Source organism: Lissotriton helveticus, chromosome 5_1 (genome assembly GCF_964261635.1).
Source record: "Lissotriton helveticus chromosome 5_1, aLisHel1.1, whole genome shotgun sequence".
Classification (NCBI taxonomy): Eukaryota; Metazoa; Chordata; class Amphibia; order Caudata; family Salamandridae; genus Lissotriton; species Lissotriton helveticus.
The window spans coordinates 344,398,645-344,470,733 of NC_136065.1; positions in this window are offsets into that span (position 1 = coordinate 344,398,645).

The following is a 72,089-nucleotide window of genomic DNA, read 5'->3' on the forward strand; positions in this document are numbered from 1 at the left end:
ACTGCTCCAAAAGACATTTGTTTCTAGTTCAAACAGATCATAAGTTACTGTAAACGCTGAAGATGGGCTCTAACGCAGTGCAAGACACTTGTAATAAGCTAACAATTGACCTTTCAGAAATTGTTTGCAGTATTCAGGTATTACAGAGATGAGAAACTTGACCAGATTATGTCAATATGACCAGTTAATGGCCTGGGGAAGGGCATTTACTGCCCTGTGAATAATATAACTGTGCCCTTAAATATTTTAAGCATAGTGAAAGTGATTCCTTATCTGATTCGAAAATTCTTTGGTTCACTATTATTGAAAATTCCTCTTTTTTCTCACTCAGAATATCAGCAGTGTGAAACCTCTGGCTGAATGTCCATCCAAGAAATAGCAACTAGAAAAGGAAGATATATGTCAGACATTATTCTCAAAGCAGCAGTTCTTTCAACAAGTCAGTCACAGCCCTAGAAGAATCCCAACATGTTTACATTCTCTTTAACTGCTGATACTTTAAATCTAAAAGTACCTCCTAATGAGAGACGTATATAATAATTATGTACTGTGCAAAACTATTCTGCATGGCTGCTTCTTAATGTAAAGGAGGTGCTCGCAGGGACCCTATAGTGTGAACACAGACTAAACTCGAAACCACTGAAACGTTTTGAAACATAACTCAGATATGCAGAACATAATAAAATAACACAATAAGTGGGTACTCACAGGCTTGTTTTCTGCTCACAGCAACAATGCATGTTTGACACAAACTATTTCATTTTGCGAGGTAGAAAGGTAACATAATAAAGTAGCATTCTTATAAGTGCTTCAAAGCAAGACAAAATCCTAAATATCATTTTAATTTGGATATGTTGATTCATTTAATTTTCTTTTCTATTTTGACACAGCAACATACAATCGTGATCCCAACTGTAGGGTAGATTTGCCATAGAGTTGGATATTTTTCAGCATCGTTTGTCTATCGTTTGAGGCATAATTTAGTCAGCCATCCTTCAATATAAAATCCTTCAAAGCTGACTTGACTACACTAAACTATTCAAATCAATCAATCAATCATTAATCTTGTAAAGCGTGACTACTCACCAGTGAGAGTCTCAAGGCGCTGAGTGGGGGGTGAAGGGTAGGGGGTCTGTGTTTCAGTGAAAGTGACAGGTCTTGAGGTCCTTCCTGAATAGCGGCAGCGATGGTGGATTGCCTGAGGTGCAGAGGCAGGGAGTTCAGTCTTCGCAGTGAGGTAGGAGAAGGACTTTCCTCCTGCCATGGTCATGCGGGTCCGTGGGATGGTGGCCAGGGCCAGTTGGGTGGAGCGGAGCTGCCTGGTGGAAGTGTCCCATTGGTAAGGTTCTGGGACCCTGCCACTGGAAGGGTGATCAGAGCCCCACTCGGTCTGTGGTGAAGCCCCTCCTGCATGTCTAGTGCTGGGGTGCTCACAACGATGCATGGGCTCACTGCCTTCCTAACACTATGCATGTGAATACTTTCACCCTGGGTGTTTAATCAGGGGGTGGCTATTGCCACTAGTTCCGGGTGCAACAGTCTAAGGCCCTCCAACATCACCACAGTTGTCCCTCAAAATGGGCATTCTTGGAGAAGGCCTTGGAGCTGGTCCCATACCTGGTCTGTCACCTGCACGGTGAGTACAAGCTCTGGCACCTCAGCCACCCAACCCCCATCTGGCCTCCATTTGTTTTTTCCTGGGACGGCAAGGACATGAATGGGAACAAAGGGCCAACATTCCTGATACCCCCCAGATCATCACCACGAAACAGCATGAGATACAGGAAGTGCATTCAAGTTGCAGAAGCGGATGTGGTTTCAAACTACACAAGAGCCCCCTACCCCCTGCAAGTAAGGCCCACAATGCTACTTCTTGTAAGGGGCACCGATTGCACCCATGCTATATATTGTATACATGAATCCACTGTAAGATGTAATTAGGGAGATTGGCTTCACTGTGGACCAGGATGCTGACAACACTGGGCCTTTTGTGATAGTTGGCTCCAGATCTGATGTGGGAAACTGTGAGGCGATGCCTTCAGAGGATGGCTGCTCTTTTTATATTATTTCCACAGACTTATCATAAGCTGGCTGTCACACCCTGGGAAGGAGGGGTAGCTATAATTTGAAGACGTTGAGCAAATTCTCTTTGAATGTTTTGTGGTTGAACTCTCACCCTAAGCTTTACATGAAGATGCACAAGCAGCACATATCACCTCTGTTCTTCGTGAACCATTACACAAGCTGATGCTCCGTGGCGAAGGCACTGATCTAATCAAGGCTAGCTACTGGAATTCCCATTTTGGGAGTTCTTCCTCAATCAACCCTCACACTCCTGGGAGTGGGTTCTAACGTTGGAGCAAGACTAGTGTAAGGGTGTAAGTGGTAAGACTACATCACAACAGGTCTAGGAAACGTCACTATGCTGGCCCCTGCACAGATCCACACTGAGGTGGTTTGCTCTTTGTTAAATTAATTTATTTTGTCAAATCCCTGTATAGTACTCATAAGTTATAATTTTCTGGCTGGATGAATGGCATGTAAAAGAAAAAATCAAGAACAGTGCTAAGCGATGTGGCTTTAGGAAAACAATGGAACACCCTGCATTGCAAAACTATTTTAGCATTATAAATTACTAGCAGCCCGTCCCGACGTTGTCCGGGTATGAATTGCTGCCGGCCAGTAGCATATTGTTTTGTAGGATTTCGTTTTGATAGCATTTCTTATCTGTGACAGGCATGTGAAACGCTCCGATTCACAGTGCACTGCTGATGCACTTAAGAGTGCGCGTTCAGTAGTGTGTGAACTCGAGTTTCCCTACTTTATTTTTTCTTGCAATATTATATAGCGCAAACTCGACAACATGGCATGAGCACAATTTACATTACAAAAGAACACATTCATTTGTGGTAGGCACGGGGAGACAAAGCGATTTGCCTGGAATCACAGGATGTTGAGCTGATGCCGAGAATCGAACGTAGCTCCCCAGCTCTAAAGTTCGCAATTCTAGAACTTGTGGCGGGAGGTGTGTCTAAAAGTGTATGTCGGTGCTGGCAATCAATGAGAGAGACCTGTGCATTTTTCAAATGGGTGGTGAAAAAATATGAGTATGTTGCTGGAGATGTGGGCCACCGTGCCAACAATGTACTTACCGGGGGAGGGTAAACACCCATTATTCCGCAACTTTCTTTCCGCATACCATCACTCTGCATACTTTCATGACGAGAGTACCATGACTCCGCAATGATATTATAACGCATGGCATTACATTGTATATGCTTTTACCACGCATACATTTACAACGAAATTCGTTGTAAATGCATGAATGGTAAAAGCATGTATTTTTTATGTTTGGATATGGTAAGTATGGGTATAGGGGTATATGTTTTGGGGTACTGAGGTATATGTTTTGGGGTGTTTGGGTATTTTAAGGGTTCAGATTAAGCATGGGCGGATTTTGCGGATCCACGATTCGCGGATTTGCGTATTCACGGATCGTGGATCCGCAAAATCCGCGGATTTTGCGGATTTGCGGATCCGCGGATTTGGGGCGGGGCTTCCATGCGAGTGCACATGCCTCTTGTGTGTATAAAAGGTCAGAGACCGATCAGAGCAGCAGATGAAGATACAGAAGCTCCTGGCCACAGGAACAGCACGGGGATTGCGCTCGTGAAAGTCAAGGATGCAAAGGCCTCTGTCCAGCATCATAGCTGATTTTCGATGGTATATTTGGGAAGAAGGCACATCTGCCCAGCCTTGACAACGCTCACGATTGTTTTTTGGGCCGATGAATGAGTCACTGAATTTAAGCTTCAACTAGGGCACATGCTTAATTGATATCTGTAAGTGCTTCCGGTTGAGGTTTAATTTTTGTGCCAGGACCATCGTGCCAGAATGAACCCTGCCCTTCATATTTATTCAAGAAGACGCCACCGTTTTGTGCCATACCTCTACTCAACTGGAGTACTTTATACTGGATAACTGTAAGTGCTACCTCGTTGGGTAAATGTATAGTGCTTTTACTACACTACAGCTGCCTAAAGTGCCAGAGAGTTGTCTACAGCGACCAGGTGTGTGTTACTATGCAATCGCGCCGAAGGGCGCAGGGGTCCCTTGAGTGAGCTATCATAGTGGGTAAATGGCAGGAAGACGGTGCACACCGGGAGTGTGTGGGCGGGGCCAAACGGACGGGGCTTCCATGCGAGTGCACATGCCTCTTGTGTGTATAAAAGGTCAGAGACCGATCAGAGCAGCAGATGAAGATACAGAAGCTCCTGGCCACAGGAACAGCACGAGGATTGCACTCGTGAAAGTCAAGGATGCAAAGGCCTCTGTCCAGCATCACAGCTGATTTTCGATGGTATATTTGGGAAGAAGGCACATCTGGCCAGCCTTGACAACGCTCACGATTGTTTTTTGGGCCGATGAATGAGTCACTGAATTTAAGCTTCAACTAGGGCACATGCTTAATTGATATCTGTAAGTGCTTCCGGTTGAGGTTTAATTTTTGTGCCAGGACCATCGTGCCAGAATGAACACCTGCCTGGCCTGTTGTAACTATTTTACGATGGCGCCGGCAAGCTGCCAGCGCCATCCTAAAATAGTTACTAAATTAGCTTCAACAGGAAGCTCTAATAGATAAAATAAAGCAGGTGCTCGAGCACCTGCTTTATTTATCTATTAGCGCTTCCTGTTAAAGCTAACTTAGTAACTATTTTAGGATGGCGCTGGCAGCTTGCCGGCGCCATCGTAAAATAGTTACAACAGGCCAGCAAGGCTTGAACTTTTGCCCCCGGAATCCGCCGCTCGCGGATTTGCGAATTCGCGGTAAATTCGCGGGAGTTCGCGGATCGCAAATTTACCGAAAATTCACAAAATCTGCGAGCGTAACAGATTTTACGCTCATGCTTAGTTCAGATATAGTTTTGGGTTATGGGGTACAGGGGTAGTTTTAGGGTTTAGGGATAGGTATTGGTTTTGGGGTACTGGGGTATTTTTAGGGTTCAAGGCTAGGTTTGGGTTTTGGGGTATAGGGGTATTTTTAGGGTTCAGGGGTAGGTTTGGGTTTTGGGGTACAGGGGTATTTTAAGGGTTCAGGGCTAGGTTTGGGTTTTGGGGTACAGGGGTATTTTAGGGTTCAGGGGTAGGTTTGGGTTTTGGGGTACAGTGGTGTTTTTAGGGTTCAGGGCTAGGTTTGGGTTTTGGGGTACAGGAGTATTTTTAGGGTTCAGGGGTAGGTTTGGGTTTTGAGGTACAGGGGTATTTATAGGGTTCAGGGCTAGGTTTGGGTTTTGTGGTACAGGGGTATTTTTTAGGGTTTAGGGAAAGGTTTGGGTTTTGGGGTACAGGGTATATTTATAGGGTTAAGATGGGTTTGTGTTTAAGGGTGTTGGGGTATTTTAAGGAGTAAGGGTGGGTTATGATTATGGGGTGCAGGGGTATTTAAAGGGAGCAGGGTGGGATTAGCACACAATATGAGACATGGCATGAATGGCGGAACGTACCACAGGCCACCAGCGTTTGTTACGCCCCCAGCACACACCCACAGCACAACGCAGACACGCCCACAAGGGTCTAATTTGCTGGCACGGTTCTTTTACCTTTTAAATGTATATGGTGGGCGTCTGCATAGCCTATGTCCTTCTGCTGCAACTGCCCTTTCCAACGCTGTGTTGGGTGTTGTGATTGGTGCTGTGGTTCCTGAGATTACCCGCTTCAAAGGTTTGGGCTCTCTCTTTATTATATTAGTATAGATTTTCCATTGGCTGTATTGCAAATTATATTTATCTGGACTGTAAGTTATTGAAATTTGTTTTATTGTTGTCTTATTATGCCTATGAATAATGTGATTTTTCGTATTTCTTTTGAAGTGCTGTACAGTGCTCTGGCACATGTTGGAGTGAAGCCCTTATTTCTTGTAAAATAAAACGAATTGATATATTTCACACACTCTTTGACCCAACAGCATAAAAAAAGTGACATCACATGATTATTGACCATGATGTCAACCCAAAGAAGTGACATTACTCGATATTTGACAATGGAACTGACACAACTCTCTTGGATGCCAAATTGTAGAACATATAAAATACTTTAAGTAACTACAGAATTTTATGAAAGCAGATAACAATCAGTGGCACTTGCTGCTTAACAGGGTGGCAGGGGAAGATGGAAAATAAATTAAAAAATAAATCACTTACCCGCAGGCTGGCCGCGGCCTCTGAGTCCTCTTTGGTTGACTCCTTAAGCAGGAGGCACACAGGCTCGCAAACTCCCCTAGCCAATCATGTCGCTGCCGTCCTGAACACCAACATTTGGTTCAGACAGGGACTGGGAACATGAGCATGTTCTCCACCCAGGCTGTGCAATTCAGCCGGGTGGGGAACATGCAAAGTGCGCATAACTGTTTGGCCGGTCCAAGACGGCCAGCCAAACAGTCATGCGCACCTAAAAGCATGCCCACCACGCCTCTCCCTGATCTGGACAGCCCCGCCCCACACCTCGAAATGAGCCACTACGGAAAAATGTAATGATAATAACATTGCATTTTTATCATTTTCTTTCCTTTAGAACTGTTGACAGAGCAGTGAGGCGATGCTCCTCTGCCTTAGCAGAGAAGCCGCCACTGATTAAAGCTATTTTAGATGCCATCTTTAAATTGACACTATCTGACACTTCAAGAATGCAGTTATAGTTTTCCATGATATATCTTGGGTGCAGCCAGCATGCTATTACATGCCACTGTTATCTTATGTACCAGTTGCGCCATCCTTTGCTTAGGCATATGTGTGAGTACAGCAATTATGTATCTGGAAACCATCAAATACCCATAGCCATAAACAACTGTACTGGTTCAGTAAGTATGTGCCAGATACAGTCATCATATAACCAGCTTCATCTATAATATGGCCTGTTTGATTAATAATCTAGGTCATTACACTGTGGAATGGTCGCTGCCACAAGTGTTATGTGAGTGACTTCCAGTGGTGTTTGCGTACCTGGGCAACCTTCCATATTCCACTTCCCGTTCTTCCAATCCCCTCAGCATCCCATGCTTTTAGCCATCTGCCATAATTCCCTGGTCCTCTCCAACTGGACAGAGATGAAAGACCAACAACAGCAGAGAAAGTGGGTGTGGGGCGCACCACTGTGGAGGCAAGCTGCAAGCCAAAAATGTCAAGATGGGTGGGACATGTCCATGTAGGACATCTTTACCCTATTCTACTGTGCTCTGCCTCATCCACAGGCTTTTTGGTTTTGATATTTGTTTTTTGAGTGGCCTCCCTGTGCCCATGCTTAATTTATTTTCTTGGGAGTGCCTGTCATATCCTTGTTACTTTCCACTGCCTATTTTTATTCCTTACCTACATCTTCTGAGGTGTTTGTTTACAGTTGCGTCTGGCATGACTCACAGGTGGGTGGGCAAGCGCTGGGGTTGTGAGTGGGGCAGCAGGAGGGGTGTCGCGGGGGGGGGGTTGGAATAAAAATAAAAAGTAAACTTACCTTTAGACCGGGTCCCACGCCTCTGCTCTTGCTCTTGTGTCTCCGACTCCAGGAACAGGAAGCAGGCATCCAGGCTCCCTCCCGCAAGCCAATCACAACGTGCAGCATTGTGATTGGTCTGTGCACCGTGACACTGTGCTGAGCCGGTGGCTGGAGGGGTGGGCATGTTCTCCATGCAAGCTGTAATGCAGCCTGCATGGAGAAGAGAAAAGTGTGCATGACTGGCTTGGGTGTCGCGAGAGAGCCAACCAAACAGTCATTGCACACTTAGGAGTGGGCAAACCACTCCTCCCCTGCTCTGAGACAGAGCAGACTGCCTACCCACCTGCCCGCCTGCAAATCAGCAGGACACGAAGCATAAAATGATAATAACTCTAAGTTATTATAATTTTATGTTTCTTCTTCACACTGCCTAAAAGCAGTGGGGCGACGCTCTTCTGCCATAGCGGAGGAGCCGCCCCTGTTTGTTCACATCCTGTGGTGCGGTTGAGTGTGGCTGGCAGCAAACATTTAGAAGATCATGGCCAGACTCTAAACTCCTTATGCCACTATATGTCGACCTTCTTTAATATAGCATCATATGCCCAATTACTTCATCATGTTCTCAAGCACTGGGTTCATATTCAATTTACGGTCATCAAGTGCCCCAGTACTGTCACCACGTGCCCCCCTACTATCATCAAGTGCCCATGTAAAGTATTCATGAACTAGGCTCGGCCATCACATTCTTAGGTAATGTCATCATCAGTGACAGTGTATGCCTGGTACTGTCACTGTGTGCCTGGTACTGTGTGCCTGGTTCTGTCATTGTGTGCCTGGTACTTTTATTGTGTGCCTGGCACTGACAGTGTGTGCCTGATACAGTCACTGTGTGCCTGGTACTGTTATTGTGTGCCTGGTACTGTCATTGTGTGCCTGGTAATGTCAGTGTATGCCTGGTACTGTCACTGTGTGCCTGGTACTGTTGGTGTATGGTTGGTACTGTGATTGTGTGCCTGGTACTGTGATTGTGTGCCTGGTACTGTCATTGTGTGCCTGGTACTGTCATTGTGTGCCTGATACTGTCATTGTGTGCCTGGTACTGTGATTGTGTGCCTGATACTGTCAGTGTGTGGCTGGTACTGTCATTGGGTGCCTGGTACTGTCAGTGTGTGCCTGGTACTGTCATTGTGTGCCTGGCACTGTCAGTGTGTGCCTGGTATTGTTGTTGTGTGCCTGACAGTGTCAGTGTATGCCTGGCACTCACTCCCGGTCCTCCAGCACTGCACTCAGGTTCCACAATGAGATCATGATTGGCCAAGCTGGGTGACTTTGGGCCTAGTGACTGCCACAATGTGCTCTGACCTTCATCTGCCGCCAACCAACCCGTCCTGGTCCCTCCCTTACCGCTCAGGGGCCCCAGTCTTCATGTCTAGTTTGTAACCGCGGGTTATGAGAAAGCAGCTTTTCCCACCCTGCGCTGTGTCACCTGAGACCCCCTCCCAGGCACAGAGCTAGAGAGCAGAGGCAGAAATGTCTCAATGCTGAGAACGAGGCAGCAGTACCCAGCATGCACTTCTACTGCCTGCTGCAGGGGTAGCATGGGAAGTAGAATAAAGCGGCTCAGAGAAGCTGCAGGAGAAGTTGTCACTGCTAGAGAGCCCTGTCTAGTCTCTCTGTGGTGGTCGGAGCACAGCCACCCTTATAAAGAAATGTCACACCCTGTACCTTTTGTGGCACCCGAGGGATGCCCTGCACAGTCGGAACCAGGCTCGGATTGGGAAGGTGGGCAGCCGGGCATTGGTCGATGGGCCAATGCCCCATGGTCACCTGCGGGCTGTTTTTTGGGGCCTCTGTAAACCACCCCAAGAGACTGACTTACTTCCCCAGTCCTCACCAGGCCACTTCAATGTGGTGCCAGTATCTTGTTCGCTGTAAATTGAGGCTGGGGGCAGTCTTTAGGGCATACTCACCTTGGCGCCCTGCCTCGCGTGCCCTGTCAGAAGCAGCGTTATCTCCCCCACCGGCCCATCACTTATAGGTCATGGCAGGTGCCGGGAGGTTGTATTGTATTGTATTTACGGGCCTCGCTGGGAGGCAAGTTTTATTTGGCCATTCTCACCTACCCTCCACCCCCTTGATCAGCACCAGTGTGCTTTTTGACCCCTCCCTTGCCAGGTAAATGCACAGAGGCTAAAACGAAAGGGATGCCCCAGCCTAATTGTTATCCCAATCCGACCCTGGTCAGAACCCCTCACTTCTGAACCACTTTGTCCTTCTAATTATGAATCATATTACAAGGCATGGAAACGGAAGGCACACTTCACCCTCCAACAAACACACACCCTTTATTTATGACACACATGTATGCACGGATGAAGGTGTAACAATAATGCATTAACCTGGAAAAACGTTGTATTCCAAGGACCCCTTTTGCTTGTTGAATACATTCAAACCCTTGATTTGTAAATACTGGTCCTTGAGGCTGGTTCACCACAGCAAACAGCTGGACACAGTGTGACAACACTGCTGTCAGTAATTCAGGGTGAGATACACAGACCCTGGACTCAAGACTCAACCAATTAGTTTCTACCTGTGCATTTTTATCAACGTTTTTAATTTTATTTTTTAGTTAGATTACATATATTCTGCTTCCACTTTATGTGAAAAGCCTGCACATTTAATTGTGAGTCACCTGTGGAGGCACAAATTGAGAATTGCTGTTTAAAGACTTGTTTGCAACCTTTTTGTCAGCTAACTTTACAGCCATGTCACAATATTACATTACATTTTAATTATATACACTACTACATTAACTCTTTTCCCCAGCGCCCAGTTAAGCATTTATGCCATTTTGCCTGGTTTAAACTGTGTCCTCTATTTGCTGCAATTAAGAAGAATTGTGTCTGCATTTGTAATCCACTACTTTCATTTGACAAGCAATAATCTCAAAAGCAGATTTGGAATTACGTTTGATAGTGGCGGCTGTGGATACTTTCAAATAAAAGAATCCACTTGTCATTGTAAGCATACTTAAGGACTAGGCCTGCCAAACCCCAATTGCTTCAGCAAATTAATGTCTGATTTAGGTACAAATAAATATGTATTAGTGCAATGTTCAGGTCTTCTTTTGTCTGTGCTGACCTGGGTTGTTTCTGAGTGCTCTGAAAATCACTATCCTTCTAAAGGCCAAACCCAGGTAAATGTTCGCACCACATTTAATTATGTTTCTATACCCGAGATTGAACTCAAGGTAAACAGTCTGACACTTTCATTTGGTTTTATCAGCACAGGCCAGATTTTGTCTCCACAGAGAGGAAATATTAGACTTAATTTCAGTGGTGGCTGCTCTCGGGCAGTAGTACCGCCTTTCCTCTGTCCTCTCCTGTGTGAACCGGAAGCACGCAGGCTCCCAGATTCCCCTAAACCAATCACGATGCTGCTGTCACCATGACAGCAGCGTCGTGATTGGTCTGGGCACCGTGGTGCTCAGACAGCGACTGGGAGGCTGTGCATGTTCTCCACCCAGGCTGTGCCTTACAGCTCAGTGGAGAATATGCTAAGTGCGCATGACTGTTTGGCCGGCCCAAGACGGCCAGCAACACCGGCATGCACATTTAGAAAGTACCCCAACCACTCCTCCCCCTGCTCTGTGAGCCGCCTAGCCCCACCCAGCCCTGCCCCGCGCCCCACAGAACTGCCTCCACACGGAAAAATCAAATGATAATAACAGTGTGTTATCATTTTATTTTTCATTTTTTTGCTGTGCTGAAAACCAGTGGGACAACGCTCCTACACCTTAGAGCCGTACCTGCTTCGTTTCAAATGAGTTTATGTAGGTTTTGTGGCAAGTACTCGGGGACCTTGCCTTTAGGGCCTAGAGTCCTAGTAGCTGGTCTTGCCGATGGTCAGGTGTATTGTTGATGGGTAACATGTGATACTTCTTTGTTGATGTTTGCTAACCCTGTGGACTGCTTTGCTACCTCTGTGAATACCAAAATGAGTAACTTACTCATTTTGAGTAACTTTCTCATTTTGAGTAACTTACTCATGTTGGTATTCACAGAAGGCACTTACTCAAAATGAGTAAGTGCCTTCTGTGAATACCAAAATGAGTAAGTGCCTTCTGTGAATACCAAAATGAGTAAGTGCCTTCTGTAAATACCAAAATGGGTAAGTGCCTTCTGTGAATACCAAAATGGTAGCAAGTTTAGTATTGTGTCTTAAGTTAGTTCTGTGAATCGGGCCCATTGTGTTTTAATGGGTGTCAAAGGGCAATATAATTTTGGAGAAACAGTCGCTGAAACAGGACATTGCATCTCACATGCTGGTATGGCTACAGCACACATCAATGGCCTAGCTATGGCCTAGCCAATGTGTCATGGGCCCTAGAGCAATGAAGGAAGCTACCCTCAGCTGCTGTTTGAATTGGAAAAATATATCAATAATCAGGGTTCAGTGGGCCCAGGTTTGGGCGGCTGCAGCGGGCATCAGACGGAAGGCTGGAAGGGTGGGGGGACCGGTTTTGCTGTAGTGGGGGCCATTTTTTTGTTACTGAGGGCCTTTTTTGCTGCGGTGCTGCAATATCGACCCCCAGTACCAAAAGCAGCAGTGCTTCATACTTGCACCCTGCAACCCCTGCCCCCACCCCTTTTCCCCTGGGGCTGGTCCTACAAATTTGCCAGGGCTGCTTTGAGTTTCCGGTCCGGCACTGAGTGGGCCCCTCGGGCCTCTGGGTCCCGGTGCCACTGCACCTGCTGCACTCGCAGAAGCTGCACCCCTGGAACACTCCAGTTTTATGGGTGGCTTTTGACTGACTCTGCCCGGGCCCAATCACCTTCAAACACCGCAGCCTGTGAGAGCATCTATCTCAAGGGCTTTCGGGTTCCCTGTGGGTCAGCCCTCGGCCGTCATCCGTGTTTTTTTTTTTTAATGGTGTCTCCCTATCATGTTCTTGCTCTTTAGTTTTCAAGTTTGGCTTCCTCCGCATGTTTTTTCTCGTCCAATGAAGCAAAGGCTGCTAATTTCTTGAGACAGCTGCGGGAAATCTCCAGCGAGCGGCGCCTGCACTAATGACCCCGGGCTGATTCTCTCCTTCATCAGAGAGAGCATATTGCTCCTGCCCACTCCGTGGCCTTGAGGTAATTCAAACGGAATGAGTCACAGCAAGCCGCCAAGACAGCGCAGTTGGTTGGGTGCCTGCTGCTAGTGACGGATTTAGCGTTGGTAGCGCCTGGCACAACAATGTTTGTTGGCACTCCCCCCCCTCGTCCCCCTTCTCCAGGGATTCCCACATTGCCACCGTCGAAAGGAGCCCCTTGTGTCTCCATAGCGCCTCTTTCACATTATAGTGCTACTAATCCCGGTGTAGGGCGTCGGAGTGCTTTATATCACACACCCTCAAATAATGAAAGAGGCAAGGAATCGTGTTGCGTAGGAAATGTTACATAAAAGCAGTGCTTTAAATGGGCCGGTAATGTCCGGTACGGAGTACAGGCACTTTTTTATTTTGAGAGGGAGAATATTGGCACTTCTCATGAGAAATGCAATACTTTTAATTGGAGAGTAGCTGCACTTCTCGGAAACGGGCTGGTACACTAATCCTCTATGGGTCCTGGAGTAGCGTGCTACTCGCCGAAATTAGCGCTTCGATGCCTCGTCAGGGCTATTAAGAGCTATACAAATGCATTTACAATACAATACAATACTCTGTAGCAGAGTACCTGCACTTCTATTTTTTAATTAAGGAGGGCTACAAATTGCAGAAGTCATAAGCCATCCATACCGGTAGATATTCTATGTTAAGAGTCCTTGGTCTGCAGAAACACAAACTTCGGATTTAATACGCAACACATTGGTTTGGCTTGTGAATATCAATAAGAAATCCTTTCTACCAAATGAGCCCTTCTTAAAAAATCGGAGATTAAAGAAAGATTGAGAAATTTAAACCTATGCTGTGCACTTTGTATGTGGTGATGTGATGCTGGATCGTAGCCCACTGCGCTATATAAGAGGGACTGTAACTTTTGAACTATAAGTAAGAAAAGCATCTTGTAATCAGCAGCGGCTCCTCCGCAAAGGCGGAGGAGTGCTGCCCCACTGCTCTTTCAGCAGTTCAAAAAGGAAAAATAAAATAATAATAACACAATGGGGCATATTCACAGAACTAATCTGAGATAAAATCCTAAACTTCTACTTTTGGTATTCACAGAAGGCATTTAGTAGTAGTAAAGTTAGGACTCCTAACTTTATTACTACTAAATGATACCAAAAGTAGTCATTTTTGTATTTTATCTCAGATAAGTTCTGTGAATCGGACCCAATGTTTTTATCATTTTATTTTTCCGAGGCAGTTTTATGGGGCGGGCGGGGCTGTTGTCACAGCCTGCAGAGGGAGGAGTGGTTGGGGCACTCAAGTGCACATGATGGTTTGGCCGGCTGTCTAGGGCCGGCCAAACAGTTATGCAAACTTAGCAAGTTCTCCACTGGGCTATAATGCACAGCCTGGGTGGAGCAAATGAACAGGCTCTGACACTCAGACCAATCACAACGCTGCTGTCATGCTGTCATGATTGGCTTAGGGAAGCATGTGTGCTTCCTGCTTCCGGTCCGGGAGGAACAGAAGAGGACTTCTATATTTCCCCCCTCCCCTCACTCCCCTGCCCTACCTGTACTACTCTGTGGCAGCCGCCACTGATCTTGTGGTTATTACATGCATCCCCTTAAGGGCATGTACACAGCTCATGCTAGGAATGCTCACAGTCTCCATGGAAGAATGTTCTATAGGAGTCAGCTGGAGACTAGGAGCAAACTGGCAGGCTGCACTGTTGGTGGTGTGACATCGAGTACTGTGACAAAAGCAATAACCCACTGAGTTATCTCCCTAAAATAAAAATGTGTGACCTACGTGGCACACAGTGTGTTTTACTGTAGGCATATTAACCCGGGTTGCTGCTTTATGATGAGCCAAAACTGGGGAGTAGACAAAACACAGTCTCTTTCACGAGTACATTAACTACCCGAGTTATTTTGCGTTATAATTAGCCCGTCAAAATTGCTGGGCACACAAAGACCTCTGCAGGCAGCATTTGTCTTGGCTGTCACTCCCGACCTGTTTGCAGTTTGCCTTGTCTTCCCCTTGAATCCCAACTGAGCGCAACTTGAGTCTGGCATGGGGTGCAGTGGCTCTAGTCCAGTGGTCTTCTAACATTTTAATGCCCCCATGAAGAACAGGCCCCCTCAAAATATTTCAAGATTATTCTATTAAACTGGCAATGTTTAAATATGTCTAGACTTATTTAAACATTATTTTACTGTTTAAGAAACGCAATCAAATACATGATTGCCAGACATACTATTCTGATCAGGCAGGCCTTACTAACATGTAAAGTATCAATAGTGTGATTATTAGAAATGTGGGTGGTGGGGTTTGAAGACTATTGGGAGTCCATTCCCCTTTGACACCTTCTCCCAGCCAGGATATAAATGACAAAAGATGTTAGTGATGGCCCATTACAGAAGGGTTTACTGCCACACACTGTTCTCAGCATAATGCTTCTGTTGGCCAGAGCCTGAGATCATTTGAGGCCCCACTAGGGGGGACAATCCCCAGATTGAAAATCCCTGCTCTAGTCACACCCACCCAAAGACCATACTGCCTGCTTCCTAGATGTCTGAACCTATCAGTTTGAAGTTATCAAATGTTGCAGCGGAAGTCGAAGTGGACAGAGAAAGGAGGGAAGGGCATTACCAAGCTTTATTGATTTGATCAAAACGGTTTCCGTAATTAAAAAAAATAACAAAAAACAACTAGCATCCTTAAACAGATGAGTTGCTGGAGAAAAAGAACCTCCTCCACGGTGTAGTAAGAGAAGGGAGAGGTAGCCGAAGAAGACGTGAGTATTCTCTCAGGGGCCCTGCACCTGAAAGAAATGTAAATGTTTGCAAAGGTTTATAGGCAAATCTGAAGGTTGTTTGGGAGCCTCTAAAGGCTTTAAGTAATAGAATCTGGAAGCTTTTAATAGAAACCTATAAAAAGTTTTGCACTAGCTCCAGAAGGTCTAGTCTGTGTATTACTAAAAACATAACATTTGAAAGCACTGTATACATATGAACAATCTTTTGCACTTTTAGCAAATCAATGACTGTCCTGTTACACCCACAGACATCTGAAGTGCCTGCATTAACCAACCAAGCTTTCCTACCAGAAAAATGGTTTTCCCACAGATACATTTAAGTTGCATTTATTTTTCATTTAAGGTGTGTGCATTGTATTTATATACAGTAATCTGTAGGTGAAAGGCCAACAAAATAGTTACATATTATTTTGTTCTTGTTAGCCACGTCTCTGACCCTCTGACCCCCTCCATTGTACTCAGGATCCCAGTTCCCATACTTTTCTTTACGCACTTTGACCGCGGTGTCCCAGGGCTGAGTCACTCATTGAACTCTACAAGGTGTAAGTCTACCACTGATCATAGCCTGTAGAATTACTTTTTAGGGCTTCATTTCCTCTCCCGGCCTTTTGCCCAAAACCACCGGAGAAACGATGGGAAACGATGGGGCAAATTTACAAAAACTGGCGCATCCCTGCATATTAGCAGGGATGCGCTAGGTATTATGTGCGACTGAAAAAAACCCTTGCGCCACCATAGATGCGGCGCACCGTGGAGCAAGGATAGACAGATGCATGACACATCTTTCGGCGTAAGGGTGACGCAGTGCTGGAGTTGTGTCGCAAGCGAGACGCAGCTCCAGCACTGCTCAGGGGTGCCTTATACATAATATGCTGCATCACTCCTTAAGGAAAAGAAACAGGAGTAGGACACATAGACCAAACTGGGACTGGGTATGAAGTATATATAGAAAACAATGTCCCAATAGGTAACAAATTGACAGGCAATTAAGTTGTGTATGCAAAAAACATTACATATGAAGAAAACAAGGAGGCTCAGTTAGTCAGTACATGGCTTGTAATTCACCAATTTTTTGAGATATTTACACATGGAAATACAGTTGAAAGCAGCACTGTACAAGAAAAATCATGTAGCAACCCAAGAAGCACTTGGTGACAAGGTGATATGTACAAGTGAAAGGTGACGACGCAAGTGATCACAGTTATGAGCCAAATGTTGTAGTGCGCCAAATAATTGCGCTGTGGTGTCGACGGCGTTTCGATCCACAATGATTTGGGATCCTCTTCAGGACAGGGTTGGCGAATTGGTGTAGTGCTGGAGTTCAGATAGGCGCTGGTTCAAAATTATACCAAGTCGTCTTGAGGCAATCAATTCCAAGAATAAAATGGAGGCATCATGTGCGAGTCAGATACGGTATAGCGTCTAAATCGGCGTATCTGGGTAGAAGGCGTCCGTGGTGGTACTGAGAGCAGCGTCTGAATGAATCTGTACTGCTGCCGGAGTGTGAATCACGAGCGAGGGTTCCGACCTACGATGAGGGGAAACTGCAGTACAGATTCATTCAGACGCTGCTCCCTGTACCGCCACGGACCCCTTCTACCCAGATACGCCGATTTAGACGCTATACCGTATCTGACTCGCACATGATGCCTCCATTTTATTCTTGGAATTGATTGCCTCAAGACGACCTGGTATAATTTTGAACCAGCGCCTATCTGAACTCCAGCACTACACCAATTCGCCAACCCTGTCCTGAAGAGGATCCCAAATCATTGTGGATCGAAGCACCGTCGACACTACAGCGCAATTATTTGGCGCACTACAACATTTGGCTCATAACTGTGATCTAATGTGCTATAAAAAACTTGAATTTATCAATCATCTGAGCCATCACTGTATATAATTTTGTCACCTTGCGCCGTTCACGCTGTTCACCCCCTTCACTTGCGTCGTCACCTTTCACTTGTACATATCACCTTGTCACCAAGTGCTTCTTGGGTTGCTACATGATTTTTTTTGTACAGTGCTGCTTTCAACTGTATTTCCATGTGTAAATATCTAAAAAAAAATGGTGAATTAAAAGCTATGCCCTGACTAACTGAGCCTCCTTGTTTTCTTCATATGTAATGTTTTTTGCATACACAACTTAATTGCCTGTCAATTTGTTACCTATTGGGACATTGTTTTCTATATATGCCTCACTACTTAAGCCTGCTTCAAGCAGGCGTAACGATTTGACGCAGCGGGGACGCAAACGTGACTCCGTGAAATTTTGTAGATTTCACTGCGTCACTTTTACGGGGCTTGCTTGCGACGGAACGCCCATCCTGCATACATTATACCTGACGCAGGTATAATGTTGCGCAGGGCTTTACAACGTGACGCATCTAACTAGATGCGTCACATTGTAAATCTATCGCATAGTGGTGCATTGTTTACGCCACTGCAGCGTCACAAAAGTGACGCAACGTTGGCGTAAAAGTGTCACAAGGGGCTTGTAAATCTGCCCCACAGTTTTCTGGCTGGTCTTTCATAAATATACATTGGCTGCACTTGCGATGTATTCCATCATTCGCTGCATACTTGGGGATTCACAAAAATGTTGCTGTTGGTCACTAGATTCAGGCTTTTATAGATCTTACAGCATTGTCGAGACAGTGTAGGCATCCCTAATTTGATGGCCTGGTTAAGGAAGTTCGTCCTAAGCAGAAAAACGATAAACACTCAAATACATATCCAATTTAAGCATTGTACACACAATGAATCCCTCTTTTTCATGGAAATGACTTTTTCATTGTTCACACGAACTCATAGTCAAATTACAGGTACTCTACTCATAGTAGCATGTGAAGATAGAGAGTTTTTTTAAGAGGTCATCACCAACTGTGCAATCCACTTCTAAAAGATACCCCAGAAAATAATCCACCTCACCCCATCATTTCATTGCGAATGCCAACTGGCAAGGACAGAAGAGGAAACAAGGGCAGATGGAAAAGTGGAAAGAACATGAGTTAGGTAGGAGTTAGGGTAATACAGGAAGAACTGATATATAGTGCCTGTTCTTGATTTGGAGGGACTTCCGCCGACCGCGCTAAAATCCAGTTTAAAAATATTGGAAGCATTAAAAGCTAAGGAGGACGAGTTTGAGTCAATAGCCCATAAAGATAATGATTTATCTGTTCTGGGAACAAAATACATCAGAAAAAAATCAGGAACACCAAACAGTGTCTGTGGACCTTATACAACACTGACAAGGGTAAATAACTGGACCATTGAGCTAAAAGGGTCACTGCTATATGCAAACTTTATTGTCCTGAAGATGATCTAAAGGAGTAAAACAATAGAAGACCGAAACCTCGACTACACAGTCCATTTCTCCACATTTCAATGTATTTGTAAGTGACTGTTTTATTTAAGAAAGATATATGTCACTTTCTGTTTTAATTTGGATTGGACTTTTTTGCAGATGAATTACAGGATGAAGTGTTAAATACCTTGTTCATTTGTAAGCATTAAAATCAACTCAAATTGTTGAAATGTACCCTACAAATTGATAAAATATAAATAAGAAAGATACTTTACAAAAGATTATCCTGTGTTTATTTTTTATTGAATTGATTTTCATTGCATTGATTGCCTGAACAGTAGAATTTGATCAAGACTGTTGCGAAATTTATTCAGATTGTTTCAAAATTTGGAAATCTTGAAACCCAGTAACTCTAATCTGAAAGAAAGCTATTGTTTGAATAAAATCCCTTGTAGGTACCCTATACCGAACACTATTGATATATAATGCAGCACTTCTTTCAATATGTAACTTAGGGCGTTATATAGAGTTTGCCGTAAGGAATTCTCTGTCACAAACGTGGCGGATAACCCTGCGCCGTTTTACAAGTGCATTATATCTGGTGGCACTTGTAACACAGCGGACTGGGTATTACCCACATTTTGGCAGTGTCTGATCAGTGGGGTAACATAGGCCCCCGCATCCCCCTTGGTGTGGGGGGTGCCCTGAGCTCCAGGGGCTCCCTCAGCACAGTACCCTGGCCTGAGACCTCTTGGCTGAGTCCTGAGGGGGAGCCCCTCCCTGCACTTTGCAGGGGGGGCCCCTCAAGTTTTATTATGCCACTGTGTCCGATCCGCCAAACTGTAAGTAATGCTCTTGCAGGCACCTGCATCAAGGTATGATTTTGCGAGTCCTCCATTGCGATAATTAAGGAATCACAATTAAGGACTCACAAAAGCCTATGCATGTAGGAATCGCTGTAAAAATAGCGATTCCTACACATTCCTTATTTGCAACTCGTAAATTGTGAGTTGCAAATAAGGAATAGCTTCCTATTCATTCCTACGGGCCTACATGAAACTTTGAAAAATGCACAAAAGTGCATTTTGTGCCCCCTGTTAGCGAAATAGCTATTTTTTACTTTAATGCGTCGCATTTAAGGAATCTCAATTTGTGATTCCTTAAATGCAATCGAAATGTAAGTAATCGCAATTTAGATATTACTTAATTTGCGATTTTTGCATTTGGGATGATGCATCCTAAATGCAAAAATACCGATCGCAAAAAGGCAGATTCTTTTGATGCATGTGCCTGTTGGACTATATAAGGTTCCCAAACATGGTGCAGGTCTTTTTACGTTCCATTAAATTGAACCATAATGTGCTTTTACGAAGGACATGTATGCAATAAATATGATCATACTATAGTGTTTTACAGAAATGTTTTGCAATAGGAAGAGGTCCTTTTAGACCCTCCCCCCCAGTCACAACATAGAATAAACCCGAACATGAAGATAAATTCTAGAACATAACTGAAATGCACTGAATAAATTAGACTAACTTTTTATTTTGGGAAGTGTATATATTCAGACTTGTTTTCTGCTGAGTGTAGCACAGACTATGTTTCACACAGTCTGGTTTGCTACCTCTTTTCTACCAGTGTGTGAAAATGAAAGTCAAAAGTTCTAGATACCACTTCCACAGAATGTAAAGGCTAATTTGTCTTTATATGCACAAAGCATAATTTGCTTTCTATTGCCACATAAGTTGCCTTTCTTAGCAACATGATTTAGTTACACATGTCGCATAACTCGGTCCTCCCCTGCTGCATAATTTATACCTGGTTCCTGTGTGGTCCTGCAGAATTCTGCTTAATGGTATTGTAACTGCATTTATATAGAGCTTACTACCCCTGAAGAGGCGTAAAAGCACTCTGTCGGCGAGTAGCATGCTACTCAGGAACCCATAAATGATTAGTGGTGAATTAGTATAGTGAAATATCTAATTTGAGTGGTGGATATGTTAGTCAGTTATTTGGATTGAGAATGATAGCAGAGGGATAGAAGAGGGAAAAAGATTTGCATTTATATAGCGCTTGCTACCCCTGATGAGGTGTTGACGCACTTTTTCGGGGAGTAGCATGCTACTCCGAAACCCATAAAGGATTAGTGGTGAATTAGTATAGTGAAATATGAAATTAATTTGAGTGGTGGACAAGTTAGTCTGTTATATGGATTGAAAAGGATAGTGGAGGGATGTTTTGTATGGCACACTCTGCTGGCTGGCAATCTACATGATTGCCTAATAAATTCGACATTGCTGACACCCAATACGCATTTTCGCTTTATAGAATAAATTGTACATTGCTACTAACTAGAACCCCAAAAGATGATTGAAGATAACTGTGAGGGCGACCCTGGTGGCTTTGGATGTCCTTGTTAATAAGGGCGTGCCTGTTGAAGTCACCTTCTGGCCGAAATCCTTGCATGTTTTGACCAATTTATTAGGTCTGTTTTGAATTCCCTGGTACATGGCACCATAGTGGGAGGCCCACATGGTATAACGGATTGGGAATTTGCTGATCTTCATCTCACTGGCACCTAAGGGTACCTAAGGGAGAGGCTGGCATGAATAACTTCTTGGGCCATTCGTGCATAGATTTCGCTAGGATTGCCACCTATTTAGCTCCGGAAAATTGTGACATGTGGTATATTGACATTCAGCATTAGTAATACCTTATTAAAGGCTCCAATGCAGGGAATGCTAAAGTGATTTCTGAAAGAACATTAGCTTGGCTCACATGTGCGCCGTGTTCCCAGACATAGCAACCCCATTTCCTCAAAAGCATCATGAAGCAGCAATGTCAGGACACAACAGAGTGAGTACCTCCATAGTGAGAGAAGGTGAGCTGCCACCAGCCACCAATGTTGAAATGCTTCAATTTTACACCATACAAAATTGACACCATTGACATTCCCACTGTCCAATTCCAATGCGACTCCTCCTTAATAATAAATACATTTCTATAGAACAAGAAGAGCAAGATCCAAAGAGGAAGATGGAGGTTAAAGAACTTTCCACAAACAGTGGAATTGACCCAAATGCTTAATGACAACCCATAGGTTACACCTGTGGATTGCGTACATCCAGGCTCACAGTTGAGTTATCACACATATGCTGAACCCGCAAAATCACCAAATACGATCAGATCATGAACCTCTTGCGCAGCCATTGAAAGTACATCATCACCTACGACAGTATTTGTGTAACTCTCTAACACACCCCTCTCTTAATCGATCATCCTTAACTGCAGGAATTGCATGAAATGTTGTCGGCTTAAGAGCTGTCCAACACTCCATTACTTCAATACCACAGCCACATTTAGTAAAATATGACAACCCCATCTGGACAAAATCCGGTCTCCTCACCATGGCCAGATGGCCAAATGTAACATCGCGCACCCTAACTCTATTCTTAGGCGTCTGGCCCACCTAAACCTATTTCTCTTTCAACTGCACCCACTTAGGTAACCAAACATCCACCAGTTCAGCACAATTCTTCATTACACTCCATGCTATCAACGACTCAATGTGACATTGATAACATTTCTACTCCTTTACACCTGTCCCGCCAAGGCTCCCTAGATTCTGTCTCCCTCTCTTTCCTGACCTGCTCTCTTACAGGCGCATGCATCAAGGTAGGATTTTGCGAGTCCTTAATGGCGATAATTAAGGAATCGCAATTAAGGACTCCCAAAAGCCTATGCATGTAGGAATCGCTGTAAAAATAGTGATTCCTACACATTCCATATTTGCGATTTGCAAATTGCGAGTCACAAATAATGAATGGCTTCCCATTCATTCCTACGGGCCTACATGCCCTTAGGATTGAATGGGAAATTGCATGCGCAATTTGCGAGTGCCAATAGTTCCTCGCAAATTGGCATGCAATTTCAAGGGTGCAACAGGCACATGCATCAAGGTAGGATTTTGCGAGTCCTTAATTGCGACATTTAAGAAATCGCAAAAGCCTATGCATGTAGGAATCACTATAAAAATAGCGATTCTTACACATTGCTATAGGCCTACAGGCCCTTAGGAATGAATGGGAAATTGCTGCGCAATTTGCGAGTACCGATAGGTCCTCGCAAATTGCGCATGCAATTTCAGGGTGCAAGTGTGTCAAAAGGACACCTGTTGCCCCCAGGGAATTGATCAGTGCACATATTTATTTATTTATTTTATTTATTGTAAAGTTTTGTATAGCGCGAACAAGACCCGTGGGTATCAGAGCGCTTTACATCAGAATAGTTAACCAACACAGTTACAGTGTTGACATTACAAGAAATCAAAACAGATATGAGATATATTATAAAATGAATATGATTAAGTGACAATATAAGCAAACAAACACATGTGCAAATCACATTAATATGTGGGGTAATGCTAAGCTTATATCATATGTCCATATTCCCCGTCAAGGTGAGGTAGGCGATGGTACGCGTTTGGCATATCATGCAATTCAAATTAAGATGTGGGGTAAGGCTAAATTTATCTTCTATGCCATATCCCCAGTCCAGAGTGAGGAAGGAGAGGGTAAGGTTTAGGCTGTGCGAAAAAGATATATTAACACTTTGTCCTTCAGTGCATTAGGCAAGAGTATCTCTGCGTCTCTATATATCGCCCGTCTTGTGTCAACAATTAGCCTCCATATTGTTCAGGTTGGAGCTTCTCCTTCTGAGAGCAACATTAGAACAGGGCGGCGTATCTATGTAAGGTATTTGCTCATCATGAGACTCTTCACTTCCCGCTTAAATGATACAATATTGCGAATTGCGAACATATGTTGTGCACACACATCCCCCAAGGGCATGTGTGTGCGCAACATGAAACTTTGAAAAATGCTCAATAGGGCATTTTTTTAAGTTTTTGCAAATTACCATGAAGTTCAACTTCATGGTAATTTGCGCCCCCTATTAGCGAAATCACTATTTTTTTTACTTTAATGCATTGCATTTAAGGAATCTCAATTTGCGCGTCCTTAAATGCAATCGCAATTTACAGATTACTTAAATGATGATGCATCCCAAATGCAAAAATACCGGTCGCAAAGGGGCAGATTCGGAGAATCTGCCCGTTTGAGATCGGTTTTTCTTTTGATGCATGTGTCTGTTAATCCCTTGGTAGCCAGCGAGATACACAACTGTCTGGACATAGGCTCCAAAGAGATGCTTTCAGAGGCAGGGCTGTCAGGGCCTTCTCTCTAACAGCCAAATGAGCCAAAGGTAAGAGCTCCAGGTCAGGTGACCATGTTTGGCCATGTAGGGCCACGGCAGAACCAAATACTTGAATCTCTGTACCTCTAAGGCACCTATTATTGGCACCACCCATTCAAAACTAAACTTGCTGACAATCCACCTTCCTATATCGCCATACTTTGGGGATGTGCCCCCGACATATAGAAGTTGGAATCCTAAGGGCATAAATATATAGGACACAATATTGAAACGTATGTCAGCACACATTTTCTATACCTAACTCCATATATATATATATGTACCATGACAATAGATGTGGAGTTAAGAATAGTACATCTATACTTCCTCTATAGAGGCATTTACCTTTTGATATTTTGTCCCTCAATATGGTGTCCACGATATTAGCGTATCATGATACCCCTAGCCTCGATATTCGATAGTACAATCTACCTTGAGAAGACAGGGGCAAGAAGCCCCATGGCAGCTACACATCTTGATGGCTTGGAAGTCCAGCAAGTGTTTTTTTAACCTTCAGTAAAAGCTAAATCACCACATTTTTTGTGATTTTTAGTTATTTGAAGCTTTTATCTAGCGAAAACCAAGTAAAATCATTATCAGAATGCTTCACATCTGCTAGACAAGATTACACTATCATCAAAATAGTTTTTTTCAAATTACATGAACCAATTAAAGTATTCAGTTTAAGACTGTACAAATTAAAACTTGAGGCATATGATGTTTAGTATGAAAAGGTTCCAGGTACATGCAAATTGCAAAAAAACAGATGTTAATAGAATTTATTTAATTAAGAAAGTGCAGTATGGATACAGCAAACAGATGGCTAATAAGTTGCTGGAAAGGTAAACCAGCAAATTCTACACATTACACATTACATAAAATAATTTCCAGTAATTACAAGGTGCTAGGGCAGGTTAATTAATTAAAGGAATGCAATATGTGTCCAGAAGTCAGGAAACTAATCTACACAGAGAACAACCTAGTAAAGGTTAGGCCTATTGCAGCTACAATGTTGAAATCTAATTTATTATATTGAATTCAGTAACAGAAAAAGGACAAGAGGGATGTATAGAGTAATGTAGACTGACTACGTCTACAGCTATAGTTTCCTTGGAATCTCATACATAATGGACAAAACAAAAAACAATGAGTTGCTATTTCTATGATGAAATGATCACACAAGCATTGACAAAATTGCCTACCCCCATTTCAGCATCAACTCTGCAAGTAAAAAATCTGAAGTCTATCGGCCTGACTTAGAGATTGGTGGAGAGTGTACTGTGTACAAAATCTAACCAAGTACACTGTCCACTAAAGATACGGTCTTCCCACCCTATTTCGGGTCAGGAAAACTAGCAACTTACCGTTGATAGCGACCTAGTTGTGAGGGACAGAAAACAAATAATGACCATCACACCGGGAAAAAACCGTCCTGGGTTCGGGGACCATTAGTTATTTGTTTTTCAATAACAAACTGCCAATTTGGCAGTTTGTTTTTTCAAAATAAAAACTGTGGTAAAGTGTGGTGAACGGCCATCAAAACTGACACCGACAGTCCACCAAAGGTTGATAAGGGCCCTGACGAGGTTCCAGTCCAGATACAGGGATCACCTCTGGGCCAGGAGTGCTCTGATGGCAGATGTAATATCCTCCACCACCCAAACAGAGTCTACTCTGTCCGCCAAACCATAGATCAGGCCTAAATCTTATGTATAAGGTGCCCATGCCTAGACGATACATCATCTCAAAGTATAGTTTGTAACCACTAACGGATTTATTGAAATAATGAAATCACCATCTTACTGTTCGAAGAATCTGATCCAGGTTGATACTGTCAATCCAGCCCCGAAATTTTTGTGCAACGATAAGGCTATCCCTCTTACGGATAGTGTCAGCGAAGAGATGTATTTCCAGGAGCTTAAGGCAATTCATTCTGAAAAATACATCAATAACATGTTCATTCATACTTACGTTGAGATTCTGAGATGTACAACTTTAGGGTGAAAGCAGTTCAGAGATCATAGGCCTATGAAGTTAGGATCTGTCTTTTTGGTGTAAGTCATTAATGTTGCAGCTGAGCTTAGAAATGTTTTTGATAGAGTCAGGTTGTATTTTGGAAGAGCTTTGACTAAGCAGGTCCCATATTCCACGCTAAAGATAATTAGGGATTGGACTAGCATGTGCAGGTCATTGGCTGAAACTAGGGGCTTCATTTACAAACTTTTGATTATCAGCAGCGCAGCAGGCCTGGGTCAAAAGAAAAGGGCAGGAATGTGCCATATCTATAAGATACAAAAACAACAGTTGATGGACAGAATGCAGAACAATGTCATACATTCACCCCAGTACAGAGATCTGGGCCTAAATTCATCGTTTTTTTGCTCACCATGCCATTCCAGTTTGAACCCAGCCATATGCAAATCAGTCTTGACCCTCTGCCCCATGGGAACAGTCCAGCCCGAACTGCCAAGCCAGAACCTCCCTGGACTGGAAACAAGCATCCTAGGACCGGTTTCGGGCTCTCAGCCCTCATCAGCCAGGATAGCTTGATTCCAGTGGCATGGAGAGCACGGGACTCACGTCTAAGCTTACCCATACCACTCGGGGTGACAAATGCAAAAACAACAGTTGATGGACAGAATGCAGAACAATGTCATACATTCACCCCAGTACAAAGATCTGGGCCTAACCCCATTGTTTTTTTTGCTCAGACGAGTCTTCCCCTGGATTCCGACTGAATGTAGGAAGACCCTGATCCAGTCGCTGCTGATAAGCAGACTGGACTACGGCAACTCTCTGTTTGTTGGAATGGCAGACTATCTCTTCTCCAAACTGCAGATAGTGCAAAATGCCGCGGCAAAGGCTGTATGCAATAGGAAGAGATATGATTCGGCAAAAAGTTGCCTGCGAGAGCTACATTGGCTCCCAATGCGACAAAGAGCCAACTTCAAACTACTGTGTATCACACACAAGGTACTTTACAATACAGGCCCTACTATTCTACACAATAAAGTCAAATTCCATAGACCATCAAGGAACCTTCGTTCCAGAACTTTAGGAAGAGCAAACACTACCCGCGTGAAGACTGTTAGGATGGGAGAGCGGGCTTTCTCTCATCTAGCTGCAACCAAATGGAATGAACTACCTTCCAGTCTCAGACTGACAGACTGTCTCCTATCATTTAGGAAACAATTAAAGACACTACTCTTCCCTAAACTAGAGTAATTAGTAATCAGTGCGGTTATCGTACCTCTCAGCACCATACCTCAGCGCCGTGATATTGATACCCAGGATGATTGTTAGCGCTTTATAAATAAATAAATAAATTAAATTAAATTAAAACAGTCCAGCCAGAACTGCCAAGCCAGGTCCTCCATGGACTGGAAACAAGCATCCCAGGACCTGTTTCGGGTGTTCAGCCCTCATCAGCCAGGATAGCTTGATTCCAGTTGCATGGAGAGCACAGGACTCACGTCTGAGCATACCCGTCCCACTCGGGGTGACAAATGCAAAAACCCCAGTTGATGGACAGAATGCAGAACAATGTCATACATTCACCCCAGTACAAAGATCTGGGCCTAAATCCATAGTTCTTTTGCTCACCATGCCATTCCAGTTTGAACCCAGCCATATGCAAATCAGTCTTGACCCTGTGTCCCATGGGAACAGTCCAGCTCGAACTGCTAAGCCAGGTACTCCCTGGGCTGGAAACAAGCATCCTAGGACCGGTTTCGGGCTTCCAGCCCTCATCAGCATGGAAAGCATGGGACTCACGTCTGAGCATACCCGTCCCACTTGGGGTGACAAATGCAAAAACAACAGTTGATAGACAGAATGCAGAACAATGTCATACATTCACCCCAGTATAGAGATCTGGGCCGAAATCCATTGTTTTGTTTGCTCACCATGCCATTCCAGTTTGAACCTAGCCTTATGCAAATCAGTCTTGACCCTGTGCCCCATGGGAACAGTCCAGCCCGAACTGCCAAGCCAGGTCCTCCCTGGACTGGAAACAAGCATCCTAGGACCGGTTTCGGGCTCTCAGCCCTCATCAGCCAGGATAGCTTGATTCCAGTGGCATGGAGAGCACGGGACTCACGTCTAAGCTTACCCATACCACTCGGGGTGACAAATTCAAAAACAACAGTTGATGGACAGAATGCAGAACAATGTCATACATTCACCCCAGTACAAAGATTTGGGCCTAACCCCATTGGTTTTTTTGCTCACCTTGCCATTCCAGTTTGAACCCAGCCATATGCATATCAGTCTTGACCCTGTGTCCCAAGGGAACAGTCCAGCCCGAACTGCCAAGCCAAGCTCCTTTGTATCGCGATATCTACAAGATACAGCACATTCATGTCATTCTCCCTTGCGCCGGTGCACAAACATCAGCCATCAGCCAATGCAGACACCGTTGCTTCATGTTGCGAGGGTGCCTGCGTTGCGGGGATGATTGTTTTTGTGCGTTCCTGCACAAAAACAATCACCAACAGCATTTCCCTTTCATATGTGTTCTGCAGAATGCAGCACACATAGAAAGAGGTGAGAACGAGGAGAAAAAAAAGTATTTCTCCTCATTGTGCCACTCCTATGCCTCCTCTGGGGAGGTGTTGGAATCTGAACCATTCCCAGGTTTACGATTCCTCGTAAATCTGGAAATACTTCATATTTCATGGGTGTTGCATTGGAGCACCCACTGCAACACCCATGGAACGCCTCTTTTACGCAGTGTTCTGCGTGAAATGGACATGTATTTGCAAGTCATTAAAAGCCACATAAAGCGGCTTTCATGGCCTTGTAAATATGCTGCGGGACATTGTGCCACCGTAGCATCAAAAAAAGTGACACTCTGCCGGTGCAAAATGCCGCTAAGTTATTTAAGGCTGGAATTGGTACACAGTTGCCAGAGAGTAGTGTTTGTGATGTTTATGCACCATTGGAGAGAGGGTTAGTTATGAAGTGTGAAAGCAAGAGACATTGCTTAGATGTTTACAAGGTGGTTTGATTCGTAATCGATTCAAGTGCTGAATCAATTTGTGGGCAAAAGTACAGTTGATGTTTGGGGAGATAAGAAGTTTGGTTCTATCTTTTTATCTGGGTTAGGTTTACAGAGTATTTGGATAGCCATTTGTGCAACAGATCGAGGCCTTTCTTTAGATTGTTATCATCTTCATCATAACTTAATTTTATATTACATTGAGTGTCATCAGCATAATAGGAACTAAAGTTGAGTGGCAGAATGTTTAGTTCTGGCCTAATGACAATGTTAGCTAACTCACAAGCCTCGTGGTTTTAAAAAGAGATCAGAATAAAAAAAACACAGACACACACACACACACACAATTGTACAATGACATATCGCCTAATAACCATGTGTTATTTAGAGCAACGATACTAGTAAATGCACATTTACACATTACTACAGTACATAGGTCAAATTCGTTTTTATTGCCACAGTAGTATGCAACAGGAGTATTGCCACACTGCTTGCATGTGGCAATACCTTTATAGAGGGAAACAACTTTACTAAGGGTCAAGAGGGCACTTCAATGTGATTATACTGTACAGCACAAATTTAAATCCTTGCATTCTAGTTTTATTCACATTTCTGTTGTTAAAACAGAGGCACATGAAATAATGGCATGCCTAGAACAGCACATTCACATATTCAGATGCGCAAAGTGCAGTATGCTATTTATTAACATTGTTGAAGAATGGGCTTCACCTCCCATATATATACACACACACACACATATATATATATATATATATATATATATGTATGTATGTATATATATATGTGTATATATATATATGTATGTATATATATATATATATATATATATATATCCACAACGATTTCTTCAATTATTGAAAAAAGATTAGGAAGGCACACTCTCGAGTAGTTTTCCGAATTACAGCGACTTTATTTTACGCTTTGCCAATAACCCAACGCGTTTCACCTTATCACAAGGCTTGATCACGGGTACTGAGCCTTAGCAAACAAACTTGTTTTTATATGTTTTCATGAGGTCACTTCCTCTTTTTTCAAAACCCATTAACAAGTGCATTATGGTGCTTGTGGTTCGTAAATTACATTTTACAAATGTTGTGCTCAGTGATTTTTTACCAAAAGGTTTAAAACTTTTACACATGTAGGCAAAACATTTCTGTGGCAAATTATTACAAAAACCTTTCGTTTTTTCACATTTTTGCTCTCTAGTGAGCAGTTGATTTTCTTGTAGTGGAGCATTTGAATCAGAATGATATTATTTTGTGTGTCCATTGTTTTTTCTCTCTTTGTTCGAAGAGTGGGGGGAGCATCTACTAAATTCCTCAACAGGACTCATGATCATCCTCATTAAACATATTGAGAAAACGCTCAAAGATATAAGAAAAGAATTAAAAGAAGTAGAAGAAGAGATAAATAAACTATCCTTAACGGAGGAACAACAAAAACTGAAATCGGATATCCTGAAAAATTTAGATAAACATGAGGAAAGGGTAAAACAAAGAAAACATACCAAATTCCTCAGGGATAAGGCTGATTTCGAAGAAGGAAGAATATTTACCTTTGGCAAACAATATGAAGTGAGGAAAAATAAAACACAAAAGGAATCTCCCACCCAGGATACCACCCAGGACAATTTCAGTGGCAGCAGTTTGCTTTCCTGGTGTCGGCAACTTTTGAATAAACGTATTGGAGATATACCTACCTGTTGTGGGCTCTTCCATTGTGGGCGAATTGTTTGGTGAAGTTGTAGCGGCCGAGCCTAGGCCGCGGAAGGAGCCCCGCTGTCCCAGAACAGACCTGCAGTTGTGCAAGAGGTGCGACGGCAAAAAGGAACAGGAGCCAAATTCGAAAGTTACAAGATGCCGAACTAGCATTGTGACTGGACCTATTACTTAACCCTCTTCAGTCTGCTACATGATTAAGAGCAGGTGCTATTAGATAAGAGTAAACGCTCTGGTCATCATGCTTGTCACCAGGGCCGACTCCCCCACTATGGCGGAGGAGCGTTGCCCCACTGTAGAAAGGCAGCAGATTACAAATACAATAATAATAAAACTATTTTATTATCATTTCATTTTAAAATTTCTCCCCAGTCCACCGAGTCGAGTGCTGATGGGGCCATCCTATCTACCCCAGCGCAGTCAGCTAGGGAGAAGGAGTGGTAGTTGCACTTTAAGTGCGCATGTTGTTGTATTGACTTATTGTACTATGCTCATCAGCTTGTGCCTGTTGATTCTGGTCTCCATGGTGATGTCTCTGCTGAGACAGTTGGAGACCGGAAAACTCACAGTCTGGCAGGGAAAGTTGGTGGTGCGACTAGAAGACAATAAACTTCTCAATAATCATCCAGTTTCTGTCTTCTTAACAGTGGCGACGAGTGATGCTTGTGGGGGACAAGCTCACCACCAAATTCCCTTTTGGAGCCACGAATATCCAATTTGTTTGAACCCTTTTACATCTACAAGACTACAAGACTATAGCATCTCTGCAGTACAGGACCTATTGAGGATTGATTCTACCGCACTGAGTTCGGATAAATCAGCGATTTCAACTTATTTTTGTGATCCTCAGCTTTATAATAGCTCCCTGCTTAACTCGCGGCAACGCTCGTGGAGCCGCTCGTGCCTACAGAATCCTTGCGCATCCTGACACGCGAGTAAACAACATCACGTCACGTACACGTACGTTGCGTACCGCCATCTTTGTTGTTCTTGGTTGCCTTAGCAACAGCTACACACAGAATCAAATACGGAGCGAGTGGAAGCTCAGTTTTTCTTTGTTTTGTCTGCGTGCATCTCCTTATGATTTCTCCTGCATATACTATGAGATGCTAAATTCTGACATATCAATTGAACGAATAAGAGTTTATCATTCATGAGAAGTGAAATTTTCAGGCATTTTCAGGTACCGCTCTCTTTCCATTCAAGGAAATACTTCAAGAATAGTAACAATTTTGTTTGATTTGTGGTGTATATTTCTATTCTGGTTTTCAAAGTAAGTCTGTCAGCCACGTCGCTTAGTCAATCCCCAGCCTTTCTATGTGAGAAAGTTGAACCGTTACTGTAGTGGAAAAGGTGGAAACTGGTATTTGATTCTTACCTAGTAGCAATAGCAGGTGAAAAATTCTCTGCATATAGGAGATAAGCCATTTTTCTCCACAATCTGGGAATTGAGGGCTGCAACATTTACAAACGTATTGATGTAATACCAGTGGGTGAGGGAGATGTTTTTGAGATGTCCATAAAAATTTTAGAATCTTATTTTGGTCCACGGATTAATCTTGTGCTGGAGCTACATACATTCTTTATGAGGATCAAAGAACCCAATGACAAGGTTGGGAACTACATTGCTTCTTTGAAAATACTTGCCCGCACTTGCGAATTTGGTGATCTGACGGACTCCTTAATATGTGATCAGTTAGTCAGATGCACCAACAGTTCAAGGGTGCAAGAGAAGGTTCTATCAAGAAATCCTTCATTTAAAGAATCTGTCGCTATTGTGGAGGGTGTAGAGAATACTTCTGGTTGGGACAAAGAAATTAAGACTCATACTGACTTCTGAAAAATGAAAGGCTATCGTTGTGGGAGTCTCAATCACACCTCCAATAATCCCAATTGTAATGCTAAAAATTCCACCTGTCACAAGTGTAGGATTTAGGGTCACTATGGCAGAGTTTGTAGATCCGATGTGAAAGTGCGCATGGTGTAGAATGTTGAGACTATCAAAGACAACCCAAGAACAGTAATGCTGAATGTGAGGAGTGATGGTGTGGTGGATGCTGATCACATAAGCATGCCTGAGTGTGAAATACTGATTGGTGGAAAGTTGTTTATTGTTTTGGTCGATTCAGGTTCTCCTTTTACTTTGCTGGGTAATGAATTGTGGGACAAAACTTTTCCAGATTTACAATTTTTCACTCCTGATATCAACCCAGTAAGTTATGGGAGTTCTTATATTGATGTGATTGTGTATGCTGTTATGAGGATAGACTTTAAGGGCAGAGAAACTACTGGAGAAATCTATGTGGCCAAACGAGGAGAACACCTTTTAGGTTGGAGGCGCCAAAGAGATTTGGGTATAATACTTAATCCCAATGCACGTAATCCATCTGACCAACTGGATGATTGGAGAGGCTCTAGCAAGTTCTTTAAAGAGTTTCTACACGTCTTCAGTGAATAACTTGGTTTATTAAAAGACTTTGAACATCAGAGTGTTCTCAAAAAGAACGCTGTGCCTTGTGTGCATAAGGTGAGGAGGGTTCCCAATATGATGTTGGAGCCCTTGAAGAATGAACTAAATAGGCTGGTGGCTCTGAATGTTATTGATAAGATTGAATCCTCAGAATGGTTATCTCTGGTGGTTTTGGCCCTGAGGATGGTGGGAAAAATATCAGACTGTGTGTAGACTTAAGAAGTTTGAACAGGTGGATATGGGTGGATCGACAGCCGCTCCCTAACATTGTGGAGTTCATTACCATGCTGGATGGTGCTAAAGTTTTTAGTGTGTTAGATCAGTCCTCGGCGTATCACCAAGTGCCCCTACACCAAGACTCTAAGCATTTAACATCCTTTATGATGCCGCTGGGAGCATTTCGTTTTGTCAGAATGCCGTTTGGGCTAGCCTCGGCGACTGCTTGCTTCCAGCACATCATGAAAATGAGTCTTGGTGATATGTCTAATATATTGTTCTTACAAGATGACATCTTGATTTATGGTAAGGATGATATGGAACATGATAAAGTGTTGAGAAGTTAACTGGAGAGGTTATCTGACAAAGGGTTGACTGTGAACAAATTGAAATGCAAGATTGGTGTGTCATCTGTTACATATCTGGGACATGTTATCTCTGGGGAGGGCATTCAACCCAAGCTGGACTTGGCGAAGAGTATTGTCAATGTTCCTGCACCCACTGACAAGGAGCAAGTGAGGTCCTTTCTTGGCCTTGCTGAGTTTTACTCAAAGTTTATCAACGGTTTTGCCAACATTGTGAGCTCTACTCAAAAAAGGAATACAATTTGCCTGGTCAGAAGAATGCAATGCAGCTTTTAACTCTGATAAGCATGCTTTTCGTAAGATGCCCACTCTTGGTCATTTTGACACAAGAAAGAAAACTGTTCTCACCACTGATGCTAGACTTTGTGAACTTGGCGCAGCTCTTTCTCAACTGGATGGAGGTGAAGAGAAAGTTGTTGCATTTGCTTCCAGAGTTTTAAAGAAAGCTGAGCAACAATATTCATGCATAGAAAGAGAGGCTCTTGCTATAACGTGGGCAATTAGACACTTTAAGTTTTACTTATGTGCAATACCTTTCTAAGTAAGGTCTGACCATCGTCCTTTGGTGCTAGTGTTTTCTTGCATGGAGAGTGAGAGGTTGACACCTACGTTTAAATGGTGGAGTGAAGGTGTGGAGGAGTTTAATTTTCAAGTGCAGTATCTTCCTGGTGTAGCAAATAGAGATGCAGATTGTTTGTCTAGATTGCCGATTGAGAACAGTTGTGATGTTCACAACATTGAACCCACAGGAGTTTGTTGGGTCAAAGAACCTGCCATCACAGAGGATGAGTGGGAAAAGGCTTTGTCTTCCTGTTGTTGTTGACTTTGTATTTAAGGGGTGGCCTGAGTGCAAAATGATTGATTCTGATCTTTTGACCTTCTCGTCTGTTAGGAATGAGGAAAGAGGGTGGTGCCCCCCTGTGATTTGCGATAAAAACGTGTAAATCGTGCTCATGAAGGGCACTTGGGAAGAAGTCTTACCAAGTCTCGGCTCCGAGAAATTTGTGTTGGCCTGGGACGTATTGCCAGGTGGAAAAGTGGGTCCAGGAGTGTTATGTATGTGCCACCAATGACAAATCTCAGGTCACCAACTCTGCTCCCTTGTCTCCAGTGGAAATTCTGCATGAGCCATGGATTATGTTAGGTTTAGATCTAATGGGTCCTTTTGAACTGTTAAATCCTTCTGAAAGGTTTGTGATTCTCTTGGTGGATTACTCGTCAAAGTGGATTTCCACTAGGTGTGGGCACTGTCAACTCCAGAGTGGTTCTAGATTTTCTTAAGGATGAATTCATGTGTGAGGGTGTTCCTTGTTACTGACAATTGGGTGCAATTCACCTCACAAGAAATGCAAGAGTTTCTGAAGGATTTTGGTATAACTCATCAGAGAACAGCCCTTTATGCGCCGCAGGCCAATGGACTTGCGGAGCCCATGAATAAAGTGGTCAAAGCTTGTGTTCAGAGAGCCATAGAGATGAGGGTTCCTCTAAAGGAAGTTTTGAGGGATACTTGGTGGGCACTCCGCACCGTGCTTCGTGGAGTTTTTCAAAGTTCCCCGTTTCAGATATTGAGGGGCAGGGTAGCTCTGTCCAAGCTGAATCCTGGGTGGTTGCCTTTGATTGAGGGTTTTGGTTTGGATGGAGAGGAGATTGATGCTACAATTGAATCTTATCCAAAAAAAAGGTTAGATTTGAAGAAATCGGTGAAGGCAAAGACATGGAGTGTTGGAGAGTGGGTGCTCATAAAGAAACCTAGGTGGCATAGGAAGGGGGTCACTGAATTTATGGGCCCTTTTGTTATAACTTCCATAAAAAGGAAGGTGGTGACGGTTCACAATGGTAGTATGTGGAGTATGTCACGCCTTGTGAAAATTCGAGGTGACAAATTGTTGCATCCTTCATGTCCTGGTGCTAATCTGCCTGGACCCAATTTGTCTGAGAGTAATTATTCTTCAAATCTTCATGCACGAGGTTCCTCTTCCAGATCTCGACGTTCTCCAGAACATTTCAAGTACTATGTGATATATTGAAGCAATGTTGTTTTTGTTTTACTTATGATATTTTTCACTTCCATGTTCTTATTATCTCTTCCTTATCTTGCTTTCCTCTTACTCCTTGTTCATTTTTCCTTTCCTGGTTTTCTGTATTTCAAGTAAGGGGAATGTGTTGTAATGACTTATTGAATTATGTGCATCAGCTCATCCCTGTTAATTCTGGTCTCCATGGTGATGCCTCTGCTGAGACAGTTGGAGACCGGAGAACTGACAGGCTGGTATGTGAAAGTTGGTGGTGCGACTAGAAGACAATAAACTTCTCAATAATCATCCAGTGTCTGTCTTCTTGACACGTCTTTTTGTCCGCCTACCTTCGGCCTGCCAAACAGACATGTGTACTTATCATTTCTCCACCTAGCTGTGTTGCACCACCAGGTGGAGACGCACCACAGGCTCCCAGACTCTAACTGAGCAGAATTTCAGCCTGCTCAGGCCAATCACGACACTACTCTCATGTGAGAGCAGTGTTGTGATTGGGTGGGGACAGGAGCAGAGAAGCATTGAGGTGGCAAGAGCAGAGAAACACAGAGGCGACATCCAGCAACAGCGGCAGGTAAGTTCCTTTATGTTTTTTATCACTACCCCCCCACCCACCAAGTGTTATTGGCAGTAGGAGCTACTGTCTGTCACCAAACCCCATCCCACTTAGACCACACTATAAATACCCTCTGAACCAAGTACAACCTATGCTGTGGCATACTATCTATCCTCTAAAGAGCTTCAGCACCTGGACAGTTATACAAAGAGGCAAGTGGCTGAACCCATGCTCACACTACAGTTCATCAACAGCAACAATGTAATTAACCACTGACTCCTTTGTACCATGAATTCCAAGTCATTGGTAGCTCCATAGAGGTCAACAAAAATGAAGTTGACAGGGTACACACTACATGATGAACTCTCTTAGAACCTATAAACGGCAAGTATCCCTTGGTGTTATGCCCTGTGGGGCAACTTGCAACACTAATACGGAAAGGGAAGATACCCCAGACAATGAGCAATCTTTCAAGGAAATGGGATGAGTAAACATTTTAAAATGGAAAGGGTACATCAGTGTCTTCAGAGAACCTAGGAAGTTTCCAAGCAAGTAAGAATAAGAGCATCACTTAGAGTTGGGTTGAGATCGAGCATCGCCATAAAGTGACTCTGCAAACACCCTGCCAAACATATGGTTCTCCCTTACTGTTTAGAATCTGAGGATGGGCTGTGTATGCATCCTCAGAGTCTCCTCGGGCTCCTCCAGTGTAAAGTTCTGACCTTACAGTCCATCTTCCGAAGATCTTCCACGCCCCAATGATGGTCCTCCCCTTCATTGTGGGCAGACTTTAACTAATTGTCCCTGTTCCGGTCCAACCTTTCATACGAGGCGGTACATAGAAAGAGGGGTCCCAGTACACAATCGGCTGAATCCTCTGTGCATCGCTGACATTTGTAGCGGCTTTTATCCCCGGATTGAACACCCAGGACAACTGTTGCACCTTGGCCCATTTATCGCTGACCTACGTGGCGGCTGGATCTTTTCCACGAGTAAAGCCTTTTGATCATGATTTTGCCTTGACCCATATTACTTTGGTTCTCCCTGGATTGGAGCCGGATGCCCCAACCACCCATGTACTATTCACGGTAACCCTGCCCCAGCACACCACCCCCAGTCCTGATGAAGACCCCGTTTTAAGGTCATATGGATACCTAGCTCTGCATTTGGGGTCGAAATGTCGACAGCCTATCCCCCTACCAGCTTCCACCAGTAATCTGAGGATATCTACATAAGCGCATGGAGCATGGTCTTGCCTGATATTTAATGAACATTGGTTGTTTCTCTGTTCATCTGGCTCTACGACGAAGCCAGTGCTTGACTATTCATAAAGTTGTGATCTGGCGTCTAGCACTTTTACCCTTCAACCTTTTTAAATCCTTGCACTTATTTCTCTCACATACTCCCCTGTTTCTCCCTCACTTCTTGGGGCACTAATGTCTTTTCAATATATGATGTAATGCTTGCGTGATATACTGTACCTATGGGCACATTGTGATTAAATAACAGTGCGCCATCTAAGTATATAAATCTGTATATTTTCCTTGTATATATTTTTCAGTGTTTCTTTGTTTCGACTATATTGTGTACTGGGACCCCTCTTTCTATGTACCGTATCTCACCCAGGTCCCAGTGACTCTTATGGGTATATCCTTTTTCCCGTTACGTTTCATACGTGGCGAGCACGGGCAGGGAAAACGTCGAATGGACCCAACGCACGGGGAGACAAATTGATTGGGAGTTTGTCTTCTCTAAACACAAGGCTGCCACATCAGAGGCTCCCTTCACAGCACTGAGATCCATGCTAGTGAATTTCTTAATACTGTGGATAGGTTTCTGCAATTGTATGCCATCTGCCAGGTTCTAAATTACCTCCTTAGTACATTTTAGTTAGCTGGGCGCTAAACGTAAATCCTTGTATGGAATCCAATAGGTCCTCATCCAAATACTGGAAGTCTGAATCTGCGAGTACTTGAAGAGAAGCTGTGACACAACACAAGCATAAGCTGCACAAAAGCGACATGGATAAGTGATCTGTTGTATATTGGAAGTATAACTCCACAGATGGATGTCGCAGGAAACAGCTTTATTGCAGCACAGAACAGGTAAGCCCAAACCTCCCCTGGCCAGAGCTCCAACTGCCAACAGGGTGAAGGAGAACTCCAGAACCAAGAACATTACAGAGATCTAGAGTGCTAGCTCAGGAGATGAGCTAAGCACTGTACAACATATCTTCCCCCCTTAACAAGGAAAGAAAGCAACATCATATAAAAGATCAAACAAAAATCAATGTACATAATCATTCAAGTAAGTAGGTGGACGACGAGAACGAGTACACCTCAAACTTCTAGCTTCTGATGAGGAAGAAGAAGAAGTAGTGGGAACAGTTGTAATAGAGGCAGTTTCAACTGAATAATTATCTTGTGTACTCAAGGAAGTGGAAGCATCACCACTACCCACCTCCCCCCGTACAATTGGTTGAGAAGTGAAAGAGGAGCTACCATCAGAAGTTAACAAGTACCCATTACATCCCTCAGAACTACTAGGTATTATGTCATCAGAACAGTCATTCTTCCTTTGGTATAGCGCAACTCTCCTATAATTCCAACTTTCCCCATTGGTCAAAACAACAAAATGTGGAAAAACCCTTTTGACTCTAAAGGGACCTCTAAACTTGCTAAGACCCTTGGCATATCTTCCTGGCTTTACTTTGACCAGATCTCCTACAGATATAGGTAAAGAAACACTGCCCTGGGATAAAGACACCTCACTTTCAGAGCCCCTCAACCATGCAGGAGTCAATCTTGACACTGGAGTACGCCCTCGCATCAACTCAAAAGGGGATTTTTCTCCATTCTTATGGGGTGTTGACCGGTAGGCCCAAACAAGTTCTTGTACCCGCTCATGGGAAAAACAACCACCTTCAACAAACATTTGAATCACCCCTTTTACAAGACGGTTTACCCTCTCGCAAAGGCCATTTCCTTGCGGATTGTATAAACTCGTCCTCTGATGCTTGATGCCACATTCACGCACAAACTGAGTCATTTTTGAAGAAGTCAGTTGAGTGCCATTATCCGTGAGAAGAACAGAAGGGTATCCTTCATTCAAAAACACGCCTTTAAGAAAGCTAATGGTAGTATCAGTGTTTATCTCTCTCACAAACTGTACACAAAGCCACTTCGAATAACAGTCTATTACAACAATAGCATAACGTTGATTTAACGGCAATTCACTCATGGGACCTATAAAATCCAAACACACACTGTGCCATGGTATATTTTCAAAACCAATTTTCTGCGTAGACTGAGACCCCAACACTTTCAGACGTTTCTCCCCTTCCTTGCAGAAATTACACCTTAAAACACAATCTACTGCATCACAATCGACAGAGGGCCACCAAAAATTTTCCTTAACCCGACGTTGCGTGAGACTTTGGCCCAAATGTCCCTCATGGGCTAAGTCTAGGATCCTACACCTTAAAGAACTAGGTGGAATATAACGGTCACCTCTCATCAAAACATGCTCCCCTTCTAAGGAGAGTTCGTCTAAGACTTTTAAAAACGGTCTGACTTGAGGTTCAACAGTACTCTCTCTTCTTGCTCCTTTCGACACAAGGTTTATGACAGCTTTTAGAACCTGATCATCTTCCATACCTGTTGACCATTCGCCACGAGAAAAAGAACCACCACCTACACTCGTAACATCATCCATTACAGCAACTGCTACATCATCTAATATATCCTCTACTGAATCTTCACTACTAGAAGATCGCATAGGAAGTCGTGACAGGCAATCTGCTTGAATGTTTTTCCATCCATGAACAAACTCAATTTCACATTGGTAATCTTGTAGGCGAGAGGCTAACCTTGCTAAACGTGGAGACCCCTTTCCAGCACCTCCCGGAGCCAACACATTTAAGAGAGGTTTATGATCTGTACGAAGGATAAATTTGTAACCCCACAGATAGGTCCTAAAATAACTCGTGCCCCAAGCAGCAGCAAGAGCCTCACGTTCTATAACCGAGTAATTCGACTCTGAGATAGATAATGGCCTAGAGGCAAACGCTATAGTCTTTTCCACTCCACCATGTTTTTGTAAAAGAACTGCACCAAGACCTACAATACTAGCATCCACCATCAAAATAGAGGACCGAGCAGTATCAAACGGTGTAAGGACATTGGCAGACTTTAGTTCTTTTTTTATCATATCGAAGCAAGACCTGTGCTCAACAGTCCAATTGAACTTAACACCCTTCTTCAACAAATTCCTCAAAGGAGCAGTCTTTGAAGAAAAATCCTTCACAAATTTCGAGTAAAACTCGATCAGACCCATGAAGGATCGAAGTTGATCCTTATCAACTGGAGAAGGAGCTTGTTCAATGGCCTCTAACAAATTCTTTTTTGGTTTAATTCCTTCCTCAGACAGGCAAAAACCCAAGTACTCTATTTCTTTCAAAAGGAATGCACACTTCTCTTTTCTCAATGTCAGACCAGCAACATCCACTCTTTGTAACACATTCCACAAAATCTCATTGTGTTCTTCTAGTGAATTTCCATATATCAAGATATCATCCTGAAAGTAAAGGACCTTATTTAACCCTTTAAACACTTCAGAAACAAGTCTCTGGAATACACTAGCGGCAGAGACAAGTCCGAAGGGCAATCTCGTGAATTGGAATGTCCCCTCACTAGTGATGAATGCGGTAAGATGTTTGGAGCTGTCATCTAGGCAAATTTGATGATAAGCATGCTTTAGATCCAGTTTACTAAAGAATTTGGCCCCTTTAAGTGTCGAAACTAGCTCATTAATGTTTGGTAGGGGAAATACATCTGCAACTACACATCTATTGAGTGAGCGTAAGTCTACACAGAACCTAATTTTATTGTCTGGTTTCTGGGAAATCACTACAGGCGAAATCCAGGGAGATGCCTCAATTGGTTCGATAATACCACCTTGAAGCATTTCTTCTAAAGTGGACTTAACTTCTTTACGTAGGGCAAAAGGGACTTTCCTCACTTTATGTTGGACAGGACAACTACCCTCCTTGAGTATTATGCGATGAGAATATCCTATAAGTTCCCCCAATTGGTCTCTGAACACATTTTTAAATTCGTCTAGTATCTCACCAATAGAAGACTTATCAACTATTGATACAGGATCATCAGACCTGGGATCCACTACAATGTGTAGGTCAAATTGGTGGTGACGACCTAATATGGCCGGTCCTTCAGTCGAAATGTAAACTTTTCCAGGCGCCGATCTATTCCTGAATTCAATCTTTGACTCGAAATAGCCCAATAGATCAATTTTCTCGCCTTGATATCCAGACGGAAAAATATCACATTCTTTCAATACTCTCTCGCCCCACACATTCTTCATTAAGGATAGAGGGATGATGGTCCACTTTGAACCTGTGTCAACCATGAGATTCACTACCCTCTCATCAATTTTGAACTCAGCTTTAAAAGGATTCCCTCTTCGATCTTTGCATGAACATACAGTGTCAGACAAAATTAATATCTTATTCTTTTCACGTCTCACATCAGTATAGTCATTAATTACAGTCACCCTTGAATTGTTTTTGTTTTTACACATCTTTGCAAAGTGTCCCGTTTTCCCACAACGTAGACACTCTTTATTATTTGCAAAGCAAAACTTAGCATCTGAAGAATGCGAAAAACTCCCACACCTCGAACACACTTTCTGACTATTCCTACTACTTGAGGTTTGTTGAATATTCTTTTTCTGAAGAATATAGCCTTTTTTCCTTACGATAGCAATCGCCATAGCTTCATCATCACTATTGTCACTAGTCATACTCTTATTGGAAACTTCTGCAACTTTAGTTTCCAAGCCACTCTTCTGCAACTCTCTCATACATTTCTCACTCTCTTCTACTACTTTAGCCAATTCTATCGCAACTTTCAATGTTGGATTTTTTTGCTGCCCATAATCGTTCTTGAACTTTTCTGTTATTGGCTTGAACAATCAGTTGGTCTCTTATAAGTTCATCCGCCATTTGGCCAAAGTTGCATTTCACTGATAGTTCACGTAGACGCGCAACAAACTCATCAATGCTCTCTTCCGCTAACTGTTTGTTCTTGTAGAATTTGTATCTCTGTAAGACAAGGTTTTCTTCCTTACCGAATCTGGTTTCAAGTCTTTCTACTGCCTCTTTAAATTCATCTAAATCTGCTTGTGACCCTGAAGGTAATACTTGTGGTAAGTATTTAAACAGACGTTGTCCTTCTTTACCTAAAGTCGTCATCAAGAGAGCTTTCTTGCGCTTAGGTGAGAAATCCTCCCCGTCTAAAGCTTGGATATAGTTGTTAAACATTATTATCCAGTCTTCCCACATTATGGGTGGATTCCCTGGCTCGCATAAGAATTGTGGTGGTAGTGCAACATTAATTGCTTGAGCCATTGGATTGAAATGTAAAGTACTGTAGCAAGAAACAGTTGTCACACAAGCACGTTATGTATAATTTTTTTTATTTTTTTTTACAGAGAACAGAAAACAGTCTGCATATATTTATCCTTTCACTCGATTTAAATGCTTACTCTACTTTATAATTCTGTAGATCTGCCAAATAATGACGTTTCAGGTAGTCCGCAGTGATAATCTGCTGCACCACGGTGTTTCCGAGAGCTTGAAGTGAAGATATCCGTGAAACGCGTCGCTTAGCAACCACTGACAACAGACAGAAAAATCATTTAAAATGGCCGATTTACGTCAGTTACGTCTGACGTCTGTTGTCACACACGCATGAACGTGTGCGTCTCAGGCATGTGCATGAAGACAATGCGTACAGTGTCAGAGAAGCGCAGTTGTGCGTTTCAGTGTACGCTTCAGCATGCGCTCCAGCAGTGCGCGTAGGAGATGCGCAACTCACCCAGTTACGTCGTGCGCTTCAGCGTGCACTCCAGCAGTGTGTGTGCGCGACTCACCAAATCACATCACGAAAGACGTTGGAGGCCGTGACGTCACTTTCGTCGGCACACAGAGAAAACCTCGTAATCTCCCAAAAATCACGATCGGTTCCACTGCAACTAACGCCAATACGCTGAAGTCTCCTCTCGGTCTGCATACCACGCGGGTTCGTGAGGATTCGGTGCTGCTGTCCTGTAATTTCTTAATTAGCTGCAATCTTCAATTGGAAGCTGTGGCCAGACGTATTTCAAGTCCTCGTCGCCAAATGTTGTATATTGGAAGTATAACTCCACAGATGGATGTCGCAGGAAACAGCTTTATTGCAGCACAGAACAGGTAAGCCCAAACCTCCCCTGGCCAGAGCTCCAACTGCCAACAGGGTGAAGGAGAACTCCAGAACCAAGAACATTACAGAGATCTAGAGTGCTAGCTCAGGAGATGAGCTAAGCACTGTACAACATGATCATCACATCTCAAGTGGTGAAGGACTGTTCTCCTTATCCCTGCACCCATATATGGTGCAGCAATGTTGATGAATATCTAAGGTGTGGTCAAAACAGCATGCCCATGAATCGAACAGCAATGAGCAGTCCATGACTTCTATTACCCCCACTGGCCCCGCTAGTGCTCATGTATTTTCAGTTGCTGCACATATATGCAAGTGTTGTGTAAAACACAAGGGCTTCTGTGGGTGCACACATGTACCAGAAATCTTCTAGAGGTCCACACAGGCTTTAGGGAGGCTGCAGCTACGAGGAACAAAGACTGCATTCCAGGCAGTAGAAAACTAGGCAGCTTGCATTTCACAATGCTGTAACCACCTCGTGCTGCACAGGCCAACAAACAATGGACAGCTATTTCCCAAAGCACTGTGCGGTGAATTCATGATAGCGGGAATAATCTGGTGGAAGCTGGTAGACCAGAAACATACGGATAACAGAGCTGAGATAATGGAAAAGAGCCTGCAAGCATCTGGTCACTGGAGCACACCACATTGTCACAGCAACAATTCTGGCAAGATGGTAAGAACTGGTCAGGGGCTAAGCTGCCATCTTATTAGAGAAGCAATGAAGAGCAGTCAGGGGAGTAACTAGTGCAATGGTTAATTTGTAAAAAAAGAAAATGCCAGGGCTCTCGTCAGGAGGCTGCCCATTTCTCCTGTTAGCGCAGCCTAAAACAGAACTATGAAAGCGGGGAGAGGATGTGGTGTAATGGCCAGAGATCGGAGCTGGGGATCCAGGTTTGAGTCTCGGCATCGGCTAGAACATCTTGTGATTCTGGGCAAATCACTCACTGTCAGCCATGCCTGCCATAAATGAATGTGTCCTTAACTGGTGTCATGAAAAGCGCTGATGTTGATTATTAGGTGCTGGTGCTGAGCACCGGAAACCACCGGCTCAAATTAAGCACTGAACTAGTGAAAACCTGACTAGCCCCCACCACCCCCTTCCTTCAGCACCACAGAAACCTTCTTCCAGTCCTGGGTCTCCCAACATTTCACCTTAATGAATGCATCATGCACACACTAAAAATATACAGAAGTCAACGTGTGACAAAACAAGTAATGGAACTATGGCTGGGGTGAGTGCGTGTGGACAGTAGGGGGCTGCCTGGACAGGAGCACATGTCGTTGGCAGATTAGAAGGCAACAGGTGGGCACCAATGAGTGATATGGAATGAAGATAGGGAGGGGGAGGAAGAAGAGTGAGTCACCTTGGATGATTTTGGAATGATATTCTCTTAACTTAACTAGACCTAACTAGAGTCAAAGAGCCTGTCGAGTAGAATTCCAAAATTCTAAGGGACATAATTTAAATGCCAAGAGAAAAGTACCATAATTGTCCACAAAGTTGCAAGTGTAGTGTAGAAGCTAAAACCTGTGACCGAGAGAAAGAGAAATCATTTCAATAATAAAGAAAACATAAATAAGAGACAAATGGAGTGAAAGAGTGCGAAGCGAGTAAGGAAAATACAATGCAAATAAGGAGAGAAAGGTGGAAGGCAAAACGGATACAGGATGGAAAAAGGCAAAAAAGAATAGCAATAAGGAAAGAAAGATCGAAAGAAATGAAAATGTAGAAAGAAGGAAAGAAATCAAATGAAGAATGGAAAGAAGGACAATACGTAAAGAAGATAGAAAGAACAAATAAAAAGAAAAGAGAAAAAGGGAAAGAAATAAGGAGAGCTGGAAATAGAATAAATAATGGAAAGAAAAAATGGGAAATAGAAGCTAGGTTGATGGCAGGAAAGAAGAGAAAGTTTTACCAATGGAAGGAATAAAATGAGAAAGATAGAATGATGGTAAAAAGAAAGGAGAAGAGAACCATATGAAAAAAGGAAGGAACAAGTACATAATTAATTGGAAGAAGAATGGAAGGAAGGAAGGAAAGAAAGAAAATGTAATAGTAATATAAAGAATGACAGAAAGAAATAATGAGAGATGGAATGAAAGAAGAATGGACAGAAAGAAAGATTGAAAGAGGAATAAAAGGAGAAACAAAAATGTAAAGAACGAACAACAGCAGAAGGCAGGAAAGATGGACAGGGTGGACAGAATGACATGAGAATTAAAGAAGAATAGAACAAAAGATAACAAAAGAAGGGAAGTATGAGAGAAAGAACTAATTACAGGTAAATTATGTTTTTAACCAAATTCTTTTGAAATCATGCTCTAAAATGCATTACTTTGTACGATTTTTGCCAAAAACCTAAATATGTTACACAGTAGCAGTGTAATTATAGTGAAGTCAGAGTTTCCATAGGAAATAGGAACAGTGTTTTGCGTTGCACTAACAACTTTATCCTTTTTCATGGAGAATTTTGCGGCAATCCATTTTGCAGTGACCAAGAATAAATGCTGGGGTCCTAAAACATAGATTTCCCACAGGAAACTTTGCCCTCTGATACAGAAGAAATGGCCGAATCGAATTTCATCAAATTTGGCACTAAGTTAGAACTTTACTCAGAAAGGGTGCTTTTTGTGATTTGATGTAGATTTGTTCTGCAGTTTTTGAGAGATTAGCATTTAAAGAGGTGTTCGGCTGGGCTTGAAGGGGTTAAACAGTTAGGTACATCACGATGCTATGGAACCACACATGTACACTCTGGTGTCATTAGGGATGTTTATATCAGTTCAACATGTAACTATATCGTCACTTTAACCTTTGTTTTTAGGTCAATTTCTATTTCTTTTAACATAAGCTGAGGTCTTATTACCATACTTAACTGTAACGCCAATTTAACGTCAACGTAACCTTTAGTTTTTTCCAGCAAATATCTATTTATATTAAATATCTATATATATATATGTATATATATATATATATATATATATATATGTATATATATATATATATATATATATATATATATATATATATATATATATATATATATATATATATATATATATATATATATATATAATATACATTTTTATATACCTAAAACCTTGTCATTATGAGACACAGCTGCCTTACCTAACCCACAAAGGAATTTTTATTACAGGGTTTTGTAAGCTTCACAACTATACCTGAACACAGCTGCGGGCTACAGCATTTTTTCTCAGTGGAAAGAACAGCCTTTTAGAAACCCTCACTTATCGAAATCGCCTTCCACATTGCAGGCATAGTTTCCTGTAATTACATCCAGGTTTTTATGACTTCCTAAACAAGCCATGTGGGTTTTGCGTGTGTTTGGCCGTTACTGTATTAACGATGCACAGACCCACGTTTATGGATTATGTCATGTATTTTAATGATCGGTGGTGTTGGATTTCATAAAGCCTCCAGGTGAATGCACTGTAGGAACTGTGATTGGTGACTGATTGACTGCACCGGATGCTAAAGTCCTCGGTGATGATACTAGCCTGACACAGCGTTGGACACCGAGACCGTCCTAGTTTCAGTCTTCACTTCAAGCATTTGCTTGGATTTTGGGTGGGTCTTGGAGGAGTTTCACCTTTTCCTGAGACATTTGGACCTGCAGGAGTGCAGCGGGCAACATTTTAACCCATCCATTTCAAAGTGGACATAACCCAACCCCCCAGCAATCCACACTACTCCATATCATCTGTCTCAAATCCGTCATATGCCTACTTAGGGACCACAGACTCTACATCCACTCCTACGCTGATGACATGCCAATGTATGGCCATGCTGCCAGGCCCTGGAAAGACCTGCCACAGTTCTTGAACACTAGGTTGAACTCTAGGATTCAGGGCAGTATAGATGGGGGCATAAAAGATAAAGATCACCATTGAAAGATGTGATGCTTCCTTAATAACCATCTCCCATACATTTCCTATTTCATGTTTTATTATCCTTGATTCTTTTATGACATCATGGCTTACTTTTCATCCAGCATCCCATTGGCATCACTGGTCATCCTTGATTTAAATGGACCTCACCCAAAGAGTGGCCAAATACATTCCTGTGAACAGCAACCCTCATGTGAAAATCAGTACCATGTTATTTCTGGTGGCCTCTACTCATAACCTCCCTCTCCCATGTAGTGCTTCCTATCTCCATACTAGGTCCAGCAAAATGAGTACAACACCAGCCAATGCCCATCAACTGATACAATTGAAGAGAAGAAAGACGGCTTCCTCTCTGCACACTCTTCGTAATATCAATATTTTGGTGCATGTAGGGGAAGACGGCAAAATGAACAAAGCAGGTTACAAGTCTTTAATCAATGTAGGGTTACGGAAAAGTGATGGGATGCACCACCAAGAACCGGACAAACTTCCTGCTCAGCTTTTTACAGGTTATCTCCACCTACCACCTTCTACTAGCATGGCAACCTCACATCCCGTATGAAATCTTGATACAAAACTTAGCAAAGATGTATGGGCTGACAGACCTATACAGAAGATCAGGATATCACATGCTCTCCATGCTCACCTTCACAAGCTGCAACATCAGGTGGCATTGTGATCCCTGTTTCACTCTAAACTGTATCATTAGAATACATAGTTTATTAGACTTAATCGAATGTAGAGACTAACCCAAAATGGATTTCACCTTTGGACTGCCTATCACTTTTAACAGAAATGTATCTTAAGAAAATACTGCACTTGGCCTTCGAATTAATTCATGGCTCATAATTACTTTTATATTAGCGCCCAGTGTTATTTGCCTGGTAGGACATTATTGTTCCAAGTGAAAAGAGGCCCATGCGGTCTCCCGTCACTTATAAATATAATTGAGGTCATGGGTGTTACGTCTGAACGCCTTCTTTACTGATGGACATCATAAGTAAGATCAGAAAAGTCACTCTGTTATTAACTTTGCAAAGCTTTGAACCTTTCTGTTTAGTAAAGTGCATCAATATTATATGTCTGGTGAAGATTTCCTCCTTGGTATTCACTGAAAAAGAGGCAATCAAGTGTTCAACAATCTCCTTCAATTTCCACGATAAGTCTAAGACAGCAATGAGGTATAATGAAACTAATAAGAAATGCTTGCACATATCAAGAACTTCTAAGAAACTGAGCAGAACATTGATAAGGGGGAGAAAGAATGGTGACTGAGAGCACCATGAGCTGTGGAGCCATTCAACAATGACCATGCTCTCTGCTGCTCCTTCTAAGACCCCACAGGACAGCTACTTTCACTCATACCATGGAACTGGCATTGAAGAATCTTCACAACTATGTCAAAAGTAAGTCTGCTATATTTAGTCTTATGCTATCAATACGTGTATCCATTTGTCCATCTGGACCTGGCCTGTTTGTATACCAGAAAAAAAGATACATGCTTGTAGCGAAGCTTAATGTAAATGTAAACTTAGTCAAGGGCAACAGAATGCTCCCTACAAGAGGATGAAACATATAAGTATGTTGGCAGAAAGTTGGTTAGGTAAAGTGGTCAGGAGGCCTTGAGGCTCATGGATCAATGAGACGTTGTTTGAAGGAGAGCCTTTCAGTTCCTTGTGGGAGTTCAGTAGGTGGTCCCCTTCCAGCTTTGCAAGGGAGATGTGGCCCCAGATGCACCAACATGAGAATAAGGGGAGAAATAGTTCCCAGGATCAGTCATTCCCTATGGATATAGCAATCTCCTTACACATCTAAAATTCCTTTTCCAAATCCCAGTTCCTACTGTTCATCTGACATACCATTCCAAGCAGCATCAGTTGCAACCCTTATCCTAATTTAATTGGAACCACATTGCAACCATTAAAGGTGCTTACTGCCCAAACACTTCCTCGTAACCCGCAGCAGCAGATATTGCCTCCCAACACATTGCCTAAAAAAGCATTGAACTCCAAAATTGCTCTTAGAGGGAAAGTTACCATGTCAACTGACATTTTTTCATCTATTGTGCCACTTTAAACCGAGACCCACCTAATCCTAATTCAAATCAGTACTGACCCAGTTCCTCATGAACTGTCAAGCACTGCCCCATCTAGCTGGGAATACAAGCAATCCTAGACCTGTTTTGGTCTATTTAAGACCATCAATTGCAAAAACCAACAAGAATATGGATGAAATGCTTGAATCGTTTTTGTCCACTGTGGGACTCTGGACAGAAGTCTGCCAAATGCAAATCCATATTGACTCTGCTCCCTTATTGGAGCAGGCTATCTCGACCTGGCATGCATGTCTGCCTCCAGAAAGGAGCCCAAGCAACACCAGGCCAGTTTCAACCTAGCTGGACTTTGTCAGTCGTGTGCATCTTGAGTACTGTCACAGTGGATCCACTTCTATGCATACCAGCCGTACTTGGAGCGTCAACTGCAGGAAACAACATGGTTTTGGGTGCAATGCTTGAATTAATATTCATTTCAGTCCATCGAGTTTCCTTCACTGGTATAAGGTGGGCATAATTGGCATAAGGTGGGCCTCTGTCTAGAGTTATATTGTGTGTGAAAAATAAGGGGTTAGAATGCTGTCCCGAGTGATTGCCAATGTTTTTCAGAATTTACAAGCTTTTCTCCCACCACCTTTTGTGTGTGTCAATCTAATCGAAAACTATTTACCACACATCCCCCTCTCCCCAAGTTCCAGTTCAAAGAAAATAATTTGACCCTGAACCCTTGAAAGCCCAGTAACACATGCATGTCCTATTTAATCAAACCAAAATTACCTCTCACCCCTTAAGCAACATCTCCCAATTTTCCCCACAATACCTCTCATCCACAGCACTGTCTAACAGTCCATTATTTAATGCCACATCTCCCTGCCCCTGGTTCTGTATCCCCCAGGGCCACATACTGTAAAACACTGTTCCAGGGGGGAAGAGAGTTGCAATAGCCAGAGTAGGCAGCATCTTATCAAACAACTTCAGGAAAATATTTACCATGCCCTTCCACTGTCGCCATTCTCCCTTGCAGCTTTCCTTGCCGCCACACTTCCTGTGAGCACCAGGAATATCTATTTATATAACATGTCCAGTGAACCTCCTACAAGATGAAGCGCTATCTGTTGCCAAACTCCCACAGCGCTCACAGCATCAGAGATCCATGCCCTTCAGCCTACATTGCCAGCCCAAGAAACCTCTGCCACTCTGTTATGTTATGAGGATTTGTGGAGCACGCTTATCACCCTAGGGGTATCCAGACGCTGGAGTAGATGAGTAGGCCGATCGGGCTCCTAGTTGAGTAGCCAGTGTCTTGCGGAACTCAGGAGGGATGGGGAGGTCCTGATGTGGAGTGGAAGGTTGTTCCAGGATTTCGTGACGATGTAGGAAAAGGAGTTAGGGTCATATTTATCAATATGTCATGCAGCCCAGTAGGTCTCCTTGCTGCACTGCCTCACAGGGAAAGAGCAAGAATATGCCGTATTTAACATAATTCAGATATATATTTGTTTATAGATTTTGATCAAACATAAAACAAGTACAATACATACATTGCTTGGGTAGGAACACACTTATACAGTCCGCATGATGATATAAACTACATGACAGTATACACTTCACTCTGATATACATAGGCCTACTTTTATACGTTATTACTCTTCAGTTATACAATACATCCTACAGTCATGTTCTTGTTTTGCCTCATAGCGGCTCCAGGTCTACATGCATCTAGTGCGTGTTACAGCAGTTGGGTATTATCCGCAGTGTCTATTGCGTTCGCGAATAAATACTCCTTAAGGGGTACCATATATCTCTGGGCCTTGATGTCAATGGAAGGAGTTCTGCATATGTGAGGATTTGATTCTGCCAAAATATCATATCTCTGATCCAATCTTTAAACATGGGCACTCTGCCCCGCCCCCAGCTACATGCTATCCTGTGTTTGCCAATACAAGTGCAAGTGACACAAAGCAGTGATAGCCTATGGCTATGTTCTCCATATAGCCCATCAGAGCTAACAAAGGTGAAGCTTGAATAGGAGGTTATGTCATCTGTTCTAATGCCAAGAATATCTGCCGCCAATAGTATGTATGTATGTATGTATGTATCGCATACTTCTATAGCGCAGACTGTCACCCAGAGGGTATCCTGGCACTTTGACTCTACCTGACCATCACGCAGACCTAAAATTATACCACCCTAGGAAAAAGATAAGTCTTCAATCCTTTTTTAAAGGGAATGAATTCCCCGGCACTCCTTAAGAACAGAGGAAGGGAGTTCCAGAATTTGGCAGCAGTGAATCCAAAGGAACGACCGCCCATCCATATCCTCTGAATTCTTGGAACTGTCGCGAGACATGCCGATGTAGATCGCAGAAGTCTAGCTGTGGAGTACCAGGAAAAAAGCTCTTGCAGCAAGACAGGCCCCTGTCCATGAAGGGCTCTGAAGACTAAGCAGGACGCTTTGAAACAAATGCGTTGGTGAACAGGCAACTAGTGGAGATCTTTGAGCGCCAAGGATGAAGAGGCTGAGCGCAACCGAGAGAGGGCCAACTTAGCTGCCATGTTCTGTATGCGCGGCAGCTTACCGATCAAGGTGCTAGGAGCACCCAGAAGTAGTGTGTTGCAGTAATCAAGCCTGCTAAGAATAATACTGCGCACTACCTCTGGTCTAGCTTGATCCGGAAGCATGGGAAGAATTTTACATAACATGCGGAGCAACGACATACATGTGGCAACTGTCTTGTTAACAAAGACATCCAACTGTAAGTTTGGTCCAAACATGACGCCCAAGTTATGGGCGGAGGCCGCCTCCGCAACTGTTCCCAGGGAAGAAGTAGGCCAGAAGTCCGCCGGCAGAGGACGGGGGATACGATCCATAGAGCAGTGCAGCACCTCAGTTTTAGAGCCATTAAACTGAAGGGAGTTCTGTCGCAACCAGTCCGCCGTGGCTGTCATGCAGCGATGAAAGGTCTCCTGAGACACGGCATCTCTGCCTTCAAAGGAGAAAATGAGCTGCGTGTCGTCAGCATAATTAATTACCGTAAGCCCAAATAGTCGTTTCGCTGATCACACTCCCAGGCAAGATGCAGGAAATCAGCCCTTTCCACCCCACATGTGTCACAGTTATCATTGTCCCGCAATCTGTACTTGTACATCTTGACCGGAGTGTAGTAGGTGTGGTGTAGGAACTTATAGTGTATGATGCACAGGCGACTACAAGATGATATTTTTTCCGTCTGCGCACAACAGAATGACCATTGTTGGTCTGTTATTTCCTGTCCCATATCCGCGGCCCATCTTTCCCTTGCAATGTTCTGTTCTGGGATTTGCTTGGCATATATACTGTGATACAGTGTAGATACTACATGTGAGGCTGCGTCGCAACGCAATATGGCCTGTAGTGGAGCAAGTGTCTGTGGTGCTTGCAGGTACGTAAGTGTGTATTCCTTCACCCCTTGTCGCAACCTTACATATAATAAGATGTCCATGGGAGAGTGAACATCTGCTGTAGTGTACGGAACTTTCCATTTAAATACAGATCACCCCAACATGTTATATCAAACTTAGTCTTAGTCTTTTTGAAGGCCCCTTCTTGTAATACTGGCATCTTTGAATGATACACTAGGGGAAGTAAAGGCGAATACAGCATATGAGCTTGCAGATGCCTGGCTATTTATTGCCAAGCTTTCACCGTGCATACAGGGTCCGCAACCCGGGGTCCAGGTGAACTCAGTATGGCCCATTCCAGGGGTAAGGGGTCTGCAAGCCATTGCTCTGTTGCCACCTGTGGCATATATTTAGGAGGATGAAACCAATAATGTGCGTAGTGGGCTTGTGCACAATAATAGTACAATTCTAAGTCGGGGACCTCAAACCCTCCCTGGGAGTATGACCTGGTGAGTGTATCCCATTTCAATCGTGGTTGCTTGCCACCCCATGTTAGCCGAATCATTTCAGTGCGTAAGGATTTAAAGAAGAACCTGCCAAGGTAATATGGTATATTCAGAAATAAATATAAAAGTTTAGGAAGAACAATCATTTTGATAAGAGAGAGGCGGCCTGTCATCGATAATGGGAATGAGGCCGATCTCGTAACGCAACTAGTGATGGTCTCTAGTGCTCTGCCATAGATTAACCGCATCAACTCAGTGCGATCATTGGTGATATATATATCCCCAAATACTTCACTTCCGCATCACACCATTCTAATGGAAAATCAGGAGTGAATCTCGTTACAGAAGCAGTGAGTGGAAAGGTCTGGGATTTCACCAGTTTATAAGTATTCTAGAGAGCTCCCAAAGCGGATAGATTTTCTCAGTATAGGATTACGGTTCTGTTGAGGATTTCTAAGATAGAGTGTAATGTCATCTGCATACAATGAGATGAGTCCAGGGTGCAGTTGACAACGCAGAGCTTTGTCATGGCGGTGCTGTCTTATTTATTCTGGCCGCATGGGGCTCAATCACAAGTGCGAATAATAGGTGGGAAAGTTGACACCCTTGTCGGGTGCCTCATGTAATAGAAAAATGCAGCGAAATTTGGCAATTGATGAGAACCGTGGCCACCGGAGAGGTATATAAGATGTGAATCCATGCCACAAACCTGATAGGCATCCCCATATTTTGCAGTATGGTGAATAAGTAATGCCATTCGACCGAATCAAAGGCTTTCGTGGTGTGTAAAACAAAACGCCTCTAGAGCCAATTGGGGGTCTATATTTTGTAATATAGAGAATATCGTACAGAGGTTATGAGATGTTGCTCTCCCCGGGATAAATCCAGCCTGATCAGGCAGCACTAGTTTTTCCATCAAAAAACTGAGTCTGTTGGCCAATATTTTGGCAAGGATCTTGGCGTCATTGTTAATTAAGGATAACAGTCGATAGGAATCTCATGTCGTTGCGCGTTTACCTGGCTTTAGGAGCAAGGTAATTAGTGACTCTCTCATAATTTCTGGAAGTACGCCTGTTTCCAGGGCCTCCTCATAGACCATTTTCAATATAGGAACCAGTTGGTCAATGTAAGTTTTGTAAAAGTCTATAGGAAGGCCATCAGACCCTGGGGCTTCCCCTACTTCATCTGCATGATTGCAGCACGTATTTCATTGCTCTTGAGGAGAGCGGCGAGGAATTCCCTCTGTGTATCCCACAACCAACCGATGGCTATGTCCTTAAGATAACTTGGAAGATCAGGTGGCTGTTGTCTGTGAGTGCTATATAAATAGGTATAGAACGTAGTGAAAATCCTACGGACCTCCTAGCTGTCCCTGTAACGTGTCCCCACGTCATCTAGAATCTCTATTACGTCATTGGAGAATCGTGGTTTGCTGACTGTCTCCGCCAATGCTCTGCCTAGTCTCTCACCTTCCTCGTATCGCCACGCCACAAAATATTTCCCCCTAAAACGTGTTTCTCTCTCGGCTGTGTGTTTGTACTCCGTGAGTTGATTCCTGAATCCTACTTGAAGCACACCATTTGCAGCCCTACCCATTTCACCCTCGAGCTTCTTAAGCTCGTCCTCTAACTTTCGCAAATTGCGTCTGATGTCCCGCAAGACCGCAAAGCTTTTGGTGATACAGGAAACTCGCATAGTGATCTTAAAGGCCTCCCATACCGTGCCCATTTGTGTGACTGAGCCTATGTTTCTCTGGAAGAAATCTATGATTTCTTGTTCTAGTTCCACCTGGAAAGCGGCATCCAATAATGCCTCTGGCACTAGCTTCCAATTCTTCGAATGAGTGTTCAGCTCTGGAGGGGATATCACCAGCCACATCGGGGCATGATAAGAATAGGTCTTGGCCAGGTGCTCTGCGGCGACTATCCATAGGCCCTCTCCTCGGGTCACAACCCAATAGTTCAGCCTAGCCCATGTGGTGTGCATTGCTGTACAATGTGTACCTTCCCTCTTTACAGGGTGAAGAAGTCTCCAAGCGTTTACCAGGCCATTATCAGAGAACATGTCTAACAAAATGCCTTGTGTGTTAGTATAGCGATGTGGAAGAGTGTTGGATGTATCAGTGGTTGGATTGAAGGTTGTGTGAAAATCCCCTCCCCAAATTATATGGGTGGATCCTAATTACAGAATTTTCCCCCACAGCGTAGTGTAAAAATCCGGATCATCTACATTCGGACCATAGCAGCAAACCAGTGTAACCGACTGTGATCCCAGCCTTCCTCACATCATGCAATATCTCCCCCTGGAATCACAAAACATTCCACCCGGAATATATGGAGTATTCTTCTTAATGAGGATCGCCCTACCCCTAGCGTATGTAGAGTACGAGGAGAAAACTCTATGTGCCGCCCACTTACAAGCAAATTGTGGACTGGATCGTGGGTCAAAGTGTGTCTTGGAGCATGGCAATGTGGATTTGGTGTCTGTCCAGATATGCCAGTATTTTTCTGCGTTTACGAGGATCCCCCAAACCCCTGACATTCCATGTTAGGAGGTGAATTTTCATTGCATCATTTGTTTGAGCCATAGGTCATGTATTATGGTTTCTGCTGTATGATGTTTAGGCCTTAAGCTACTCATGTAGGCCATGTATATATTTGTAAATCTACCCAGTGCAAAACACAATGTATTAGAATGCAAAACAATAGTCCCCAACCCCCCCCCCCCCACACACACAATAGCATCCCAATTATACTGGCATCACATTGCCCTCCCAACAACCAAAAAACCAAACTCATTGCAGACCTGTTAAGTTTGTCTGAACTAGGTAGGGGAATGCCCTTGGGGGAGCGTTAAGGGCACTCAAGTTCCCCCCTTCCCTGGCATTCGCTGGTATAACCTCCCGTTAGTATGGGGAGAGGAAGGGGTGCTCGGCATAGTCCATGTTATAGTCCCAGTATCGTAATTACCCTCAACCCCTCTCGCGTCATGTCCCCATAGCTACTTATCTGATTACTGTACCGTATCAACTGTCCACCAGCCGGCATGGGCTGTCTTGCACCAACTGGGAAAAAGGACCCCAGACTATGCAGCATTTTCCAAAATCTGCTCATGGGGGTAATAAAGTCTCTCGATCTGGCATCTGTCCCTTAAGTTTCATTCCGTCATGGGGAATGTTGATCTGGATGGGTGCTCCTTCGCTTCCCAGTGCTGTGCTGGTCATGTGGTCCATTTAAGAAAGTCCTTCACTTGCTGCTCATTTGTAAAGAAGTATTGCCGGCCCTGATGCGTTACCCGCAGGCGGGCTGGGTATATGAGCGCATAATTAATTTGTGCCTTACGAAGTTTCTGCTTGGCCGGAATTAACTTGTGCCTCGCCTCTTGTACCGCTGCTGTGAAGTCCGGGTAGATGGTGAAATTATTACCCTCAAAGTTCAGTTGTCTCTTTTCTCTGGCCTGTTTCAAGACTGTGTAGCGATCACGAAAATTGAGTAAGCGGGCAATGATCAGTCAGGGTTTACTGCCTGGGGGAGGTCTAGGGCCCAGCGAGCAATGCGCTCTCTCTACGATCAGCTGTGGTGAGAAGACCTCAGTGCCAAATGTTTCCCGTAGCAGGCGTTCGATGAAATCCTCCATTCACTCAGTGTTCGTACTTTCGGGAATGCCAATAATGCGTGTGTTGTTGCGCCAGCTGCGTGCCTCCAAATCTTCGGTTTTTGCAGCAATTACGTTGAGAAGCTTGTCCATCTGCGTTGCTTGTTTTTGCACTTGCACCGTGGTATCTTCAGTATCCCAAATGAGCCTCTCAGTCTCCTTGATGCCCTCATCATGTTTGTCGAGTTTGTGGACTATAGAATCCATGCGACTCTTCATAAAGTCCATTTTGCTCTCTATAGAAGTAAGGCTTTGTGGCATCTCAAGTAGTAGACTTTTGACATCATCATCTTGGGGAGTTTCTCGTTCTTGCGCGCACTCCAAATTCAAATGCTCCTGGTCCTCAGAGCTGGCATGTGTGCCGGCCTTCTTGGTTTTGAAGGGCAACTTAGATTGTTTGCCGTCTGTTTTCCCCATTGCAATGCAGATGTAGTGCCACTAGAACAATCCGACCTAAGGGCAGCTGTATAGTGTGTGTTACGGTCGTATAAGGCGTAACTGTGTTCATCAAGTCTAGGCACGGTTGGTGTTGTGACCAATGAGAGACCTCTTTCATTTTGCCTCTTGCTGTTGATTCCCCTCCGCGACAGTGGCGGTTAGTGTTTTTTGTGGAAAGATATATTGGCTTGGGACTCGGTCTCAAGACACCTCACCCGCACTCGTGGATTAAGAGAGTGCGCTAGAGCAGGTGCTATCTATCTGGTGCTGGCTGGGTTTTGGGGCCTTCCTCACCCTAGCACATCAGGAGGTTTTTTCCCAAAAATGCTTGCATTGCAGGTCTAAAATATCTGGCTGGTAAGGGTGCTTCCACGTGTCAGTCCAAGCATCTCTCTCCTCTCGGCAGTGTACGATAGCCACGCGTATCCCTATGTGGCTGCAGCAGTGTGTGAAGGCAGGCACGGCAATATCTTGGCCAGGAAAATACAGCTGTTTTTATTCTTTATCCCTTCAGCTCCTCACCTCGATGTGAAGGGATCATACATGCTAAGCGGGTTCACTGTCCGCATTCCGTGTCTAGAGGGTGAAGCTCCGTAGGCTGAAGTGTGTGTAGCGCCGCTTGGCCACCATGTGGGATTCCCGGGGCTCACGCACTTTCTGAGGCGACTGTACTTCCAGCGGTGATCGCCGCGAATCCGGTGTCAGCAAAGCACCAGGCCGCGGTTGCGTCTGGCGTACTGCGTTGCAGCCGAAACAGGGATCGATGTATGCCTGAGAGGCCGATGAGTGAGCAGTTATGAATTTCACCGCTTTCTTTCGCCTGAGAGCCGGATAAATGAGCGGATAATGCCGCCGAGCCGCAATAGCCTAACTCGCGTGCAGCCATGGTGGTCGTGCGCCACCTAGCGCCCCCCTTAGGTAGCAGAATTGTGTTGCGCAGGAAGGGACACCTTCCTGTACCAAAACAATACTCTGAGGCATTTTCCTCTTTCTATGTGTGCTTCAGAATGCAGCACACATAGAAAGAGGAAACAATTCGAAGAAATAAAGATATTTCTCCTTGTTACGCCTCCCGTGGGAAGGGGTAGCATTTTGGCGCACTCCCAGGTCTACCAGTATTGATAAATATGGGAATGCATGCGTGGTGCAAAAGCGACGCAACCCCTTCATAAATATGGACGTTAATTTGTAAAAACAAATACGTGCGAGGGCCCTTGTCAGAAGGCCACTGTATCTTGCACCATTCATTGCCCTCATTAGCGCTGTCAATGACAGTACCACCACAACTTACCATCACACTTACACAAGTGTGACAATTCAGACTTTAAATATACACTACAAATTACTAACACATGCTGCCCAAGCTATTCTTATTGCTTTGGGTGATAGGGATTAGTGATTTCAATGTTTATTTAATTATTAAACAACTGTTGTTGAACTCCTCACAAAATCAGATACACAGTGCCACCATGTGGCAGGCTGTTAGAAGAGCAGGTGTTGACAATAAAGTGCCAGTGCCTAGCACTGGAAACCACCAGCTCAAATTAAGCACTGGTCCACCTGACTTGCTCCTCCGGATATGGGGTATTTGCGCGAGGTGGAGTGAGGCTAAGTGCAGTGCCTGGTGGGTTTGTGGAAGTTGAGGCGGTGGTTGAGGTAGACAGGTCCAACATTGTGGAGGGCTTTGTGTGGTGCAGCGGCCAGGGCGACTGACGCCGGACGCTGAGGATTACGGTTTGATCTGCGGCACCGGCGGCAGGTCAGCCCAGCACCATGTGACTCTGGGCAGTAGCTTGCTTAATATTCCCAATGGCCCCCAGCGCCGGGATGCCTACAGGTAGCTGTGCGCAAATACTGGATTTATATGTGGGTGAGAAGTTTGAAATGGCAAAGCTTCTGGATTGGTAGTCGACTCTCTGCTGTGGGGTGTGATGTGTGCCCTGCGAGGGATGTTGCTGATTAGTCATTTTGCAATAGTATTACTTCATTATTTTGTTATTTTTTACTCATGGTAACACAGTGTGTCTAAAGATTTCACCGCATAAATACCAGTTTAACAGCCAAATACAGCTATACACAACGGAAAGGTGAGCAATCAACTGAGTGGGAACACGAGCAATGTTTTAGTGACTTTTCATCTGTCTGAGCTAGAAACTGTTTTTTTGTTAAAATCTGGATATTGTGCAGCAGATGATAGATTATGTTGCAATACTGGCAATTTAATAATTCTGTGGAAAACGCCGCAGCCGCAGAATCACATAATTACAGTGGCCCTTCGGGAAGCCTCGGTTTCACCCTGACCGAATCAAGTTCAGTCCAGTCCAGAGAAGGTCAGTTGCATGCCTGGCCCATCATGTTTTCCAGTGCTGACTTCATGAAAACCAATGAACAACTTGTGCATTCTCTTTCTCTGGTTGTCTGGCTCACAAAAGGGAAGTTGTGTAAATAATGAGTCACCAGTTCCGACCCCGAGGACACTGTGAACGCACACTGCAGACAAGTCTGAATTTCTTAGAACAGCATTTAGGCTTTGCACTACGTACTTCAGTATTTAAAAGCCACAACTTCCTGTCCATGCACTCACCTCCTCCGGCACAAAAACAATTCTGTGGGGTGCGCATCCATTGTAGATATTTGGAAGAAGCCTACAGGCTGCAAATTTAAATACCAGGGGGTCAATAACCCAGTGGCTGATCGAGTGACACAGACCATAATATGAGCAAGAAAACTGGCAGTAACAAACAGCTAGAAATGGGGTGCGGTTGCCTCTCACAACACTGCGGTCTGGTGTCACTGCACCTGCTGCACTGTTGATATCTACCCCCTGTAATCAGCCATTTATTCTTCCAAGGGCAATACAACGAAAGACAAGGAGTAGCCATCCCATATGACATTTTAAATTGTAGTGTGTCTGCTTTATAACTTCTTAATACATACATGCCATGGATTCAGGTGGGAGACTCTTGATGTTTTAAATTCCCTAAATGACTTCATTTTAGGCCTCAAATTGCCCCTGTTTCAATAGATGTCAATGGGGAAAATATATCCTCCTGAGTTTTTTATAAATCTCCCACTTTCCTGCTTCAAACTGTTGGCATTATGGAAATATTCTGATTGTTTCTATGAAATAAATAATGCACTCTGTTTTGGCTGAAAGGCAAGGCGAAGGCACAGGGCTGTGTGTGGTAGAGCAGTGTCTGCAACCAGCCTGCAGGTGCGCATGCGCGGCGAGCCTCCTCGCGGTGGCAGGGCAGTGCCAGATTAACACCGCCGCACATCCGGCTCGGCTCCCCTGACCTACTTTCTTGCATTGATGTGTTACAACATCAGGGGAAAGTAGACAAGGCGCCAGAATGCAGACAGTTCCCAAGCTACTCGATAATGATCGGAGTCAGCTTTTAATTAAAAAGAAGTGTCACTTCCCTTTTTCCCTGTGAAGAGCCCCATAAATATATTCTGCTATCTACTAGTGCTGAGGTGATGCAGTTTGCTAGTAATACCCTTTACCGCCCCATTGGAATTATTAAATTCACTGGAACCCCGCCAATTTGCTTTGTTTCACCCACAGATTTGCAAAACGTTAAACTCTGGGCAAAATGAGGAATTACCAGGAGAGTCATACCCTAGAAATTCCACATTTCTGTAGGGACCCGCTGCCGCAGTTGCAAAACTGATAACTCTGTCCATGGAGTAACCGGTACCCCAATTATTGGTAATTCAGGGAGGCAGAGCTACAAGAGGATTGCCCGATCACCCGCTGTGTGCTTCCAATACAAATCTGGGGTTCTCCTAAGGGTAACTGTTTAATCCATGCGCATGCATACACATTCCGTTCGAAATTACGCAGTTAGACGCAGATTTTAGCGCAAATCCCTATCTACAATTCTTTGTAGATAAAAATTTGCATCAAATCCTATTGGTGGTTGCAAAGGGATGCCCATCCAGCACCCATGGAAGGCCTCTTTAGTCAAAGTAATGCAAGGAAGCAAGTGGCAGCTCCTCCGCTAAGGCGGAAGAGCGTCACCCCACTGCTTTTAAGCGGTGTCACTAAAGGAAAATCAAAATGATAATAACTCTAAGTCATTAGCATTTTATTTTGCCCTTGTTGCGGCAGCATTGCGGGCTGGTATGGGCGGGGCTGCTCTGCTGACAGATATGGGGAGGGGAGAAGTGGTTTGCACTCTCTAAAGTGTACATGAATGCTCTCCATGCAGGCTGCATTACAGCCTGTTTGGAGAACATGTCCAGCCTCCCATTCTCTGGCTGAGCGCCGATCCTCGGCACTCAGACCAATCACAATGCTGCATTAGCTACCGGGAGGCTGGGAGTTGGGTGCATCCTGCTTCCTGCCCTGGAAGTGGGGAAGAGGACTGAGTGAAAGCGGCGGTGATGGCCGGCGGCAGACAGGCAAATGTGTAATTTTTGTATTTCATTCCCTCCTCCCCCCGCCTCTGCGACACACCTCACCACTACTTTCAAACACCAGCTGCCACTGAAGGCAGCACATTGCTCAGCCATGCGTTACTTTGGGTTAAAAAAATTGCCAATTGCATTTGATTGTAAATCCCACCACAACACACACCTGAATCAAGTGTTTTTAAATCTGGGTCATACTTTCTACTTAGTTCTCATGAAACTGGGCCAGGAAGAGTGAAGTGGTGAAAGAGTAAACATAACTACAAATTGACTTGGAGCTTTAAAAGTCACTCTGGGTGTTGGTGGGTATCTCTGTTTGGAGGTAGACAAGGTGATCAACTGCAGGTCATATGCTCATATAACTCTGCGGATGAGGGGGTAGAGGTGTGCAAGCCGCAAAATTCATAGGGAGACACCAGTCGGAGGCAAGGCATCGAATGAGAGCCTGGTGGAGTAAAAGTTCCCTGGTCTGCCCCAGTCCTTTTGGAAGCGCTGATGTAGCCACTGGACATCCCAAAGTTTAGGTTATAATTTTGTGGTGACAGACCTTTCTTTGCCCAGTTTGGGAAAACTAGTCATCAGCCCAACAGATTCAGCAGACATGCTTTCAACTTAGCATTCAGATAAAATATCACACCTCCAAATGTCTCACTGCAACCAAAGTAAAGGCCTTACCATAAATCAATCACCATGTCACACTCAAATGTGTTTTGTCTACCTGTTCCTCGCAATAAGCCAAAAGTTAGGCCATTTTCAGAAAGACATCCCAATGATGTACCTAGGGACATACTTAACAAGTTATACAACAAAGTCAGTGCAGATTGAAAAATAAAGCAGACCAGCATCAATGAGTAACTGGTTCCCTTCATGAGAAAACTTAAAATTACACTAATATCTAGCAACAACTAGTTTAAAACGAACTTGCTAAACTAGGTAGAGGCTGTTGCAACATGTGATGATAGTGGAGTAACTCATTAGTTGAAGAGCGTATCACATCTTGCAAGAGACACAAGAGGTGTTACCATAAAGCCATTAAAAGAGTCTAACAGGCTTCAATGTCCACAAAGCATGTGGTTCTGAAAAATCAAGATTCATATTCTAGTACTGGACTCGAGAATAAAAACTTCGTCGAAATAGGACGAATTTGGTATCAGAAGACCGAGAATGACGAGTACATCAAATACATGTATTTTCGGCATATTCGAGTGACGATTTCACCTCGAAATCGTCTTTTACCTTCTAAACCCTTAGCTGCATGTTGCCCTTTACATAGGCCTTAATCCAGTTGAATTTGATTCCACAAGGACACATACTCCTTAATCGACTTCTCCCTGACCCCAGTACAAGTTAGAACCATTGCCCCAGGCCGAACTCGTTAGGTCAGTTCCCTCCCAGTGGCCGAGCAAGATAGCATCTAGGCCCAACCAGCCATAAAACCATTTCAGCGCGCACACCTGCCATATCTCGCTCACATCTTTCTCCACTCCTTTCCTTCACTTCCTTTATGATGGGGAGGTGACTATTTTTATTAGGGGTCTAGCGATATCTGATGAAATGTTGGGCCTTGCTGGATGATTTGTTATGGGCAGCACGACGTGAAATATGTACATGTCATCATGACTCTGCTTTTCTTTTGTAATCAGTAACCATAAATGAAATACCACGAATCCAAGGAATGTTTTGCCCAAGGCTGAATATTATGTATAAGAAGGGAAGCCTAACTTCGTGAAAGTGTGCAGTCTCCTGAATATACTCGTATTGTACTTCTAGGACCCTGTCACCTTGGTTGCAGCCAATAAACTAATCTTTGACTTCACCTGGAAGACTCTGAGTTTCTGTGGGTCTGACTCAGGAGAACCCGAGGTCTCTGGGTGTTGATCCCCTGGCACCGCTGGGTTACCGGTTCTGTGCCGGTTCTTAAAAACCCAGTACCTCAATTTGGCGCCCAACGTGGGGCGATTCCAGTGGTACCAATCAGCCTGAAGATCGTGAGGAGCTTTGTGTGAAAATTCCGGAGGAGGGCCCACCACCTCATCGACCCCTGCATGTCGACGTGGTTCGAAGGTCTTTACTGCGAGGTTCCCCGCTTCCAGACGGCTACAAGGACTGCTGCCCTGGCTATCGCCCTGATGTTGGACCCTTGAAATTTTCGGTAGAGCGAAACGCTGAGACGAGTCTTCTGGTGAAGCCATCGATATTTTTCAGTTAAGTATAAGTGGAGCGTCTCCCAGTCCTTAGTTGGACTTACTTTGTGGTATCTTGGAGATACAAAAGGTTTTTATTGGTACTTGCAAGCACCATAACCGAAGGACTCGTGTATTCACGAGAAATATCGTAATCGATAAATCCTTTGAAGTTTTGGAACTAGACTAGAGAGCGAGGATGCCTAGTCTTAGACTCGGGAATTGGTTTTGTCTTGGTAGTAATAATAGGGACTCCCGATTGGAGGACTCATGTCCGGTTCCTCCAGTTGGAACTCCGACTTACGAGCTATACGTTAAACATGGGGTAGGCCCCATCGTTTACAACGAGGTATGGATTAAATACACTAGGAAAGATGGTGTTTTAAAATGGCCCCAATATGGTAGCTTTGATTCTGAAATCTTAGACAACCTTGAAGTTAAACTCTTCAAAAAGAAAGCCCGGCCGGCGATGTTTGACTCTTTCCGCTTATGGCGCAAAGAAGCCAAACAAAAAGAAATTAAATTAGCTAAGAAAAATAAGAGAGAAGGGGGACTTTCAGTAATGCAAGCTGCCGTGCAGTTTAAAGATAATGAGGAAGAGCAGATAAATGAGCAGTTGCACAGGCAACGTAAAATGGCAATAGATAAGTGTTATCCAGTTTTGCCGTCTCTTCAGCAAGGGACAGCAAAAGAGCGTGAAAAAGACCAATTAATGTCGCAATTATTAACTTCACCACCCCCCTATGCGCGGAATGCCACAGCACCCCCGCAACCTTTAGTTGCACAAGCCGCGCCTCCGGCTCTTCCACAGCACCCACCAGCTGTTCTTCAGCTGGCTCCTACTTCTTCGGTGCAGCCTCCTCCAGGCCCACCGACCACTTCTGTTTCACCTGTGTTTTCTACGATTTTGCCTACTGTACTTTCTACATCTCCTAATGCCCCCTCTACGATTTTGCCTAGTACCACATCTATTATTCCCGATACCTCTTCTGCCATCTCTACCCCCGCCTTATCTCACCCCGTTTTTTCATCTGTTTGTCCTTCAGTTTCACCTTCCCTTCGGCAGAAAATGGCCAGCACTGTTACTAATCTTCTTTTACCTCTTTTCGGGTCGCCTGCTACGACCCCTAACATAGGTAGAAGACAGTTGCGAAGTCAACTGCCTGATTATCAAGAGAGAGATTCCCTGAATAGTTTAGCTCGGAAATGGGTCCTGGACACTGCAAAATATGATGTACAGTCTGTCATGGAAGTTTTCCATCAATGGGAAGCAGCGACACAGAGATATGTGTTCGAACAGATGTGTGTCTTTCTTGGCGAAGATTTAGAAGACAATGATCAAGAATGCATCCCACAAGAGATGTGTCGTGTACGATTTAAATTTGGAGAGGGTATGATTGTAGGTCCCGATGTGGAAAAAGCAGTTAAAATGCTATTTTCATATCGAAGTAAGGGAAGCCGTTCTGGGTCACCATCGGAATCCAGTGCATCTAGTAGGAAAAAGGCACGACAATACCCTATGAGAGAAGTTCCCCCACAATGGAGAGAGGGTGACGCGACAGCTGTCCCACCTGTCCTGCCCCACTTTCACCGCGTATGGGTACATGTCCCATGGAAGCGAGCTGAAGTTTTAGCACTCAAACAAACACTACCAGATCCGCGTAAAAATCCTGCAGGGTACTATAAAGAATTGTCGCAAACTGCTGGGTCATGTATAATGAATTTGGCCGATATCGATATGTTATTCGGGAACGTTGTTCCACAGCCTTTATGGGGAAAAATTCGCCATGTAGATCATGACCAGGAATTAGGTGACACGTGGGTTAATATTACTGCTGCAGATGCACGACAAGTTGGTGGTGCTAAGCCTGAGCCTCTGATAGCGGAACTACCTGGTAGAATAGTAGATTACATGAAAACGATAATGCCTGCAATACGCGTAAATTGGGATAAATTATCTGCATGCAAGCAAAAGAAAGAAGAAACTGTTTCAGATTTCTTCACCAGATTTGAAGAAACATTCATTGACCACAGCGGTCAAGATATGACCACAGAAGGTGGTCAGAGATTGTTTGTCGATAAATTTGTGCACAACCTACTTCCAGACTTGTGTAGGAAATTGAAAGATTCGGAAAGTTCTTGGGCAGTCTCATCGTCAGCCCAGATATTAGCCACCGCACAGTACTACGAGAATAGAGACAAAGATGAGAAAGATAAAGTAGAAAAGAAAACTAGAGAACTCAAAATGAAGGTTTTACTACAGCAAGCCTATCCGCCACGTGGTGGTGGTAATAAAAATAATAATGGTCAGAATAACTACCAGAACACTTTTCAGCAGCCTCAGAGAAACTTGCAAAGATTCGATTACAATCAAAACCGCGTAGGTCCCAATCAGTGTTTATACTGCAAACAAGAGGGTCATTACAAATATGACTGTCCTGCCCTACCACAACGTGCAAATGGAATTTCTGGCGTAAGAGGTCGTGGTAGTCAGCAAGCGCCTAGAGGTAGAGGGCGTGGAAACACCCCTCAGGACGCACGTCCCCTCCCACCACAAAACTCTATGAACAGGTTTGACCAGCAAAATAACGTATCTGACAGGACAGCTCAATACTACGTTGACGAGTATTACACAGAAAATGAGCAGTGGGAGAGTAATGATTGCTAGGACAGCCTAAGACAAGGAGAGGGAGTTGTTTCAGTTCCAGTAGATCAGAGTGGACCTTACGTTGAGGTGATTACATCGGGTGTGTCAGAACCTTTTCTGTTGGATACTGGTGCTACAAAGAGTTCTATTATGCACTCCAAACTCCCTGGCGCACCTTTGTCTGGCGAAATGAACGTTTCCGTAGGTTTTTCTGGCGCCCCGGTTAGAAATCCGATCTCTGACCCTTTATCTCTTTCTGTTGGTCCTTGTGAATTCGAAGCACCCCTTATTTTGACAACAGGTTGTGGTGAAAATTTGCTAGGATTAGATTTGCTAAAAAGATTGTATGCGACTTTGTACTGTTCCCCCTCAGGAGTACAACTTACTTTAGGTAAGAAAGTGGTTTCTCCCATGTATTTGTCGAGAAATGCACTTCCAGCAGAATTGGCACTTCTCCCAGATATTCTTTGGGCTACTGGTCCGAATGATGTAGGTCTTTTAGAAATTCCACCGTATGTTGTAACATTGAAGTCGAATGTCAAAATGCCACGAATTCCCCAATACAGAATATCCAATGAGGGCGAAAAAGCTTTGCTAGCGATTGTTTACGAGTTGATTGAAAAAGACGTAATTGAAGAAACACGAGGCAATGTTTGCAATAGTCCTGTTCTGCCTGTTTTAAAACGAACTGACCCTTCTCAGCCACCTGTGTATAGACTCGTGATTGATCTTAGAGAAGTAAATAAGATAGTGGTGCCACAATTCCCAGTTGTCCCCGACATTACAACATTATTGACTATGATTCCAGCCTCTGCCACCTGGTTTTCGGTGATTGACCTGAAGAATGCTTTCTTCAGTGTCCCGATTGCCGAGGAAAGCAGGGATATTTTTTCCTTTAGTTTAGGTGGTCGCAGTTTCCGCTTTAAACGCGCCCCTCAAGGCTACTGCGAAAGCCCCTCAATATACAGTCAAGCTCTGAAAAGTCAGCTTGACACAATGGGTTTGCCCAAAGGTTCCACTCTCGTACAGTACGTGGACGATTTGCTCATCGCTGCGGATACTGAGAAAATATGGAAAATGGCCACGTTGGCATTACTGCGTCATCTATGTGATCTGCATCACAAGGTGTCACTTTCCAAGCTTCAATATTGCCGACAAGAGGTGACCTACTTAGGTCATCTCTTATCGAAGGAGGGGAGGAAACTGACCCCAGAAAGAATTCAGGCAATAGCAAAATTGCATGTGCCAAGAACGCAGAGAGAAGTACGCGCTTTCTTGGGCATTACATCGTACTGTAGACAGTGGATTCCAAATTTTTCGTTATTAGCCAAACCCTTATTGGCACTAACGTGTACAAATACACCCAATCCCATTCCTTGGTCTGATGAGTGTCAGAAAAGTTTTTTCGAATTACGCACAGCATTATGTTCGGCCCCTGTGTTAGGTAACCCCAACTACAGTAAACCTTTCACATTATATGTCCACGAGAAGGAGGGCTGTGCATTGTCTGTACTGACTCAGTTATACGGAGATAGACAGCGGCCATGCGCCTATTTTTCGTCAACTTTGGATCCGGTAGCACGAGCATTGCCAAGTTGTTTAAGGGCCACAGCAGCAGCAGCTGTTTCTATTCGACAGTCTGCAGGTCTAGTAATGAATAATGCACTAATCGTGATGGTCCCGCATGCAGTAGACACGTTGTTAAATAGGACCAAGACACAGCACTTAACTAGTGCTCGACTGTCCAGTTATGAATTGACGCTACTAGCAAGCCATGTGCACATAAAAAGGTGCAGTACCTTGAACATAGCCACATTGTTACCAATTACAGAGGAATCGGATGCTTCAGAACAGCACGATTGTTTCCTCAGAACAGAGGAAGAGACGAAAGGGAGAGTTGATTTATTCGACACTCCTCTTGCCGAATGTGATGGTACATTATGGGTGGATGGTTCATGCTTTAAACTCCCAAATGGTAATGTGACTACAGCATATGCTGTCACAACTTTGCACACAATCATTGAAACTGCGCGAATACCACATGGTTCAGCTCAAGCCGCTGAACTCGTGGCACTGACGAGAGCATGTGTGTTATCCAAAGGAATGAAAGTGACTGTCTATACCGACAGTCAGTATGCTTTTGGAGTGGCTCACAGTTTTGGACGATTGTGGAGAGAACGTGGGTTCCTGACTTCGCATGGAGCTAAGATTCAGCATGGTCAGTTGGTGAATGAGCTTCTTGAATCACTGACGTTGCCCCTGAAAGTAGCGATCGTGAAATGTAGTGCTCACAAGAAAGTGACTGATGATGTTGGTCGTGGAAATGCATTTGCTGATGAAACTGCTAAGGGAACTGCAAAGAATATGATGAGCCGAATGTATGTTGTGAGCCCAGAAAGACGGACTGGTGATGTTGGAATATGTGAAGACACGATAGAAAGTGTGAAGTCCATCCAAGCTGAGGCCACGGAGAAAGAGTTAAGCATGTGGAGGGAAAGTACAGGGAGAATGGATGCGAATGGTTGTTGGATTGAATCGACAAAGCAACCGAGATGGTTGTTACCCGATGCATATGTGCCTGCAGTGGTTACAATGGCTCATGGGATGGCCCATATCAGCGCGAAAGGGATTTGCGAGTTGTTGGCCCCAGTGTGGAAGAATTCAGGGATTCCCAAGTGTGCAGAGAATGTTGTCAAGAATTGCCTGGTATGTCTGAAACACAATCCTGGTAGGGGAACCCCAACTCCAGCTGGTCATTTTGCACCTCCTACGTATCCGTTCGAGGTTTTGCAGCTAGATTTCATACACATGGAGAGGTGCAACAACTTAAAATACGTGCTCGTGGTTGTTTGTGCCTTCTCAAGATGGGTAGAAGCCTATCCCCTAAGGGACAATACTGCCTTGTCCACAGCGAAAGCCCTTGTGAAAGAGTTCTTCCCCAGGTTCGGAATGCCTAGAATGGTCTGGTCTGACAACGGAAGTGAATTTGTGGGTTGTGTGATGAAAAGAGTGTGTGAAGGGCTAGGCATTAGGCAGAAGTTCCATGCTGCAAATCACCCCCAATCAGCTGGATTAGTGGAATGTTACAATGGCACGCTTAAACTTAAATTGGCCAAGCGAGCACAGGTCTTAAATGGCCTGACGCTCTACCCTTAGCACTCCTATCCACCAGAATGACTGTGCATTCGCGAGTGAAACTCAGCCCCTATGAAATAATCTTTGGTCGGCCAGCCAACATATGGGGAGTGCCTAGGCCCACGAAGTTTAGCGAGCTACAACACCCCATTCTGCTTGACTATTTGTATGAATTGACGGCTAAATTGCGTGTTTTACATCAACAGGTCCACAACACCTTGCCTCCGGTCTCTGAGACACCGGGTCACTCCATTGACCCCGGTTCCTGGGTGCTTGTCAGAAACTTCCAAAGAACAAGAAACGACCAGCCCAGATGGACCGGGCCTCACCTCGTCCTCCTGTCTACAAGGTCGGCTGTTAGGGTGGAGGGGAAGGCCAATTGGGTCCACGGGATCCATTGTAAGAAAATACCCTTCCCTCTGCCACATGACCAATGGGTCCGGACAGGAGGCACTGACTCAGAGCGCACAACTGATGAACGTGTAAAAGAAGCTAATCCTGATTGTAAAAGTGGGACCGTTTTTCAAGACACTGCGCCACCATCAGAACAATTGAACTCTGTGGAACCTGAGCTACTATTTCTGGACCAGACAGTACCCGGGAAAAGACGCTACAAATTGCGACCAAGAAAAACAGACTAAAGTAAACGTGATTTATTTTATGATCCGAGAGAAAAACCTGTGGACTAATAAAAAATGTGTTTTTTCCCCAAATCCTATTTTTGAAAGTGCAGATTCTCCCATCTAGGTAACTTGCTTATTTTTGTTTTTCTTTGAACCGCCATCCGGGTTCCGCTGCTAGGGTCGCGGTTGATTAAAGACTTTTGGGTGCAGCTAACGACGATAGGTCGCTGGTTCCAGTTGGTCCAAGGGAGCTGCCCTAGACTGACGGAAGCATCCTTTAGCAGAAACAACCTACCGCCGCGGGCAGCACCTTAGAGAGGATGGAGTTTCCTGATGTGGAGAGGCCTGCCAAACAAATGAACTTTAAGCAGAGACTTTTGAAAACAATAAGGAAGAAAATTTTTATAATAATGTGTATTTTTATGCTATTTAGCGTAATGGTCTTTTTGATAAGCTATGTTTTATTCTCTTTTCATGTGACATTTGCGCCCACTACATCACCCATACCTCCTCCTACTGTTTCCTCTCATTCTTTCCAACCTTTGCCTGACCACGAATCAAATAGGAGATTAGAGTTCATTAATAACTCCTTCGTTCAGTTATTACACCAACACCAACTTGTAATGAACACAACCAACTGTTGGGTGTGTGGTCTCATGCCCCACACCACGGATAAAGGTATCCCCTATTTGGTCCTGCCATTTAGTCACAATGGGTCAGTATGGGCATATAGGACAATGTTCATATATGCACGAGAAATCCAACCCCTACGTTCTGTAAAAGACAACCTCAAGACTAGCGCCCTAGTCAAGGGTATAGTTGACAGGATCAAGGAAGTAACTTCTTACGAAGATACCCCGGATGATGAGATACTTGCATATGTAGGTTGGAATGTGACCGGATATGGCATTACATTAAGTGAGAAACAGCAAGCCAGGAGATCGTCCCCTATCTGGATCGTACACCATCAAGGTCACCTGTGTCTGCAAGGTATTGGTAGGAATCCCAGAGCTCAGCTAGGGAAGAGTGTCTGTACAGAAACGTACGTTTTTGGATCTCAGACTTCCCCTGCCTTTTAAGCCGCTAAGGGTACTTATTTTATCTGCCATGATAGAGCCTATACATGGTTGCCCCCTGACTTCTCGGGCTCATGTTTTGTTTCATTCCTGTTACCTCCCACCTACACAGCAGCGGCGGATTACCATCGGACAAGGGTAGTTAGAGGTGTTCTGAGTAAAGAAGACACTGCAGGTCAAGAATTTGGTGACTTTGCAATGGGTGTCCTGCCGTTCTGGGGAGCCATGGCTAACAGCAGAAACATAAGGCAATTGACAAGGGTAGTTGAATCCACCGTGATTGAAACTGCTGGTGCCCTTAGTAACCTGACTGCTGAGCTCCAGTCGGATCGATTGATGACCCTTCAGAACCGGGTCGCTTTGGATGTAATACTGGCGGACCGAGGTGGAGTATGCAAATTGATCCAGTCCAGTTGTTGCATTTTTATTCCAGATAATGCTCCGACAGTGTAC